We start from the raw sequence: 72,089 nt of genomic DNA on the forward strand, positions 1-72,089 counted from the left end.
AAAAATTAGAATTTTATTCTACAGTGATCCTAGATGACTCTGATATTTTATCATCTATCTTCAGAGGAATGATTAAAAGATGTCTTTATAGGAACACAGTTCCTATAAAAATAAAGCTGTATTATTTGTTAGCTACAGATACCATTTCACTGCTTTAGGAAACAAAGGCCACATTCTGTGGAGAGTTGGCACACACTGACTTAAAAACAACAACACTTTTATTGATTTTAGAGAGAAAGGAAGAGAAAGAGAGGGAGGAAAAGGGGAACAGAGAGAGAGAGAGAGAGAGAGAGAGAGAGAGAGAGAGAGAGATCAATTTGTTGTTCCACTCATATATGCATTCATTGGTTGATTCTTGTGTGTGCCCTGACCAGAGATTGAATCTGCAACCTCTGGCGTATAGTGATGATGCTCTAACCAACTGAGCTATCCAGCTAAGGCCACAAACTGATATTTTGACTAATTTAATGTGTTTGAGACTAAATATTAATTTAATCTAATAACTTTATTCTAACAGTTTCATTTCACATGGGAAGAAAACTCATCAACTCGTCAAAACACTGCATTCTCAAAGTTATGGTAAGACCAAAATACTCAAAGAGAAGTAAAAATGATGTTTCCCTAAGCATTTATTTCACTTTTTCAAGTTTGATTTTCAATGAAAATGAAATCTCTTCTTATCATATGTTCTTTAGAAATACTTAACTATGGTCTGCAGTTTTCAACAATGTCCTTTAAACATGAAATTTAATTATAAAACTATACTTAAAAAATGTTTTCCCCTTTATTGAATTTAAAGAGAGAGGAAGGGAGTGGAGGAGAGAGATTGAAACATCGATGAGAGAGAACATTGACTGGCCACCTTCTGCATGTCCCACACTGGGGATTTGGCCCATAACCTGAGCATGTGCCCTGACTGGGAATCAAACTGGCAACCTCTTGGTATATGGGTTGATGCTCAACCACTGAGCCACACCAGCCGGGCTATAAAACTATACTTTAATTCACTAATTTTCAATATGCCAGTTTAGAGAAAAATATCTGCAGTTCCAGGAATTTTTTTTGCAGTTATATATTTAAAAATTTTTAATTATAAAAACTTGATTTTATCCTAGAAAATTCAGTGCTTCTGAGTTGGAGCATCACAATATGGCACATTTTCTATAAGAAGGTCTTTCCTAGGGACCAATTCTGAAGGAAAAACAAAAAGAGAATAATTAACATTATTAAAATTAAAATTAAATGCAAATATACTCACTCCCCTTAAAATTAACAATAAAATGTGGAATTTTAAGGCAACTCTTCCAGGGATATTTTATTTCAATTAACTCCTATGGTGGAATCCTTTAGATGGAGAGAGTAGGATTCTCATTTCAGATCATTATAAAAACATATATGACCAATTCAACCCTTTATCATTTATTTATTAAATATAACTAATTAACTGAACAGAATTTAACTAAAGCACACCAGCCATGTGATTACAGATTACTGATAATTAAAACCATCAATTGGAAAAGGTTTTTATACTACTTACCATATAAAAAGCAAGACTGCTTTCTTAATTTAAAGGTTTCAAATTTTACAGGACAGTTCTCAACTGGGGGTGTTTTGGGTGGTCACACCAACTGAAGAATGCTACTAGAATTTAGTGGGTAGGAGCCAGGGATGCATGGGACAGTCTGGTACAGTGAAGACCTATCATGGTCAAAATTTCATTAGTGCCCCACTGAGAAACAAAGTTAAATAATAACAACAACATTAAATGTTGATTCCTAGGTAAGACCATGGTAGAGTCAATTGAGGTAAAGCTCGTTATATATTCTGAGGAGATAAATGATTTCTCTGTTTTTAACTCCAGAAAAGCTGAAGTCAGGTGAACTGTCAAGTTAAAAAAAATGTTCATACCACATTCTATGAAATAACTTGCCTATACTCTTCAAAACATCATGGTCATGGAAGATGAAACAACTGAAAACTGCTGCAGATTAAGGAAGACTAGGACTTCCGGTCAAGATGGCGGCGTAGGTAAACGCGGTATCGCGTCCTCCCACAACCACATCAAAGTTACAACTAAACTACAGAACAACCATCATTCAAAACCGCCTGAAATCAAGCTGAATGGAAGTCGTACAACTATGGAACTAAGAAAAAAAAACAGCTACATCCAGACCGGTAGGACAGGTGGCGGCGCGAGGTGGGGCGGCGGAGCGGTGAGACGGGCTGGTCCCACACCCAAGCGTGGTGGATAAAAATCAGGAGGCTCCCGCGGCTGGGAAGGTCCTTCCTGAGGACTGAGGGGTCCCCGTCCCACACCAGGTGCCCCGTTCAGGGTTCCAGTTCCAGGAAGAGAAGTCCCCATAACTTCTGGCTGGAAAAACCAGCGGAAACTGAGGCTCAGGGAAGCTGAAGCGGCTGGAGCCGCAGGCAGCTCCCTAAAGGGCCCGCGCACGGACTTATCGGACTCTCTCCCTCTGAGCTCGGAGGGGAGGCAGCTCGAGGGGCACCAGAGACACACAGGGAAGAACTGAGCTGTTTGGCACTGGAGCGAGCACTGGAGAGGGGGCTTCCTCGGAACAAACGTGCTGTCAGAGGCCTTTGTTCCTTTGGTGAGCCCTTCCGGGGGGGGGGGGACGCGGGCAGACAGAAGCCATATCTGGGACTCCAGCAACCTGGCTCACACTGGTAGCCCCGCCCTGCTGACTCCCTGAGGCCCCGCCCCGCCCCACACAACTTTCAAGCCCACCCAAGCTGTTGCCACTTGCTTAACCATAGGATTGTTCTGTCTTGGATCCTGCTTCAGGTTTTTCCTAAATTCTTTCAAACGAGCAGCACCGGGTCTCAGCGAGCCCCATACCTCTCATTAAGTAATACACAGAAACAAACACAGGGAGGCAGCCAAAATGAGCATACAAAGAAACAGGTCCCAAATGAAAGAACAGAACAAAACCCCAATAAAAGAACTAAGCGAAAGGAAGATAAGCAACCTAACAGATACTGAGTTCAAAATACTGCTTATAAGGATGCTCAATGAACTTAGTGAGAACCTCAGTGAACTTAGGGAGGGCCTCAAGAGCATAAAAAAGGACCAGTTAGAAATCATGGATACACAGTTAGAATTAAAGGAGGCATTAACTGAAATAAAGAATAATTTACACAGCTTCAATAATAGAGTATGTAAATCCAAGGAGCAAACCATCGATTTGGAATATAAGGAAGCAAAAAACGCCCAATCAGAACAGCAAAAAGAAAAAAGAATCCAAAAAAATGAGGATAGTGTAAGGAGCCTCTGGGACAACTTCAAGCGTGCCAACATTCGCATATTGGGGGTGCCCGAAGGAGAAGAGAGAGAACAAGAAATCGAAAACCTGTTTGAAACAATAATGGCAGAAAACTTTCCTAACTTGGTGAAGGAAACAGACATACAAATCCAGGAAGCACAGAGAGTCCCAAACAAGATGAACCCCAAGAGGCACACACCAAGACACATCATCATCAAAATGCAAAAGTTTCAAGACAAAGAGAGAATATTAAAAGCAGCAAGAGAAAGGCAGCTAGTTACCTACAAGGGAGTACCCATTAGGCTGTCAGCTGATTTCTCAAAAGAAACTTTGCAGGCCAGAAGGGAGTGGCAAGAAATATTCAGAGTGATGAAAACCAAGAACCTACAACCAAAATTACTCTATCCTGCAAAGCTGTCATTTAGAATTGATGGACATATAAAAACTTTCCCAGATAATAAAGTTAAAGGAGTTCATCACTACCAAACCGTTATTATATGAAATGATGAAGGGTCTTTTTGAAGAAAAAGATAAAATGTATGAACAAACAAAATGGCAATGAACACATATCTATCAACAATGGAATCTACAAACAAAATGAACAGGTAGAACAGAAACATTCTCATAGATACAGAGAACATTTTGTTGGTTGCCAGTTGGGAAGGGGGTTGGGGGAATGGGTGAAAAAGGTGAAGGGATTAATAAGCACAAATTCATTGCTAGACTGACAAACCTCAAAGGGAAAGGGGTTGGGGTGGGGGTGGGAAGAAATAAACCAAAGAACTTATATGCATAACCAATGGACACAGACAATAGTGTGGGAAAAGGTGGGAGGGGGGCGGGAGTGGGGAGGAGGGGGTCAATGGGGGAAAAATGTGGAACATCTGTAATACATTTTACATCCAACAATAAAGATTCGGAAAAAAAAAAAAGAAAGACTAAAAAGACAGACTAAATTCCATTTGTGTGATCCTCAGTTGGATAGAACAGAGGGAAATTCTCTTCACTGTTATAAAATACAGGTAGGACAAATGAATAACAAAACTGTACCAAAATTAATATCCTATTTTGACAATTATACTGTGGTTACATAAGAAAATGTCCTTGTAATTAGGAAATACACAGTGCAGTATTTTTAAGCAATATATCCTAAAGTATTTCTCCAGATCTAAACCCAAATGTGCTGCCATGATATTTAAAAATGCTCATTTGGGGGAAAAGAAGCATTAGCCTCAAGAAAACTTAGGGGGGGAAATGAGGAAGGATGATAAAAACAAATGTCGTAAAATGTTAATCTTTGTGGAATCTTGACAAAGGAAATCTCCATATTCTTCAACTTTTCTTGCATCTTTTCTGTAAAATTGAATCATTTCAAAAAGTTTTTTAAATTTATTTATTTATCTATTTATTTATTTATTTGTTACAGATGTTTCTCCTTTTTTACCCCATTGGCACCCCCTTCCCCACCCCACCCGCGCCCCGTCCCCGGCTTTGTTGTCCATGTCTATTGGTCATGCATACATGCATATAAGTTCTGTGGTTTATCTCTTCCCACCCCCCACCCCCTCTTCTGAGGGATGTTAGTCTGTGCCCTACTTCCATGTTTCTGGGTCTACTGTATTCCTCAGACTGTTATGTTTATTATATTCCATATATAAGTGAGATCATGTGGTATTTGTCTTTTTCTGCTTGGCTTATTTCACTTAGGATAATACTTTTCAGGTCCCTCCATGTCGTCTCAAAGGATAAGAGATCTTTCTTTCTTATAGCTGCATAGTACTCCATTGTGTATATGTACCACTGCTTTTTTATCCATTCGTCTACTGATGGACACGTGGGCTGTTTCCAGATCTTAGCTATTGTAAATAGTGCTGCTATGAACATGGGGGTACATATAATCTTCCTGATTGGTGTTTCAGGCTAAAAATTTTTGTTGTTGAAAGCATTACAGATGTCCCCGTTTTTTCCCCACTGATCCCCTCCTTCCTGCTCCCACCCCACTCCTGCTTCCCCAGCCTAGTGTCCGTTTCAATTGGTTGTGCATATATGCATTTAAGTTCTTTGGTTTATCTCTTCCCTCTCCTCTACCCCCAATCCCTCTGAGGTTTGTCAATCTGTTCCCTACTTTCATGATTCTGGATCTCTTTTGGTCAACAGCTATTTAGTTCATTCTGTTTCACAAATAAGTGAGATCATGTGGTACTTGCCTTTCTCTGACTGGCTTATGTCGCTTTTCCAGGTCCCTCCATGTTGTCTCAAAGGTAACAGATCTTTCTTGCAGCTGCATAATATTCCATTGTGTACATGTACCACAGCTTTTTTATCGACTCATCTACTGATGGGCATTTGGGATGTTTTCAGATGTTAGCTATTGTAAACAGTGCTGCTATGAACGTAGGGGTGCATATATTCTTCCTGATTGGTGTTTCAGGTTTTTAGGATATATTCCTAGAAGCGGGATCACTGGATCAAAATGGCACTTGCATTTTAAATTTTTTGAGGAAACACCACATTGTTTTCCATAGTGGCTGTATCAGTCTCCATTCCCCCCATCAGTGTGCTAGAGTACCCTTCTCTCCACAACCTCTCCAGCACTTGTTGTTTGAGGATTTGCTGATGGCAGCCATTCTGGCAGGTGTGAGGTGATATCTCATAGTTGTTTTAATCTGCATCTCTCTGATGATTAGAGACGATGAGCATTTTTTCATATGTCTCCTGGCCATTTGTATATCCCGTTTGGAGAAGTATCTATTCAGATCCTTTGCCCATTTTTTTTTTATCCTCATCCAAGGACATTTTTGTTCAGATAGAGTGGGAAGGAGAGAGAGCAACAGAGAGAGAAAGAAACATTGACGTGATAGGGACACATCGAGTGGCTGCCTCCGGTACAACCCCAACTAGGGCCAGGGATGAATCACAACCGAGGTATGTGCCCTTGACCGGAATTGAATCTGTGACTCATTGGTCCACAGGCTGATGCTCTAAATGCAGAGTCAAACTGGCCAGGGCCTTTGCCCATTTTTTGATTGGATTGTTTGTCTTCCTTTTGTTGAGCTGTATAAGAACGCTATAAATTTTGGATATTAACCCCTTACTGGATGTATCATTGGTCAATTATGTTCTCCCAGAGAGTGGGTTCCCTTTTCATAATGATGCCAGTTTCTTTTGCCATTCAGAAGCTTTTTGGTTTGATGTAGTCCCATTTATTAACTTTTTCCTTTGCTTCTCTTGCCCTAGGTGATGTATCAGTGAAAATTCCACTACATTATGTCTGGGGTTTTTCTACCTATATTTTCTGCTAGGATTTTTATGGTTTCACGGGTTACATTTAAGCCTTTTATCCACTTTGAGTTTATTCTTGTGTATGGTGTAAGTTGGTGGTCTAGTTTCATTTTTTGCACATAGCTGTCCAATTTTCCCAGCACCATTTATTGAAGAGACTGTCTTTTCTCTACAGTATGCTCTTCCCTCCTTTGTCAAATATTAATTGTGCATACTGTCTTGGGTCAATTTCTGGGTTCTCTATTCTGTTCCACTGATCTATATGCCTGTTCTTGTGCCAGTACCAGGTTGTTTTGATTATGATGGCTTTATAGTATAACTTGATATCTGGTATTGTGATCCCTTCCACTTTGTTCTTATTTTTCAAAATTGTTGTGGCCATCTGGGATCTTTTATGGTTTCATATAAAGACCATAAAAGTGTTGGAGTGTTCATTCTAGATCTGTGAAATATGCTGTTGGTACTTTAATAGGGATTGCACTGAATCTGTAGATTGCTTTGTGTAGTATGGACATTTTAATGATGTTGATTTTTCTGATCCATGAACATGGTATGTTTCCACTTTTTAGATCTTCTATTTCTTTTTTCTGAGAACAGGTCTTTTACCTCATTGGTTACAAAATTAACATCCAGAAATCAATGGCATTCTTATAAACCAACAATGAACACTCAGAAAAGGAAACAAACAAAAAACCCAATCCACCCTGGCTGGTTTGGCTCAGAGTATCAGCCCAAGGACTAATAAGACGCAGGTTTGATTCCAGTCAAGGGCACGTACCTCAGTTGTGGTTCATCCCTGGCCCTGGTCAGGGTCGTGCAGGAGGCAACCAGTGGATGTGTCCCTCTCACGTTGATGTTTCTCTCTCTCTCCCCCTCCTTCCCACACTATCTGAAGATAAATAGAAAAAAAAAAAAAAATGTCCTCAGGTGAGGATTGAAAAAAAAAAATTAAAAAATCAGGTAAAAGAAAGTTTCATAATTCTGCATTTTTCAATGGTAGCCTTATAAATGTATACACTATATACCACATTATCTGGCAAAATCAAGCTGTTTTACTAATCAGCATTAAAAGCACTGTAATTGCTCAGTATTTTAAAACACATTGCAATCAGAAAAGATTTTTCTTTCATTTACTTACTCAGTGTATTGTGGTCGGTGTGAATACCTTGTATAACAGATGTTCTAAGCAACAATTCCACATCGGAACCTATTTTTATTAACTGTTAAGAAACCAAACACAGAATAAATCGTTCAGGTGTTTTTTTCAATGGTTCATATAAATGTACTATTTTTAAATTATAGGTTTACTACAATTTCTTTTTATGTACTAATACTGCCTTTAACTTTTTGTAACCATTGCAAGTGTACAGAAAGCAAGCTCAGATTAAGCGTATACTTTTAACTTTTTTTTTTAATCCTCACCCGAGGACATTTTTCCAGTTTTTGTTCAGATAGAGTGGAAGAGAGAGAGAGAGAGAGAGAAACATCAATGTGAAAGGTACACATCAAGTGGCTGCCACCTGCACGACCAACCAGGGCCGAGGAAAAACTGCAACCAAGGTACGCGCCCTTAGCAGGAACCGAACCCGGGTCTCTCTGGACCGCAGGCCGACACTCTAACCGCTGAGCAAAACTGGCCAGGGCAAACTTTTATCCATCTGTTCCACATGTCACAGGTTTAGAGTTTTTGTTGTATACATATTTTACAATGTGTTTAAAATACACCGTTTTTTTGGGTGGTGGTGGTGGTGGTAGTGTATCTTTCTTTTATAAAGTTGGATGCTCTGAACACTAGAAAGAATGTTGGATTAAAAGTCAGAATACTTGTGATTCCAACTCTGGCTGTGTCATTAAGTATATGGCCTTGGATTAATAACCTACTCTGAGTTTCAGACCTCATCATTCACAAAATGAAGAACTGGACTAAAACAGCAATTCTCATTGCTATGGACCCCATGAGGTACCCTGAGACCCTTTCAGGGGACCAATGACATCAAATTTCTTTTCATAATACTAGAGCCTTCTGCACTGTTTGAGTTCTGAGAACTAGATCTTTCTCTATGAAATACCATTTGTACTTGAATGAACCACTGACAGGCAGACAAACTATGATTATTAACACTTGGGTATTTGGTAAACATTTTCTTGAAAATGAGTAAAGTAAGGAGGAAAGTTGATATAGTCTTAAACAAGGTCAGATGATATAGTCTTAAAGGTCATGGGATGAGGAGTCATGGTGGTTGTGAGCAGAGAAGGGACAGATTATGACTTTTCTAAAAAGGTTCATTCTGTCTTTAAAAGTATTGAGAATAGGCTGTAGGAATTTAGGGCAAAAGAAGGCAGATCCAGTAGGAGGCTGTTATAACAATTCAGTGAGAAATGATGGTGACTTGAATCATGAGATAATGATGAGGAAGATGAGAAGTGGTTGAATCTAGATATATTTTGAAGGTTAAACCAATAGGATTTGCTGCCAGATTAAATGTTAAGTGTGAAAGAAGGAATACAGTCAAGGCAGTACCTAGGATTTTGGTCTGAGCATCAAAAGGAGGGAGTAGCCATTAACTGACATGGAGAAGCCTGTGGGAGATCAAAGCCTCACACCCTGACAGACCTGAGAAGGGGCTTAGCAGGGCAGAGAAAGGGGGAAAAAAAGGGTTTCCTTACCCACTGAAGGTGCATAAACTGAGTGGAGTCTTAGGTCTAAGGCTGGGAACAATGTCAGATGAGGAACAAGGGATTAGGGGAGACCAAAAGGAATGAGCAAGAGGTGGTGTGTATAAATTCTGGAGCCAAAAAATTTTTTTGAACATATAATTTCCTTTGGTCTAATAGGAACAGAGTTCCACATTGAAACTAATTGATCATTGCCTGGCCAGTGTGGCTCAGTGGTTGAGTGTAGACCCATGCACCAAGAGGTGGCTGGTCAGGGCACATGCCCATGTTGTGGGCCAAATCCCCAGTGGGGGTCATGCAGGAGGTGACCAATCAACGTTTTCTCTCATCAATGTTTCTATCTCTCTCTCCCTCTACTTTCCTCTCTCTTTAAAATCAATAAAGAAAATATAAATAAATAAAAAATAAGTAAAAAAAGAAAACTGATCATGCCCTGGCCAGTTTTGCTCTGTGGTTAGAGCACCAGCCCACAGACCAAGGAATTTTGGGTTCGATTCTGGTCAAGGGCACGTACCTCAATTGTGGTTTGGTTCCCAGCCCTGGTTGGGGTCACATGGGAAGCGGCTGATCGATGTGTCTCTCTCACATTGATGTTTCTCTCACTCCCACTCTATCTGAAAATAAATGGAAAAATATCCTCGGGTGAGGATTTAAAAAAAAGAAAATTGATCACTCGATGATGCATATTATCAAAGAATATTCACAATTTTTTGAAAAGGGTATTTATACTCCTATACCTTTCCAACTACTTACTTGTTTTAGGCTGAATTTTCTTCATATACTTCAACCTAAAATACATATTGAATGAGGAATCACAGAGAATATAGCTGACTTCTATTAAGCTAGACATGAAAGAGATTTGCAAAAATGTAAAGCATGCCACTCTTCTCACTAAATTATTTAAGCATATAGTTATTTTTCATAAACAATGTATATGTTAACATGTAATAGATGTATTGTTTTTAAGTGACTTAATGTATTTTTTTAATTTCTCAGTTTTAAATTCTAATATAGTAAACATTGATAGGTGTAACACATAAATAGCATTATTTTTAGGATCCTCAATTTTTAAGAAGGTAAAGAAGTCTGGAGACCAAAATGAGAACTGCTGGTCTAGAGGATGCTTAAGGTTCCTTTTGATGCCAAGGCTAATGAACGCTCTCATATATGACAATATAATTATCCAAAAGCTACTAAATATTTAATAAATGAAGAGTTACAGAAGTACAAAATATAAGTGTACATAACAAATACCTACTTTCTAGATTGCTTAATGTTAAATTAGTACTCTAAAAGTAAAATAAATTTGGGAGATTGTAATTCCTTTTCTCAGTTTAGTTGATATAAACAATTTAAAATTTAAAAAATGTTAACTTATAATTTCAAAATTTAAAAATTGTCAAATTGTTATCAGTCTACTAAATAGCAAATAGTACAAACTTCCATATATCCCTTTTAACTTATATTCAAGTCATGACTTGATTACAATGTCATCTTAATTTCTACATGAATAAAAATGACACAGTCCCTGTTTGCCCTATCATATGCTCAAGGGAAATCTTTCTCCTTTTTCTCTATGTTATAGGGATAGAAATACTTAAGCTATCTCACTTTGTCTCATTAGCTTATTATAGATATTTACTATTTTAAAAATACATTTTTTTAACATAGAGAACTTCCATTAAACCCAGGAGAATTTATCTAATTTGTACTTTCCTTTTTATCAAATCAGTTTTTGGAATCACAACTACTGCTGCAAATAATTTCCCATTTTCTTCCTATGGCTCCTTTCCCTATATTTATACAAGGTTAGAAACAGGAATACTTAGGAAGCTCAAGATTGAGACAGTATATATACACAGCATGACTTTATAAAACGAATCATTATGCATTTTTTCAATGAATATATATTGGGAGTACAAGGGAGCCCATGGACTAATTTCAGTAGACTGTCTTCAACTAGAGTAAGTGACTAAAATGCAAATATAGATGGCAAACCAAGAGTAGTTCATAAACTGTGGCTGGTTAACTTCCTCTGCAAAGATAGGAATTTAAAAAAAACAATCTTTCTAGTTGAGCTAAATGAGTAGACATTCCCTCTATAGTTCTGAGTTAGCACAGCACTCCTTCTTCTCAGTTTCAGTCACTTGTCTTAAGTGAAGACAGCATTTCTGTGGGTGGTTGGGCTGATTCAGCTGCTCTTGTTTTGACCATGGCTACCATCCATGTTCTTTTCACCAGGCAACTTGCTGTCATATGAGTGTAGGCAGGTACCCAAAGGAAGTGAGCCAAACCAAACAAGTGAAGGTAATCTATTGCAGCTTTAATTATCAGGGTTATTTTACATAACCCCTTTATTTTCATCACTTCCTCTAGTTGCTAAGAAAATTCAAAAGAGTTTTATGATAAAATTGAAAAACTCAATTACTGTACCTCTTCTATTTTCTTAGGAGAAGCTTCATTTTTATTACTTTTGAATTCTTCATTTATCTTTATTCTGGCTGCTACAGAAAGAAAAATACATATAGTTATTTCCTTTCCTAACTTAGAATTCCTGTCCTAATAATTTACATGTTGTTCATTATGAATGACTACTTCTCTAGTAGAGGAAATAATTTTGCCCCATGTAAAACAAAGTATAAAGATAAAATTTATTAAAGAAGTCTCTTGGAGAGCTTTTGACAGGCTGGCAAGTTTGTAATTAAACCTAATATAAACCTTTGGCACTCTACTACTTTAGCTTCCTGTTTTTTACTTCCAATTCCATTTGTGTATCTCTAGCTGATATTCTAATAAATCTAATGTAACTATTCATTCCTATAAATTTAAGAATTTAAATTAAAATGTTAAGATGGCAAAACTCAATACATACAAGCATATTAAACCACACACTCATACACAAATTAAAATAAAGATATAGCAGCTTTAAGTACCTTGGCTGACATATAAAGTAAGTGATAAATAAAACTTTTGTTCACGTACACCATTGAGACTGGCATCACTGTCGTAGCACAATTCAGTTTAATCTGACAAACTGCCTTATTGTATTGCTGTGAGCAGTTAATGGAATGATCCATGTAAAGTGCTCAGTAAATAAACAATGTTATCTGTTCTTTTAATCATTTCACTTAAAAACATTTAAAGCAACAAAACATGTTATTTTTACGGATGTAACAGTAATAAAACCTTACTTCTATGCTTTGTAATTTCAATATGTAAGATGGTTAAGAGTTTGGGCTTTGGAGCCAGAATGCTTAGGCTAAATCCTAGCCCTACCTCTTACTAAGTATAATGTGGGTAAATCCTTTCATATTTTGTTAGTTTCTTATCTGAATAGAAATTATACAGTAAAACCTCAATATAATGGACTATTTTGGGCAAAGGAATGCCCATTAAAGTCGAAAGTCTGTTATATTATAAAGTAGGTTTTCCGAATGAGTATGTTAAAAAATTGACAAATCGTCCAGCTGGTGTGGCTCAGTGGTTGAGCATCGACCCATGCACCAAGAGGTCGCTGGTTTGATTCCTGGTCAGGGCTCATGCCCAGTTTGTGGGCCAAATCCCCAGTCAGGGGCATGCAGGAGGCGGCCAATTGGAGTTTCTATCTCTTTCTTCCTCTCTAAAATCAATAAAGAAAAAAATTAAAAAATATTTGACAAATTAACCTGTTTTTACTTATGTAGACATGTTTGTGTAATTATGTGTGAAAAGTTTAAGTTCATAGAAAATTTTTCTATATGCATCATTGTAATTTTATTTAATTTTATTTTTTTTGGTTAACCTTCACCTGAAGATATTTTTTCCACTGATTTTTCAAAATTGTGGGAGGGAGGGAGGGAGGGGGAGAGAAATACAAACATCGATGTGAGAGAGACAATTGACTGGTTGCCTCCCCGACTCTCCCTGACTGAGGTCAGGGATCGAATCCGCAACCCAGGTACGTACCCCTGACTGGGAATCGAACCCTCGACCCTTTGGTGTTCAGACTGATGCTCTAACCCAGGGGTGGGAATCTTTTTTCTGTCAAGGGTCATTTGGATACTTATAATACATGGGTCATACAAAATTATCAGCTTAAAAATTAGCCTGCTATATTTGGTCAGGCTAATTTGGTGAGGCATGTGATGTTAGCTGGAATTGATTTCATGGGCCTTATTTGGCCCGTAAGCCAGACATTCCCCATCCCTGCTCTAACCACTTAGCTATGCCAGCCAGGGGTGTATTACTATAATTTTAAATTTATATCAAATAGGTCTAGTAAATGCATACATTCACCAGTCACTGTGAGTAAACAAATGCACATGACTGGGACGTGGCTTAGAAGGGTTGAAATATCTACCGTCATGTGTTAAAATTGCAGCGGAAAGTCATACCTCGAGACAACAGAACCAATTACCACAGGCGATGTGGTATGATCATGTGCTAATCATATGCCAAACACTGTTTACCAGAAGTGACTCTTGGATTTAAATAAGTAGACTATAGCTGCAGATGTGTAATGTTTATTTATGTCAGTGAAATTACTACAATGTTTTCTCCAACATATGGCCTATTCACTAAAAATTAAAATAACAAAATTAATAACAAAAAAAAAAATCTGTTAACTGTAAGCAAACCTTGGTGTTAATTTTCACATACGACATATGGACTAAAAATTTTGTCCATTAAATTCTAACTCCGTTAAATCAAGGTCTGCAAAATCGAGGGTTTACTGTTAATAGCAACTACATCACAAGACTGTTATAAGAATTAAATGAGGGATTTGTGTAAAGTGCAATTCAATATAAGGAATACACTTTAACATTCAAGAAATTATTTTTGGTGAATTTCAAAAACTTGAATTCCTAGGGTCATTGGGGACACTTTACCTAGGTTAAAGAAGTTTAGAAATGTATGAGGATTGGAATTGCACATGACAAACACAGAACCTAAGCTTTAGAGCTCTGACTCCCAGGTAAGATAGAAATCATTTAAAACAGTGAAATACTTAATTTGGAATTGCTTGGGGTAGATTCTCTTTCATAGCTGCTGTCATTTCTAGAATGACACAAGGCATTAACATTTGGTAGTATATGTCCTATAGAATGTGAAATTTGATTATAAAATAGAGAAATGACTTTAATTTTAAGTACATACTCCTCAAAAAAGTGAAATGTAAACTAATCTTTATAACACATAACAACATTAGGGAAGAGGTAGTGAAGGTCATTCCCTAAGATGAGTCTTGACTATACAGGGTTCTCTTGGATATACTAACAGCCATCTGAAAAATGAACTTGTCCCAAAGGAAAAACAATAAACTTACCTTCTAATGCTCTGGTATCATTTTTAAAAACTTGTTGTCTGGTCCTGTGCAATGTTTTAAAGAGCTGTAAAACCTATCAAGAAAATCAGTACTCAGACCTCAAAAGAAAAAAGGTCTCATTTTACATAATTACAAGATTGAAATAATATTTCTTCTGTTCATTTCATAGACTATTTTTCAAAGTAGCTGATAAAAACCAGGGTTTGCCAAAATACCTTTACATTAATTATTTATCTTTAAGGTAAAAAAACTCCAAACTTTATTTACAAAAATAATACAAAGTTCTTTGAATAGTTAGAAAGTTAATAATTCTCCTGCCAAAACCAGTCTGCCAAGATAAACAACTTTACCAGTCTGGTATGTGTTGTTATCATTTTTCTTAAGATACTGAGGCCTTCATCTGTTCTTAAAGTGAGACACACATGTATATATACAAACTCATCAACTTATTACATCTGAAGAGAGCCCAGAAGGAAGAGGTTTTGGGTGATTTAGGCAAGTGAAATTATGATTTCTCAAAAGATAAGTAGAATGCTTAGATCTCTAAATATTCTAAGATGTGCTAAAAATTAGAGAAAAGAGCTTGGCACTTTGGTAGGAGACAGATTGGGAAGAGGCTTTAGTGATAGGCTGAGGCCACCTCACACTTCTCAAGTCCATAAAGGTATTCAATGTTATTCTAATACTGCTTTTTCTCCTGTCTTCTCAATTTCAGTTATGGAAGACATGGAGTTTCTCAAGCCAGAAGTCTTAAGGTCATCTTTAAATCTACCTTACTCTTCATGTGGAAACTTTAGGATGTCTAATCTTTTGCATATTCACCATATCCCCAAATTATTTAAGTTTACATGCTCCCAATCCATTTCTTAGACTACTTACAAAGATGTGTCTCTCTGCCATATTTCCCTCCTTTCTTCCAACCCAGTAACCAGATAATAATACTCAATATTTACTGAGTATATCCTGTGCGCTAGGCACTGTTTTAAGTTTTTTATATATTTTAGAAAACCTGTAATGTCAAAGGCAGACACCAAAACAAAAACAGGAAATGAGGAGCAGAAATGATAAATGAAATAAGACATAAACTGAACAACTACAATCAATTCCTAAATTATTGCAAATATGGAATAACAACAAAAAAAAAAGTGGTTAGAGCGCCGGCCCATGGACCAGAGTCACGATTTGATTCTGACCAAGGGCATGTACCTTGGTTGTGGTTTGTTCCTGGGCACTTTGGTAGGAGACAGGGTTGTGCAGGAGGCAACCAGTCGATGTGTCTTTTTTGTATCTATGTTTCTTTCTCTCTCTCTTTCCCTCTCGCTCCTTCTGAAAATAAATGGAAAAATATCCTTGGGTGAGGATTAAAAAAACCCACAGAAATGTTCAGGCCCTGGCCAGGTAGCTCAGTTGATTGGAGCATTGTCTTGTACACCAGCAGGTTGTGGATTCGATCCCCAGTCAGGGTGTGTGTGGAAGGCAGCTGATCAATGTTTATCTCTCACATCGATGTTTTTCTTTCTCTCTTTAAAAATTTTTTTATCCTCACCTGAGGACTTTTTTTTTGCATTTATCCTGAGATAGAGTGGGAGGGAGAAAGTGAGAGAGAGAAACATCGATGTGAGAGAGACACATCGAATGGTTACCACTCACATGAGCCCGATCGGGCCAGGGACAAACTGCAAACTCACATGTGCCCTTTAGTGGGAACCAAACCCGGGTTGTCTAGTCTGCGGGCTGACGCTCTAACCGCTGAGCCAAACCAGCCAGAGCACGCACTCTCTCTCTCTAAAAAGATCATTAAACATATCCTTGGGTGAGGATTAAAAAAAAAAAAAAAAAAAAAGTTCAGAAAACTCCTAAAAGCTTTTAAATGACAGCAAAGTGTAAATTAAGAAAAATTGCTGAGAAAGTAGAATAAAAGTTGAGGAAAGAAAAGATAAGAAAATTAAGGGAGTAATCCAGATGGCTCCAAGAAGAGAGAACAGAGAAAACAGAAATTAAACAGGAGAATAAATTAAGAAAATTTCACCAAGTAAGGTGCATGAGTTACTAGATTGAAAGGGCTCCACAAAGTGCCCAACACAAAATCCATACCACAGCATATGATGTAAATTCAGCACAATGCTAATTTTAAAAAAAAGCTGAGAGAGAAAACGGTTCACATACAAAGGGTAGATAATCAGCCCGGCCGGTGTGGCTCAGTGGCTGAGTGTCGACCCATGCACCAAGAGGTCACCAGTTTGATTCCTGGTCAGGGCACATGCCCAGGTTGTGGGCAATTGATGTTCTCTCTCTTTAATGTTTCCATCTCTCTCTCCCTCTCCTTTCCTCTCTCTCTAAAATAAAAACAAAACAAAACCAAAAACTTTAAAAAAAACCCACAAAAACAAAGGGTAGATAATCAAAATGGCACCTGATTTCTTACATCACTGTAAGAAGACAATAGTATATTATCTTCAAGTTTTGGAAAAAACAAACAAACAAACAAAAACAGCTTAGAATACCATACACAGCCAAATTATCACCTAACTTCAAGGGTAAACAGATATTTTCAGAAATGCAAAGTCTCTTATATGCTATACACCTTTTCTTAGAACTCTACATGCGTTCTACCAAATGTGCTCCACCCAAACAAGGGATGAACCACAAAAGAAAAAAGCATGGCAATTAGAAAGACAGGTGATCCAACATAAGAGAGGCAGAGATGATGATAAAGAACAAAAAGAGGTCAGCATTTGTGCAACCAGCTGAGAAAGCAACTAGTCTGGACTATTAAAAAAGGCTGAACTGTTCTCCAGAAAAGATGTTACTCATGAAAAAATAAAACTGATAGACTTTAGCTTTGCTCAGAGTTTGGGAATAGACAGGTAGGAAACTAACCAATTATAAAAACAAGGCAGTTACTAATTTCAAGAAAACCTAAGATTTAGAAATTAAAGACAATGTAATTATATATTTAGAGAACTCAGATGTGTATACGTTTTATATAGTCAAATAATACCAGAGACAAAAAACGAATTCACCAAAACTTGTAAATTGAGAAAAAGAGGGTGTAAGAGGAAGCTTAATCCTCAACCTCCATAGTTAAGTCAACAAATAATATCTCAAAAGAGAAAATAAATAACAGTTTAAGCATGTTTAGAAACATGGAGGTAAATATCAGAAGAAATAGCTAAAATGATTAAAAACTCTTATCTCTGGGAAGCAAGAATTAGGAGTATGTAGAAGAAAGTAGACACCTATTGACATTTGTGTAACACTCTTTCTTTTTAATTCATCTGTATTTGTCACAACCTTTTAAAAGCAGAATGTGCCCTGGCTGGTTTGGTTCAGTGGTTAGAGTGTTGGCCTGTGGACCAAAGAGTTGTGGGTACGATTCCAGTCAAGGGCATGTACTTTGGTTGCGGTTCAGTCCCCAGCCCTGGTAGGGGTTGTGCGGGAGGCAACCAATCAATGTGTCTCTCTCACATTGATGTTTTTCTCTCTCTCTCTCTCTCCCTCCCACTCTATATGAAAGTAAATAGAAAAATATCCTTGGGTGAGGATTAAAATAAATAAATAAATAAAAAAAAAAAAAATAAAAGCAGAATGTAACTTGAGCACTCACTACATTTCCATTCACAAAACTTGCTCTGAGTTACTTTCAAACAGCTTTACCACATGCCTAGGTCGGCTTATAATTTTGCTATTCTACACAATACTTTTCTTGATAAAAAAATAAATAAAATAAACACCACTTTTCTTGATAAAAAATAAATAAATAAAACAAACAATACTTTTCTTTGGGAAACAAGTTCTATGGATAGTTACTCCCATCAAGTTGGTTCAACTTCGCATACTAATTTCTAGAGGCCGTACATGCAGTTGATAAATACAGGGGATGGACGGTTTAAAAAGTAGATCATAGGGGATGAAAGTTGTTTTAACCATACGTATCTCAAAACATTTCAGTGACAAAAGATTTGTTCTACTAAGGAATCTGCTTGAGAGCTAAACACTTTAGATCACAAAATTAATAAACATTAGGCCACACACATCTCACAACATAACCTCATTCTGTTAAAATAAGTCAACATGAAACTAGAAAAAAAAACTAGCTCTGCTTAGAACCAACATCTTTGATTTTAGGCTTGTCATTGGTCTCCTTTTCTTCTTTTTCTTTCTCTTCAGCCTCATCATCACTGACTTCTTTATCATGTTCCTTCTCCACAAAAAGAGTAATGGGGTAGCCAATAATTGAGAGTGTTTTTTCACAATCTCCTTTATCTTTCTCTCCTCTAAGTACCTGGTTTGGTCTTTATTCAGATACAAGATGACCTCTGTTCCATGAGTTGTGTTCACCTGTGTCAGTCCTAACTGTGAACAATCCTCCTGCAGAAGACTGCTAAGCATACTGCTCATCATCATTATGTTTGTTGATTACAGTCACTTTTTCATCAATCAAATAGGCTAAGTAAAACCTGACACCAAACTGGCCAATCATAGAGGTATCTGCGCCAGCCTGCAAAACTTCCATGAATGCTTTGATCCAAGACTTGGCAATAGTACCAAGGTTATTGGTCAAATTGGCCTTGGCCATTCACTTCCAATATCCACAATAGTGAGGATTCCATCTTGTTTGTTTGGAATTAGGTTAGTAATGTGAAGCTCTTTTCCAAAGTCCAGTTTACTGGGATCTGTCAAGATTTCACATCCGATCTTGTCTAGAGCATTTGATAAATTTGAAATAAGCTCCCTCAAAAAGATCTCTTTATTCAAGTAGAAAATATTGATGATCAGTGACATCAACTGGGCAATTTCTGCCTAAAAGGCAAACATCTCAACCTCCTCCTTCTCGCCCTCCTTCTCCATTGGCTGGTTGTGAGTCTGGGTTTTGTCAGGCATCTCAGTTAAGGCACCATGCGGGCTCTGCAGTAATGCAGCACAAGGGTGCAGAATCAACTGGCCAACTACTTAATCTTTACACATTTATCACCTTTATAAAAACTAAAAATTTTATTTTAAAAGGAGAAAGGGAAAGGACAGTATCAAAAAAGAGAAAAGATATCTCACAGAATGGGAGAATATATTTGCAAATCATATATCTGATAAGGGGCTAGATATCTAGAACATATAAAGAAATTTTGCAACTCAATAAAAAAAATAAATTTAAATAGGCAAAGGATTTGAGTAGATGTTTCTCCAAAGACAGATGGCTATTAAGGACATATATATAGACATTCAACACAATTTACCATTTGGGAAATACAAATTTAAATCTGTGATACTACTTCACTCCAGTAGGAGGGCTACAGTAAAAAAGATAGACAAAAACAAATGTTAGCAAGGATGTGGAAATATTGTAACTTATACATTGTTGATAGGGATGTAAAATGGTGCAGCTGCTTTGGAAAAGTTTGGCAGTTGCTCAAAAGTTAACAAAGAGTTATCATATAACCCAGCAATTCCATCCCTAGGTGTATACCCAAGAAAAATGAAAACATGTATTCACACAAAAACTTATACATGAAGATTCATAGTAGTATTATTCATAATAGTGTCAAAAAGAAACAATCCAAATGTTCATCGACTCATAAATAAGTAAATAAAATGTGGTATATCTATATTGTTATGGTTTGAATTGTGTCTCCCCAAAATATGTTGAGGTCCTAATCCTTAGCACCTGCAAATGTAACCTTATTTGGAAATAGGGTCTTTGCAGATGTAATCAAGTTAAGATTAGGTCATCATTACTGCCTTGGAGCTATCAGAGCTAATATCACTTTGGAGTTAATAAACTTTTATTAAAAAGCAGAAAGCTAAGTCACAGATTGTCTTCTCTTCCCCATTTACTTATAGTGATTAGACAAATTGAGGCAGCGCAAATAGAAAATGTACTCTTCACAGTCAGATCAGTTTGAATCTCACATTACCACTTATTGCAAGCTTGGACAAGTTATTCAGAATTTTTGCCTCAGTTGTTCGTTTTTTTTGGATAATGAGGTAATTTTAAAGGTGTTTGGTATAATTTCTGTACTAGGTTTCACTGAAGTCATTACTTATCTATTCCTTCTAAGTCTGGGTTATATGGTTCTCCTGAGTACATCCCCAGCATTGGGCACTTACTACACTGTATGTTAATTGCTTACTTGTTGTGTGGCTTCTCAGCTACTTAGTATCCTCCACACTTAGCATAGGGTGTCTTCTATACATGATAGTCCTGGCTATGAGTGTTTTTGGAATGAATCCTTTCATTTGTATTCAAGTTTCCCAAGCAATTTCCCATTTCAAGAACTTTCCATATGCTACTTCCTCTTTATGGAATAGTCTTTTTCTCTCTCTTCTCGCTAATTTCTAATCAAACTTAAGGTTTCAACCTAACTTAAACTTCTATGAGTTTTTTTTTTTTTCATCTCTCCAAATAGGTTAAATCCCAATTATATGTACACAAAATACACTGTATTTTTAACTCAAAACACTTAATAAAATTCGAATTAAGTAATTGTTAAAAACCTCCAATCTCCTAGACCGCAGTGGCTACCTCTCCAGTGGTCGCATGGCAAAGGTGGTCTGTTTATTATTGCATCCAATATGTCTAGATAGTATAGACTAAATGTTGACTGTTAGGTATTACTAATAGCTCTTATGGACACTCAATACACTTTTTGAATGAACAACTCTTCACAATGGTTTCTATTGGAGCTGTGACGTATAGTAAACCGTACTGAGAACACCATGTTCAGCAGTACATAAGGCATTGCTTGGCGGCTCCCTATAATTGACCACAGCATTATTTTTCCTCATATTGTAGCAGGGCATTTCCTCCTTTCCATGCCTGTGCTTCAGCCAGTGATAGGGGCAGGTCTCACCCGGCCATGCTTTTATTTAAGGTTAGGGATGGCTCGTCGCTGAGAATTGTGCACCGGCCAGGAAAGTGCATCAGTTTGACGAGAAATAAACCTGAGACCAGGGACGTGACCCAGCGGGGCCATCACTTCCCAAGCTCATGCAGAGCACTGGGCTCTCTGTTCCGTGTCGCTGTTACTTTCGGTACCTGAATTTTTTTTTTTTTTTTTTTTTTATCCTCACCCGAGGATATTTTTTCTTTTTTGTACAGATAGAGTGGGAGGGAGAGAGAGGAAGGGAGAGAGAGAGAAACATCGACGTGAAGGGACACATCGAGTGGCTGCCACCCGCACGACCAACCAGGGCCGGGGACAAACTGCAACCGAAGTACGTGCCCTTAGCGGGAACCGAACCCGGGTCTCTCCGGACCGCAGGCCGACGCTCTAACCGCTGAGCCAAACTGGCCAGGGCTTTCGGTACCTGAATTTGCCGAGACTCGGTTTCTTTGGTTCCTAGACTTCTGCGTACCTTCCAGTCACATGACTACACCTTTCACCTCATCAGATGGTTGGAGCGCAGGGCTGCCTGTAGCGTCTCGGTCACTTGCCAAGGATGGGAAATGGGTCCCTCAGACAAATACTCGGTGGGGAGGTGAAACGCGGGCAGAACTCAAGTCTTGCATCACTGAACACACTCGGCACCCGGGTAGAACTAGGAACCGCTGGTGTCTCCCTCCCTCCTCCGCACCTGCACAAACCCTCCACCACCCTTCGCGGTTGGTCACCCGACTCCTCAGGGGCAACGGCCACATCCTCCGTGGAGGGCCTGAACCGCAGTTACAGGACTCCAGACCACCTTTGTCAGCCTGCGCTCTTAAACCCCCGGTCGGCATCGCACCCAGCACCTCCCCAGGCCCTGTCACCTTGGCCGCCTGACCCATGTCTGTCCTCACCGCAGCGGCTACCTCTCCAGCGGTCGAAACGCCCCGCCTCTCGGCAACCAATCACGGCCTGGCGTGCGCGGGCCAACTTCTGTAATCACGTTCCTAAAGAACCGTAACCAATCACCACGGAGCATCTCTTCGTAGCCCCGCCTCCCGCGGAGAGACGAGAAATCGGAGTCAGCTGAACCGGTGCAGCCTGGTAAAACCGCGAGAAGCCGCCGAAGCCAATTACTATAAAGGAGAACGGAAACCACTTGGACGCCATGTTAGTTAGGGGCAAAGTCACTTCCGGTTTTTCTGCTGTATCCCTCTGGTGGCGGGGAGTAGACTGATATGTAATAGATGGCTTCGGGCCCAACGTACCATACCATTCATTACCTCCTGTTTTGGGGTAGAGCTTATTAATTAGAGATCCCCCCCCTTTTTTTTAACGTTTTCCAGTTGCGACTGTCTTCTTGCAAAAGTGCATAAATAAGAGCCAAGCCATAACAACTGGAGCAGACAGACATTGATCAGATCGCTGACTTCCAAAAGTGTTATGTGTATTTTCTCTCATTTAATTTCCCCAGAAAGTGAGGCTAAGTTACTTGCCTAAGACCACAGGGCTTGCGGTGGATGTTGCTCAGTGGTCAGAGGTCAGCTCGGGCATGGAAGGGTGGCAGGTTGGATCCCCATCCCAGTCAGGGTGCCAATCCATGTGTCTCTCACTTAGATGCCTCTCTCTCTCTGTATCCCCCCCCCCCCATTCCCTTCACTCTTTCTAAAAATTAGTGGAAAAAATATCTTGGGGTGAGGGTCAACAACAACAAAAAGACCGCAGGGCTAATAGATGGAGGTCTGGGATACAAATCCCTATGCCTGACCTGAAAGCCTAGTCTTACCCTCTGTACACTCAAGCCTGCTCAACTTGCTTTACTCCTTGGTTTTGCTAGTCAAGAAATAGTTTATCAGCAGCATTACAATCCTAAACAATTATAAAGTATTTAGTTAAGTACATTTTAACTTATGACCGTGCAAGCATCAGGAAAAATCTCAACCTTGTTCCCACTGCATAATCCTTGTTTGCCTTCTGTACCCCACAACCTTTCAGGTTAGGTTAACTTGTAGGTAAAACTGACTTTTTATTAGAAATGAAGATTTTTGAACAATGAATCTCCAAGACCCCTTTCCTTCTCTGTGATTAACATCATTTGAAAGTCATCATTAAAATAGCAAGGTAATTGTCAACTTTGCTTTTTTTTTATTACATTAAAAAATTTGTCAATTACAGTTGACATTGAATATTACTTTATATTAATTTCAGGTGTACAGCATAGTGATTAGACACATAACATAATTTACCAAGTGATGTCCCCAAAAAGTCTAGTACCCACACGGCGCCATACATAATTATTACAGTATTATTGACTATATTCCTTATGCTGTACTTTACATCTCCATGACAATTTTGAGTTGATTTTGCTTTTTTATTAAAATGAATTAGATTTGCAGAAGAGTGTTTAACATAATCACACTATTTTTTTTTTTGAATCCTCACCCGAGGACATTTTTCTTTTTTTTTTTTTTTTATCCTCACCCGAGGACATTTTTCCAATTTTTGTACAGATAGAGTGGGAGGGAGAGAGAGAGAGAAACATCGACGTGAAAGGGACACATCGAGTGGCTGCCACCCGCACGACCAACCAGGGCCGGGGACAAACTGCAACCAAGGTACGTGCCCTTAGCGGGAACCGAACCCGGGTCTCTCCAGACCGCAGGCCAACGCTCTAACCGCTGAGCCAGACCGGCTAGGGCCCGAGGACATTTTTCCATTTTTGTTCAGATAGAGTGGGAGGGAGGGAGAGAGAGAGAAACATTGACGTGAAAGGGACACATCAAGTGGCTGCCACCTTCACAACCCAACCAGGGCCAGGGACAAACTGCAACTGAGGTCTGTGCCCTTAGCAGGAACCTAACCCGGGTCTCTCTGGACCGCAGGCCAATGCTCTAACTGCTGAGCCAAACTGGCCAGGGCCATAATCACACTATTAAACCAAATATACTGGGTACTTTCTTTTATCCAGGAAACAATAAATTAGATGATCATGATTGCTATTGAATGATTAAAAGATGCTTATTTTCACCCTGGCCGGTTTGGCTAAATGGTTAGAGTGTCGAATCTGTAGACCAAAGGGTCGTGGGTTTGATTTCCATCAAGGGCATGTACCTGAGTTGCAGGTTTGATCCCTGGTCGAACGATTGGGAGGCAACCAATCGATGTGTCTCTTTCATATTGATGTTTCCCTCTCTCTCTCCCTCCCTTTTACTCTATCTAAAATCAACAGGAAAAAAAACATCCTCGGTGAGGATTAACAACAACAAAAAATATGCTATTTTCATTTCTAGTTTGGATCATAGCCCAATTTCCTAAAAGTTTATAAGTTATTGTTACAATTTCTGGCTAACTGTGGTCCTTTATTCAGCTAACCAAAACCCCTCATCAGCCAATATTGGAAAATAATAGTTCCCATAGTGCCCAAATCCGTTCGGTCCTGAAGCTTCTCTTTTCTTAGATAAATCTCTATGATTTCCTCACCTTTTCCATAAATGGAATGACTATTCCAGTTGTTCTGGGAATATATCCTGGTTTGTTAGCATCTCAAAGTGTGTGACCTAGAACTGAAAAGGAAATTCTAACATGTTCATCACTCATTTAAGATCATGGAGCTATGTGATAGGCAGAATAATGGCCTATAAAATCCTAGGAGCTTTTGAATATGTTCCTTAGGTGACAAAAGGGACTTTAGAGATGTGATTAAATTAAGGATTTTGAGATGGGATGATTACCCTGAAGTGTCTGGTGGACCCAAGGTAATCACAAGGATCCTTGTAAGTGAAAGAAGGAAGCAGAGTTAGGGAAAGATTTGAAGATGCTCTGCTTCTGGCTTTGAAGATGGAGAAAGGGGCCACAAGAAAAGAACGTGGGTGGCTTCTAGAAGCTAGACAAGGCAAGGAAACCATTCTTCTCTAGAGCCTCTGAAAGGAATACAGCCCTGCCGACACCACAATTTTAGCTCAATGAAACCCAGTTTGGACTTCTGACTTCCAGAATGCCATCTGCTTGTGGCCTTTTCCAACTTCAAAGCCAATAGTACAGCACCTTCAATCTTAGACCTCTCACACCTGCTTCCATGATCATGTCTCCTTCTCTGACACTCTCCTGTGTTCCTCTTTCACTTATGAGGGCCCCTGTGACTATATTGGCCCCACCTGGAAAATCAAGGAATCTCCTCACCTCAAAATCCTTAATTACACCAGCAAATCCCCTTTACCAAGTAAAGCAACATATTCATAGGCTCCAGAGATTAGGACATGGTCATCTTTATGGCAGTAGTTTGGATTAGGGTGGTGGAGTAGAGGTAAGAAGAGATTAGATTCATGAAATGTGCTGAAAGTACAGAGAGAAGAGTTAAGGATGATTTCAAAACTTTTGGCGTGAGCAAGTCAATTATAGCAGATATGGAATGCTGCAGGAGGCCTTTTGTTTGATTGTTTATTGTGAAACAAAACAATTGAAAGTAAAAATAAATTTGAAGTTCCTAGTAGACATCACAATGAAGGTGGTGAGTGGGCAGTAATATATACCATAGACCAATCTGGAATTAAGGGAGAGGTAGGTCGGATGATAAATACCAGAGTCATTGCTCTATAGATGATAAAGCCTCAGATTTAATAAAAGGTGACCATGTTTATTACCTAAAACAGTACATATTTTTTCTTTTTAGCTTTTTGACGACTTCAGACTTACAGAAAATTTGCAATAGACAGAATTTGCATATACCTTTCACTCAGATTCCCCAAATGTTAACATTTTACAATCGCTTTATTCTTTTCTATTTATCTGTATGTGGATTTTAAAAAAATCTCTTTACTGTTTGAGAGTGAGTTGCAAACATGATACTCCTATACTCCTAAATACTTTAGTGGATTGTTTCTTATAAAAAAGTCATTCTCTTACATCAGTGGTTCTCAAAGTATGGTTTTAGACCCAGCAGCAACTGAATCACCAGGAAACATGTTAGAAACCTAAGTTATAGAGTCTCATCACAGATAACTGATTTTTATAATTTTGCTGTGGATTTATGAGGAAATTAGCATGACTTTCAAAACTATTATATAATTTACAGGCATTATTTACATTTCACCAATTGTCCTAGTATTGTCTTTGATAGCAAAAGTAACAAATGGGACACTTTTTATATCAAAGGGGACCACTATCAGTAATTTTGCAAAGACACAGTGGTAAACATAATCATTTAGAGTAGTCTGGAAGGTATAGTTAATATCTTTTAATAAGGACACTTGGAGATTGCTAGCTAGAGAAGGGGCCAAGAACAGAATCCATTGAGAGGCCTGGAACAGGAGGCTCACTGTGAAGATGAAATAGCATCCAGAGAGGTTGCAGAATGGACTACTGCTGAGAAGAGGAAATGGTCCATAGTAGCCAATGATGCCAAGAGGTCTAGTATAACTGGAATTACCTATAGGATTTTGTAAGCGGAGTTCCACAATGATTTTGATAAAAGGGAAATGGGCTCAAAAAAGATGAGAAAGTGGACACATTACATAGAAAACTCTTATAAAGGAGCAAAAATGTGGAGGAGGATGTGGGGTTAAGGTAGGTTTAGATCCTTTAAAGTGGGGTATTTGACGTTATGTTGATTACTGCTGGGAAAAATTCTTTGTAAAACAGTTGAGGGAGGTTTACATACTACTGATGCCTGGGTCTCACGCCCACAGAGTCTGATTGAATTGATCTGGGTTGCGGCCAGATTCGCAGGATTTTAAAAAAGCTCTCCAAATGATTTTAACGTGCAGTTCAGGTTGAGAATCACTGCGAGAGGGAGAAAAAAAAAAACGATGATAGGAGGGCTTATGTGCTGGAGCCATGACCTACTGCAGCTGAGACATGAAAGTGTCACGGCGTCTCACCCAGCAAACACTGCTTGGATTATCAAATCTTTTCAGTTACAATATCCAAGTTTTCCTACAAGGGTCCATAAGGCAAGGGAAGAACGGCTTACACTAGTAATTCCGTCCCTGAGAGACAAGAAAGGAATAAAGGAAAACGACCTCAGTGCTGCTCCTTGGAGGCTGGGATCAAGAACTTCGCTCACGTCGGGTCTCGCGGGGCCGCTCGCCTCCTGCGCCCACGCGCCAGCCGCTCCGGTCGCCAGTGCGCACGCGCAGAACACGCTCGGCCGCGCGAGCAGCGGTCCCAGCCCAGCCTTGGCCGCGCGCTCCCGCACTCTGCCCGCTCCCCCTGCTCCTCCCTTCTCCGAGGTTCTCCCTTGGCGGCGCTGCGGAAGCGAGGCCGCTATGGCAGATGAGATCGCCAAGGCTCAGGCCGCTCGGCCTGGTGGCGACACGATCTTCGGCAAGATCATTCGCAAGGAAATCCCAGCCAAAATAATTTTTGAGGATGACCAGGTAGGCACCGGGCGCCGCCTCGCTCGCGGACGCGCCGGTTACCTCGGTGGGAAGAGGGGTCGGGCGGCGCCACGGGGAAGGAACGGGAGCCGGCCGCCCGGCGCGGCCTCTGCCGCGGGCCCCTAGCCAGCGGCCTGCCGGCGCGTGCCGGCGCTCCGGTTACGCGTTATCAGCCCCGGCGCGGGCCAGGCTGCCGGGCGCTCGCGGGGCTCGGGTGCACGTGAAGGACGCGCCGGGCCCTCGGCGTGGGCGCCCGCCCGCTACCTGGCTGCCTCGGACCTCGCCTGTGTCAGGAATCTCACAATCTCGCCAGCTCTCTGCCTCACAGGGAGAAACCCGATCGCGCCCTGACTCGGCCCAATCTCCGCGATCTCCCGCGCACAGCCGGTCTGCCCGGAGATCCCCGGAGATCCCCGGAGCCTCTCCGCGCCGCGTGGCGCTAGGAGGCCCAGGGCACGCGCCTCCGGGCGGCGGGCGGCGGGCGGCGGGGTCGGGGGGTGGGGAAGGCGTGCGGACGCGGGGAGCCGGCTCGGCACCCCTACTCCCGCCGCGGACTTTGGACTAGGTGGGCCTGCCTCGGAGATTTGCTTTCCTTTGGCCCCTGCCGGGAAGAAGGGTTCCTTTTAAATTTGGCAGGAAGCAGTTTTCTGCCAAGGGACTAAGAATGTTGTTCCTGTTGACTTCACCATAGGTGAAATTCCGCCTTAGAAAGGCCGACTTCATGTGACTTTCGGACATCTTGTGAAAAATATTTAGTGGGTCGTTGTATTTATGGGTTTGGAGCGCAAATAAAGCTTGGCAGGAGGTTGGCAGTTTTGCATGGAAAACATTCTGTAAATTTTGCTAAGTTAACTTTAAGAAATATGGACTATAAGAGAAACATTCATTTTATGCTACTAAGAGTGTTCTTAGAGTCAAAATGTTAGCTGAGATTTAATTAGATTCCTCAAGGTGAACTTTATTTAAATACCTTTGTCACTAGTTAGGGAAGTACTTTTGTTTTGGAGAGTGCACATTTCTTTTGAAATATTTTCAGTTGCTTTTTATAAATGATCATTAAAATATTGTCTTTTAAATCACCGTAGTCCCAATAGTATAACAGCATAAGCAATCTAAATGACACAGCATTTGTGTGGAATACCCCATAGAATTACTCCGGAGACAGGTAAGCAGGATAGGTTTTAAGTAGCTTCCACTTTCAGTAGGGAACAAGAGATACAAAAACATTCTTGTGGTGTCATTTGTCTACATGCTACTTATCCTCTTCATTTCTACAAAAGAGAATAATAGGTATATGTTATAAATTATTGAGTAAAATGGGAATAAATAGATATTTATGTAATTACAGATATGTAATTACAAAACTGATAACAGCAGTAAAGGAAAAAACCCGGAAATGACACAAACTAGTGCTCTTGACCTAGAGAAGGTGGAGAGAGGAGTCAGAGAAGATATCCTTCGGAAATGATATATACTGGGAGCTGAGAAATGAATAGAAATTTAAGTTAGACAAAAGTTGGGGTTGAGGATCATTGCAGAAGAGAAACCGGCACTTGAAAAAGCCCTGAGGGTAGAGAGAGAAGAACAAAGTGACTTGAGCAGGAACAGCTGTATGAGATCAAACTGGGAAGGTAGATAAGGATTTGTCTATGTAATTTCTACTCATCCTGTGGATCTCAGTTGAAATGTTGCCACCCAATCTAAATCAGGTTTTTCTCTGATAATCATTTATTTCATTCTTTACTTTCACTTTGTAACATGTAGGACCTTTGGTTAGTTAAACTTTCATTGTTTAAAGTTAGTCTTCCCATTATTGTAAGTTCATGAAAAGGACCAGGAAACCACATGTATTGAGTATACTACTGATTTGCCCGCATTTACTACAGTCTCTCTCATGGGGTTAGTGTGAAAGAATAAGTTTAGCTTACCAGATGATATATTAAACTTTGATTTTTTTTTCCCCTCCCCTCCTAGTGTCTTGCTTTCCATGACATTTCCCCTCAAGCACCAACACATTTTCTGGTGATACCTAAGAAGCATATATCCCAGATTTCCGTAGCAGAAGATGATGATGAAAGTGTAAGTAAATTTACTAGCACAATTTTTATTTTATTTTTAAATTGGGAGACTAAATTTTGACCTTAAACTGATGTTAATTTTCGTTTTACTAAGGGCATTAGTAAGGAAAACAAAATCATTAGGGCTTCAATAGTTTGAATAGTTTTACATTTTCAATGTAAAAATAGTTTGATTTTTAAAAAGTGAGATATATACTAGTTTTAGGTATACAACATAATGATTTGATATATATATATAATGAAATGATCACCACAATAATTCTAGTTTAATATGACAAATTCTTAAGCAGAAAGGATTCTACATAGTTGATGAGACTCATTTTTCCTAACAAAGAAATAGCATATCATATAGGAGAGGGTTGATGGACTTTCCTTTTATCAATACTGTTAAAGGCAAGAAAAATAATTATCTGGTTTGCCAGGGGATATGGCCTCAAACTTTTTTGCTGCTCTTCTGGGGAGGGTGACTTCAGGCATTCACAATGGTCTAGCGTTTGACATACTGTCAGAGGTTGTCCTACAATACAGCCTCTAACAAAACTAGACTGTCACGAACCCCTGGTAATAGAATTGTTTATCTTTATACCAAGAAGGTTGGGAAAGCACCAGTCTGCATGTGGCGTGTGCCTGGGCCGACTTTGTGGAGTTCGTGCCATGAGACCTAAAGTTCTGATGAGGTTGTCTAAAATGAAAAAACATGTCAGCACGGCCTATGGTGGATCCATGTGTGCCAAATGTGTCCGTGACAGAATCAAGCGTGCTTTCCTTATTGAGGAGCAGAACAATCGTTGTGAAAGTATCGAAGGCATAAGACTAGAGTCAGAAAACTAAATAAAAAAATGAAGCCTTTTTGAGTAATAGAAGCAATTAAAAGGCTAAAAAACACCAAAAAACTTTTTCGCTAATGCTCTTTGTGGTAGATTGTATAATTGCTCATAAATATTCACTGTTCTTTAGGGGTGCATTATACTTGCTGCTTCATTGATGTCAGACCTGGTGGTATAACTTGATTTGGCCAATGAATGCGAGCAGAAATGATGCATGTCTTTTGAGTGGAAACTTTAAAAGGTAGCACCTGGTGTGCCATATTCTCTCTTCCCTCTGCCACTATGGTTATATAGTAGCTGCTTCATCAGCCTGGATTTCAAAGTGAAAAAGATGTAGAAATAGAGTGTGGTCAACTTGGGATGAACATGTAATGAACACAAGATTTTGGGGTGGTTTGTTACCACAGTATAATCAAACCTATCCTGATTGATACACTGCCCCACAACAAGAAAACAAGATGTCTTGTTTTATTAAGAACACTTAAATACCACCTGTAATTTGATTTAAAAATTTATTTATTTTTAATATGTTTTTATTGATATTTTAGAGAAGAAGGGAGAGAGATAGAAACATCTATTGGCTGCCTCCTACATGCCCCCTTCTGGGGATCCAGCCCATAACCTGGGCATGTGCCCTGACCGGGAATCGAACCAGGACCTCTCAGTCCATGGGACCAGGCTCAATCCACTGAGTCACACTAGCCAGGCTGATTTAAAAATTATTTTAATTTAGCAGTAGATTTATGTTTCTAATTTTTTGATTGAAATTAGTAATGAATAAATATCTAATCTTACTGTTGTTTTTTTAATTGTAAGTTATGTTGTATTAGGATTAAAAGAGTTTCCAAATATATGCCCAAAGAAGCATGTTTTGACCTGACAAATTTAAAATATATTTCACCTTAGTAGTTTATTATTTAATGGCAAGAAGTTGTAAATTGCCTGTGCTTAAACTTCTTTTTTTTCTTTTCCAGCTTCTTGGACATTTAATGATTGTTGGCAAGAAATGTGCTGCTGATTTGGGCCTGAAGAAGGGTTATCGAATGGTAGTGAATGAAGGCTCAGATGGGGGACAGTCTGTCTATCATGTTCATCTTCATGTTCTTGGAGGTCGGCAGATGAATTGGCCTCCTGGTTAAGCATGTTTTAGGGATAATTTTCCCTACTCTAGGCAATGATCAGTTTTGCAAGTTCTAATTTGCTAAACAGTACACTTTTTTTTTTTTTTTTTTTTGCCTGTGTATGGAGAGATGGAGGAAATAATTTCTAAAACCCATACATAATAAAAGACATTGTTGCATGTTCTGAATTCTGTATTTGATTTAGTACTTAAAAAAATGTGTGTATGGATGTATGAAGGTGGTGATCATAATTTGGGAAGTTTTTTGTTTTTTCTCCCCAAGGAGGATTCAACATATATACATTGTTCTAATGGTGTGACTGCTCTTTGAAGACAAATGACAAGATTTCATAAATTTAGCTTTAGCTTTGAAATATACTTTTAGTCCAGAAGAAAATTTTCTAATTCAATTCTCTTATTTTCTGAGAACAAAGGAATATGTGATATGATCGATCCAGAAAGTGACAGTTTTGAGTTTAGAAACTGTGTTTTTTGTCCAGCCTATATGTTTCCCTTGGACTGTATAGTTAATTTGGAAAGGATGAAAGTAGATTTATCAGCCGGCTGGTGTGGCTCAGTGGATTGAGCCTGGTCCCATGGACTGTTCAGTCCCAATTTGATTCCAACATACCCAGGTTGTGGGCCTGATCCCCAGTAGGGGGCGTGCAGGAGGCAGCTGATGGATGTTTTTCATAATGATGTTTCTATCCCTCTAAAAAATCAATAAAAAACATTAAAAAAAATTAGATTTGTCATAGAATTTTGATGACCATGTGAAGCCATACATTGGTATTTCTTTGTTATCTAAACTGGCTGAATATTTACTATAAAGACTTGAAAACCTATTCAAATTAATTCGACTGGAAAACTCATAGTTTTGAGTGTGTACATTAGCAAATATATTTAAGTTGTGCATGAATCTGGCTATGTGAAATTAAGGAGCGCATCTCAGAGTCTCGATTCTCCTTATGTAGACTGACAACTATATTTTGTTTTTAATCTTGCCATGTGTCCTAGCCTTTCTGAAGGCCACTTTAGTAGGGTTTGACACATTTAATTGAAATTCTTTTTCTTCTTAATTTTTAGTTTTGTTAGTGATTTTAAAATAATTTGGAAGGGATTAGGGAAATTGACCATTTATTATCTTACAAATAATTTTCTTCCCAATTGTCATTTTTTACTTTGTTTATGGTGTTTAAAATATTTGTACAGTTAATGTATCAATTTTTATTTCATATTTTAAAAAGCCTTTCCTGCCCTGACCAGTTTGGCTTAGCCGCTAGAGTGTCTGCTTGTGGACCAGAGTGTCACAGGTTTGATTCCCAGCCCTGGTCAGGGTCATGTGGGAAGGCAGCCAGTTGATTTGTCTCTCTTACATTGATGTTTCTTTCTCTCCCTCCCTCCCTCTCTCTCTCTCTCTCTCTCTCTCTCTCTCACCCCTTCCCTCCCTTCCACTCTATGTGAGGATTAATGGAAAAATATCCGCAGGTGAGGATTTTTAAAAAAGCCTTTTCCACTCCAGGAGGGTTTTTAAAATTGTTCTTTTTCTCTCTATTACTTTTATGGCTTTATTTTTTTAAGTGGGGGAAAGTATGAGGAATTTTGGAGGGGTTTGTGCCACTGTAAAAAATGTAATAAGAAGCATTTGTATTATGTATTAAGAGGGTCGAGTCAACTTTCTTTAAGCATATTTCCCACTAATTTCATCAAACCAGTGCTAATAAATTAGGTAGACATCTGCTAATTTGTCTTGCTGCTTATGTCTGACTTTTCTACCTAAAATGGTTCTGAGACAAAATTTTTGAAGTTTGAAGGGGGTGGGGTTTCTACACAGCACCAAGTTATCCACCAGACACCAGCTAGTGTCTTACAGTTCATTCAACTCAGAGATAGCATCAGATTCAATGGGTTAAGGGTTCAGTCCTACAGGAGTCCCTGCTCCCTTTGCCAGATATGAGTTCAGGTTGTTACCAGTACTTTTGACCAACTGGCTATAAATCAGAAGTTCCTAAGACTCCCTCCTCATGTTCTATTAATTTGCTAGAGTAGGCACGTACTCTCTGTCCTAGGGAGCATACCTGCGCCTTTCCCTTTCATCCCCCACAGGAGTGCATCTCCTAAACCCTAAGGGACCCCTTGAGACTTGTAACCAGGGGAGCACTGGGCAGTGGCAGCTCATCCTGGGCTAATCCCTACACCTGTCTCCAAGGCCCCCTTTTCTCTGACTTCCCAGTGAGCTGACAGCAGCCCCACCTAGGCTCACTTTCTTTTTTCTTTGATAAAATTATTTTTTTCCTCTATTGGTTTTAGAGAGAGAGGAAGAGAGGGGGAAAGAGATAGAAACATTGATGAGAGAGAACACTGATTGGCCTGCATGCCCCCGCTGGGGATTTGGCCCACAACCTGGGCATGTGCCCTGACTGGGAATTGAACCGGTGACCTGTTGGTGCATGGGTCAACACTCAACCACTGTGCCACACTGGCCTGGCTTGGCTCACTTTCACTGTGACTTTAAAGCAGCCCTGCTTAGACTCTGTCTTGTTCTGCTTCTGTCCTAAGCCCTTGTTTCACTCCCTGGTTTTAATAAACACACACACACACAAAATTGCTAGAGCAGCTCGCAGAACTGAGACAGTTTCTCCATCAAGAAAAAAAAAAAAGCCAAAAAAGTTACATGCCAGAATTATGTCCATTTTTGATGGAGCTTTTCCAGAGGTCCTACAACACCTATTTATATATCATTGGACACCTCGAGCTATAAGAAAGCTGGGTACCTTGCTACCCAGAAGAGAATGAAAGTGGAGTAGATATTGAGAGACAATTTGCAGTCTCTGCTCCATCATTGTTAGGTGATGGTCACAAGTGTGGAAAAGCAACCGGGCATTCTTGGACTTGACCCAGGTGCTGAAAGAACCTGCTCCAAGTAGCCATAATTTGGCTGTGTTCACTTCAACACTGACTCAAGACCATGAGGTATTTTGTTGACCACTATTATCTGAATGATAGTGGGTGCAACTTCAATTCCAAGGAAAACTTCCTTACTACACTTTTCTGGTGCTCCATCATGCTGATTACAATATACTTTTCCCCTACTCATTATGACTTATAAAATCATAAATGACTAAATTTTAAAGAGCTCTTCTTATGGCATGGGTATTAAAAAGAACAAAAAAGTGGTTAAGCTTTTTTGAATATGTACTGCAAATATGCCAAGAGTGGATATCAGTCCTCTGCATATCAATCAGCCCCTTCATCTGTAAAGCAAACAATATGAGAACATCAGCTGATCATAGTAATTGCTTCTTGAATTGCTTTCTGTGACATACAGGATCACTTAATAAAGAGATTTTTGCCTAAAATAGCTCATTAAGTTTTCTCCCTGAGTATTTTATTATAATTACAGATGGTTTTATAAGCTTCCCAGAAATAGTGTGACTTGTGCATGCATTTGTTTGTTTAGAGTAAATATGGATGTTTCTGCAGCTGGTTTCTTCTCTTTGTTTCATGCTGAAGATTGTTTAGCACTTGCCCTAGAAAAAAATGTAGTTGGTTTAACATGAATTCATTGTACTTTGTTTGAAAATGACCTGAAAGCTTGGGTGGTTATTCTTTAAATTTTTTTCTTTATTGATTTTAGGGAGGGAGAGACAGAAACATCGATGAGAGAGAACATCGATTGGCCGCCTCCTGCATGCCCCCCAATGGGGATTTGGCCCACAACCTGGGCATGTGCCCTGGCTGGGAATCAAACTGGCAACCTCTTGGTGCATGGGTTGATGCTCAACCACTGAGCTAATCGGCTGGGCGGGTGGTTATTCTTTAAACATTCAAGATTATTGATTTATAATATAGAGTAAAATCTACCTTTTAAAATTGTATAGCTCAATAGTTTTGACAAATGTACATAGTTATGTATCCAACACTACAATCAAGATATACAATATTTTACTCATTCCAAAAAGACTTGTTAGCAGGCCATTTTATAATCCATGCAAGAAATGATGGTAGCTTGGACCAGTATGAGTGATGGAGCTGATGAGACGTGATCAGATTCAGCATGTAATTGAAGGTAAAGCTGGCAGGATTTGCCAGTGGATAAAATATGGGAGTAAGAGAAAGAGGAGTTAAGGATCGATTATTTCTCGTGATTCTGTGGACTGACTCTGCTGCTTTTCCCCGAGCTTTGTCAGGCTGATGTGTTCTGGTGAAGGTTGGAGGGTCCAAGAGGATCCCACTCAGATGACTCACAGTTGGCACTGGTAATCAGCTGGGGTCCTTTGATTCTCCTCTGTATGGCCCCTTATTCTCCTTTAGGCTATACCAGTTTACATGGTGGTCACACAGTAAAAAACAATCCCAAACTTAGTTTTAAACAATTACAATGTGTTATTTCTTAAGATTTTTATGATTTTTTGTTAGTTGGGCAGTTCTACTTAACTTGGCTGGACTCGCTCATGTAGGTTGGATAAAGTGGATCCAGTTGGGACAACTGGGATGGCTTGGCCTCTTTCCATGTTGTCTTTAACCCCAGCTTCTTCATAGTTTAATGTTCTCAGGGCAACATTTCAAGAGAGTAAAACAGATATTGCAAGGCCCCTCTAGGCTTAGGCTTCAGAACTTAAATAACATCTCTTCAATCACATTCAGTTGGTCAGAGCAAGTTAAAAGGCTGGTTCAGATTCAAGGGTTTGGAGAAACAGACTTCACTTATGCATGGGAGAAGCAGAAAAGTCACATTGCAAAGGGGCATGCATACTAGAATGGGAGGAAGATACAGCTATCAAACAGTTCACCCACCACTGTTATGTTGACTCAGCTACTTTGTGTCCCTCCTCCTGCTAGTTAAGACTAATTTCTGTACCTCTGTGTGACTTTTACTTCCTAAGAGAAGATAAGGACTTCGAAGGCATAAACTTGGGGACAGATCACCTCATAAACTGCAGAATAGCTTATAAATGGCTGATTAATTTTCACTGTGATGAGGCAGTCTGGTATCCATGGTGGCCAATGTGTAAAGAACTCTCTCTCTCTCTCTCTCTCTCTCTCTCTATATATATATATATATATATATATATATATATATATATAATTTTTTTTTTTTTTTAAAGAGAAAGAGGAAGGGAGAGGGAGAGAGAGAGAGAAACATCAATTGGCTGCCTCCTGCATGCCCCCTACTGGAGATTAAGCCCACAACCTGGGCATGTACCCTGACCGGGAATTGAACCGGTGACATCTTGGTGGATGGGATGAAGCTCAACCACTTTAGCCACACTGGCCAGGGCATCATAGACTTATAGAAAGGACAGTGGGTGTGGCAGGTCCTCTGAAGTGTTATACAGGCACTTTGCTTGACTGGTACAGTGCACCTGAAAAAAGTTGTGTGTATAAATATCAGCCTATAACTAAGTATGCAAGAAATATACCTCTATTTTGAATTTTCTGTAACAACTTTTTTTCTGTTTGAGTCTCTGATTCATCAAAGTGAAGATTCTTTAAAAAATCACACAAATTTTTATTGATTTTAGAGAGGAAAGGTGAGGGAGGGAGAGAGAAACATTGATGTGAGAGGAAACATCAATTGGCTGCAGGTACACACATCCACTGGGGATCAAACCTACAACCCGGTCATGTGCCCTGACTGGGAATCAAACCGGTGACCTGACGATGCTCAACTAACTGAGCCATGCTGGCCAGGGCAAGGTGAAGATTCTTAATTTTAGTCAGTTTAGAGTTTTCCCCTTATTTCTGGGGTTGTATATCATTTCTGGAAATTCCTATATGATATCATAGCATCAGGAGGGGCCATCTAGGCCTCCTTGTCATTGGTCTCTACAGTCTACCTGGGACTTTTGTTATCTCATTTAATCCTTATTCATTAATCCCTGTAGGGTGACATTTTGTAGTGATAATGACCATGATTATGATAGTAATTATGATAGCTTTCTAACAGTATGAATAACAATTGCTATTTATTTAGTGCCTACTGTGAGATAGGCTCTGGGCTATATGTATTAAATATAGTATTACTAAAAACCAAACAGCACTGTGTACATCTATTACAACCTGCGGCATTTGACTAGAGCATTATATGTGTAATGGACACTTGTAATTATTGATGTTCGGCATTTGAACCCATTTGGTATTTGAGGGATGCTTTGCCTCTTTCAAGAGAAGTTGAAATGAACAGACACCTAATATTCTAGCTCCTCTGCCAGCGGGGATGTAGGCCCTTGTCTTAGACTCTGCCAATCAGTTGTACTCATCTGGGATTTTGAATTTGAAACTAATGACACAAAGAAACAAGGACAGTGGAGATTTCTTTCTGGTGTCGGTGGCAGCAGCCAGTTGGCAGGCACAATAGTGTCTGTGTTGCCAACTGTTGGATCCAGTATTGAATGCCAGGGATGACAACAGAGCAAGCTGCAGTTTCTGTGTTCAGTGGCAGCGGTAGCAGTGCCCCAACAGACATCTCTCTAGTTCTGTTTGAGGCTGGGTATTATTCTCATAGCTTCTCTTTATTCTTGCCGATTTTCTCAGTTAGTCTGTGAGCTACCCATTAAATATTGTTTCAAGAGATTGCTGGAGAAGTTTTTACAAGAAATGGTTGTAGGCAATCGATCCTCAGGGAAAGGTGGTTGTGTTGGTTGTTGGTAGTGGTGGTGGTGGTGGTGGTGGTGGTGGTGGTGGTGGGCAGGGTGGCTGGAAAGCTGAGATTAGTTATTTGGCCTGATTTGGGATAAAGACAAAGAGAATGCAGCTAATATTGAGGAACTGGATTTTCATAGCCTATGGTAAATAGTAGCAAAATAGCCAATTAAATTTTCCATGGATCACATATACTGATATGCCAACTGAAGTCATGCCTTTAGGCTTCCAAGTGTTACTGCTATAGGTGGTATGAAGGGTAGGCAGATCTCAAGGACTATGGAGGTGATGTCATTGCTTCTAATATTGTTGAACATCCTAAAGAAAGAACAGCAAGCTAAGAATTCTAACTTATGAGTTTAAGTTTTCAATAGAAACTTAAGGGCTCACTATGACTATGCCATGACTATTAATGAGATTTGTTTTAAGACATAAGCTCTTACAGCTGAAGAATTCCAACAGTTATAAGCCTAACATAATGTTTGATCCTCATTGTTGCCAGGTTTTATTAGTTCAATTCATAGCCTGTTTGGTCTCGTATGAGGAAGTTAGGATATTGATCAGGAACGTGTGGTATCTGAATATTTGGATTGAGCTATGTTGGACAATTTGGCTGACACAGACCACCCCAAATTCCCAGCCTACTGAGCTTACTTTGTTCACCTAAGCAGCCTGTTCTCTGGATTTTTGATTGCTTGAAGAGCCTTTCTCAATTACTCCTCAGATACTGCAGTCATTTTGTATCTCACTCTTTCAAAAGAGAAGGGAATTCTCTCATGCCCAGTTCTCTCCCTTACATGCACGTTTCCATTTCTTTGCAATGCCACATCAGAATGTGCTAGGAGATCCTAAATAGTATATTGGGACCATCCTCAGAAATGTAAAAAGAGAAGTTACCAGGCAAAGTTAGCACTTTCTATTGTTGACAGGATAGAGAAAGGCTGGAAATACCCAAGAATTAATGAGCTAAAAGTAAATAAAAAAATATTAAAAAGTAGAGGCTAAAATCAAATGCAAAGAGAACCAAATAAAAATAAGTATATATAAATATTAAAAATATAAACATAGAGACATGGATACATGGAACAGATTGACAGATCTAAGAGGGTAGTGGGGTGGGGAGGACTGAATGAAAGAAGGTGAAGAGAGTAGCCAGTGAACGTGTTTGTATAGCCCATAGACACAAAGTGTGTTGAAGGCCAGAAGAGGTTTGGTGGGAGCAGGGGAGAGGTGGGCCAAGGTGGGGGAAATGGGAGACATCTGCAATAGTGTCAACAATAAAAGAAAAAGCCCACATACTGTATACATAAAATATAATTCAAGTTACTTTTGAACACAGCACATGGACTCTATATCCTTAATAGGATAAATTCTAAGGCAAGGACAACTGCAAAGAAATCCTGAACATTATCTCATGGCTTGTTGGTGTTATAACTGTTAAATTATTTTTAAAAATATATTTTTTAGCCTGGCCAGTGTGGCTCAGTGGTTGAGCATCGACCCATGCACCAAGAGGTCACTGGTTTGATTCCTTGTCTAGGGCACATACCCAGGTTGTGGGCCTGATCCCCAGTGGGGGGTGTGCAGGAGGCGGCCAATAGATGTTCTCTTTCATCGATGTTTCTATCTTTCTCTCCTTCTCCCTTCCTCTCTCTCTAAAAATCAATAAAGAAAAAAAATATTTTTTATAGTTGACAGTATTACAGATGTTCCCCATTTCCCCTCCTTTGCCTTCCTCCACTCAACCCCTGTAGCTGTTTTTGTGTGTTATTATAGGATAGAACAAACAAATAAAGATATTGGTGTGAATGATAATCTAAGTTTTCATTCTGTGAAAAAGGAGGTAAAGACATGGAACAGGGAGCCCTGGCCGGTTTTTCTCAGTGGTTAGAGCGTCGGCCTATGGAACAAAGAGTTGAGGGTTTGATTCTGGCCAAGGGCACATACCTCATTTGTGGTTTGTCCCCGGCCCTGGTTGGGGTTGTGTGGGAGGCAACCAATCGATGTGTCCCTCTCACATTGATGTTTCTCTCTCTCTCTCTCTCTCTCTCTCTCTCTCCCTCCCTCTTTCTTCTCCCCTCCCACTCTATCTAAAGATATTTGAGAAAATATCCTCGGGTGAGGATTAAAAAAAAAAAAGACATAGAACAGGGAAAGATAATAAAGAATCCCATGAAGTTGAGAATTATCAGTATATGCTAATGATTAAAAAACATCCTAGTTGGGAAGAGATTAACCAAAGAATTTATATGCATATGTGCACAACCCATGGACATAGACAATAGTGCAGTGAAAGCCTGGGAGTGGGCAGGATTGGGGTGGAGGGGGTTAATGGGGGGAAAGGGGGAGCATATATAATACTTTCAAAAATAAAGAAATGAAAAACAACCAAAAAACATCCTAGCTTTGTCCACTGTAAAGGCCTAGTAAACACTACAGAACACACAGCTTTGGTTTTTAAATACCATTCTCAACTAAAAGGTTCCTTGAAGAAATGGCTAATTCCAGGTGTGGGCAGGGAAATAGAAGGTGAGCATGAAATATCTTGTTGTGCCCATAAACCAGGCAGTGGGATTGCTCAAAGACCGATGAGTTCATGTCAAAAGGACATAGGAATTGGATTGATGGAGCTCCATGTGGCCAAATTTGGGACAATTTGAATATAAGAATAATTAAATCCGTGACACTATATTGGTGAGGGGGAAGAGAGAGAGCGGGGGAGAGAGATAAAGAGAGGGAGATAGAGAGAAGAAAAAGAAGAGAAAGCTTTGCTTGTTTAAAACAAAAGTGTGGCCCTGGCCGGTTTGGCTCAGCAGTTAGAGAGTCGGCCTGCGGTCCAGAGAGACCCGGGTTTGGTTCCCGCTAAGGGCACATACCTCGGTTGCAGTTTGTCCCCGGCCCTGGTTGGTCGTGCGGGTGGCAGCCACTTGATGTGTCCCTTTCACGTCAATGTTTCTCTCTCTCTCCCTCTCTCTCCCTCCCACTCTATCTGAACAAAAAAATGGACAAATGTCCTCGGGTGAGGATAAAAAAAACAAAAAAAAACAAAAGTGTGAATGAGGAAGGAATAATCAAATGACAAAATCCACCATCTTGCAACTCACAATAAATAGTTAATTCAGGAGTGGTGAGTCAGTCTTGCAGTGGAGACGGCTGCGCCTGCCCCAATGCCTCCGCTCCCCCCACAGTTTGAGAGCATACAGCATCATCTGAGGATGACTCAGGAGCATGACAAGCGGGACCCTGTTGTGGTCTATTACTGTTGTTTATATGCAATGCAGACTGGAATGAAGATTGATAGTAAAACTCCAGAATGCCATAAATTTTTATCAGTTAGAAGCTCTTAAGAAACAGTTGGGTGATAATGAAGCTGTTACTCAAGAAATGGTTGTGCCCATTTGGAGAATTATGCTTTGAAAATATTTTTGTATGCAAATAATGAAGATCAGGCTGCCTGATTTCATAAAAACATGATCAAAACCTTCTATATGGCCCTGGCCGGTTTGGCTCAGCGGTTAGAGCGTTGGCCTGCGGTCTGGAGAGACCCGGGTTCGGTTCCCGCTAAGGGCATGTACCTCGGTTGCAGTTTGTCCCCGGCCCTGGTTGGGTCATGTGGGTGGCAACCACTCGATGTGTCCATTTCACATCGATGTTTCTCTCTCTCTCTCTCTTCCTCCCACTCTATCTGAACAAAATATCGAAAAATGTCCTTGGGTGAGGATAAAAATAAAACAACAAAAACCAACAGCAACAAAAACCTTCCATATGGTAAGTCTTTTAATAGATGTCATAACAGTGTTTGGAGAGCTCACTGATGAAAACGTGAAACACAGAAAGTATGCAAGGTGGAAGGCAACATATATCCATAATTGTTTAAAAAATGGAGAGACTCCTCAAGCAGGGCTGGTTGGAATTGAAGAAGATAATGATGTTGGAGAAAATGAAGATACTGGAGCGACCTCTCTGCCCACTTAGCCACCTCAGCCATCATCATCAACTTAGGCCCCAGCAATGTGCCGTGAAGCAGCTATGCAGGAATACAGATTTCTCCCAGTGCACATGCTGCAGCGAATACACCAGCAGAGGTGCCTCGCAGCACAGTGTAACAAGTAATACTATATAGCCTACTCCACAAACTATTCTGGCCATTGATCCTGCACTTTTCAGTACAGTTTCCTAGGGGAATATCTGTCTAACACCTGAGGACTTTGCTTGAGCTCAGAAATACTGCAAATATGCTGGCAGTGCTTTGCAATATGAAGATGTCAGCACTGTTGTGCAGAATCTACAGAAGGCCCCCGAGTCACTAACTACAGGCAGAGAATAAAACTTTTGTACAGCAGATCCATGCATTTTTAGCTTAAAGAACTAACAGTTCATTACTCTATATCTTCAGCTTATCAGGAGCACAATTTTTTTTTTTTAATCCTCACCTGAGGACTTTTTTTTTTTTGTTCAGATAGAGTGGGAGGGAGAGAGAGGAAGAGAAAGAGAGAGAAACATCAACGTGAAAGGGACACATAGAGTGGCTGCCACCTGCACAACCCAACCAGGGCCGGGGACAAACTGCAACCAAGGTACATGCCCTTAGCGGGAACCGAACCCAGGTCTCTCAGGACCACAGGCCGATGCTCTAACCGCTGAGCCAAACTGGCCAGGACCCGAGGACATTTTTGCATTTATCTTCAGATAGAGCGGGAGGAAGAGAGAGAGGAACATCGATGTGAGAGAGACCCATCGACTGGTTGCCACCCACATGACCCCAATTGGGGCCAGGGACAAACTGCCACTGAGGTACATGCCCCTAGCGGCAACTGAACCTGGGACTCTCTGGTCCGCGAGCTGATGCTCTAACTGCTGAGCCAAACTGGCCAGGGTCAGAAGCACAGTTTTAAGGAAGACTTCAGTTCCATTGACTATAACAATGAAATCTGTCTGTGTGTCAGATTCCTGTTGAAGCAACCATTCATCAGCAGCCTCAGCCAGTTTTCATTGCCCATTAATGGATCCTTAATCTCTGGGTATTTAGGGCTGATATTAGCAAGGTCCCAAAAATGCCCATTGAACCCTGCCTCAGAAAATGAAAATACAGTTCTATAGAAGGTATTGGGAACAAGCTTTGTATCTTAATTTACATAATTTAAGGAATATTTTAATTTATAATTTGGACAAAAAGATCATAGTACTTTGCTATAAAATTCTAAATTTAACTTTTAGTAATGATGGCCAGAATATTCCGGATTAGAGATCATGTTTTTTGTTTTACTCAGAATTTATAAAACAAATATGAACATCCTAAATTGATAGATGAACCTGAAAAAGATTATGTTTGAAATTCAGTTTATATTCATGTTATAACTACATTAAAAGTTAAAATTTTCCTAGAAAAGAAGGTAAAGAGGTAGAATCACTTTTAGACTTAAGAAGAATGTTGGTTTCCCAAATGCTTTCCCTTATCCACTGAAGCTTAAGGTGATTTAATTGGTATTTGCTTCATGTATTAGACTTGACTGCATGTATTGGAGAATGAAAAGTTTTAGTAATGCCTGAAAACTTCGTGCTTTAAGTTAAGATTCTTCTCTGCTGCTATGGAATGGATTCTCTAGAGTGTATAGCTTTGAATGATGCAGAAGCTTATAAGAAATTAGATTCTCAGTTGTTACGTTTATAAGTTTTGTGGGAAATTTTGGAATTAATGTGTCACACGGACTTGTGCTGTGTAAAAAATAAATGCAAGGATTCTTTAAAAAAAAATTAATTCAGGCAAGGATCATCAATGCACTCTAACACCACTGGGTGAAATATTTTGGGGGACACGGTCTCAAAATATTACTTTTAAATCACTTACTAATTACAAAAGTGGAACGTGTATATCTATAATGAAGAAATCTGAGAGTCAGCATATTAAATTTATGAACAAAAAATAGCATCTCCAATAAGGATGCTGCAAAACACCACGTAGGCATTATTCTTGCCAGAAATGTTTAATCTGAATCTAATAATGAGGAAACAATAAAATAATCCTCACATCCAGAATGTGGGACATTTTATAAAAAATTGGGATGAATTCTTTTATTATTATTATTATTTTTAAATAAATATATTTTAATTTTTTTAGATAGGAAGGGGGCGGGGGAGAGAGAGAAACATCAATAAGAGAGAAACATCGATTGGCTGTTTTCTGCATGCCCCATACTGGGGCTCAAGCCTGCAATTTGGGCATGTGCCCTGACTGGGAATAGAACCAGTGACCTCTTGGTGCATGAAACGATGCTTAATCCACTGAGCCACACTGGTCAGGCTGAACTCTTTATTTATTTTTGTTTTATTTATTTTTTTATCCTCACCTGAAAACATTTCTTTGCATTTATCTTCAGATACAGTGGGGGGGGGGGGGGAGAGAGACAGAGAGAAACATCAATGTGAGAGAGACACATCTACTGGTTGCCACCCACATGACCCCAAATGGGGCCGGGGACAGACTGCAATTGAGGTACATTCCTTTAGGGGGAACCAAACCCAGGACTCTCTGGTCTTAGGGCCGATGCTCTAACCGTTGAGCCAAACCAGCCAGGGCTGAACTCTTTTATTTTAATTATCAGATTTATTGGGGTGACATTGGTTAATACAATCATATAGGTTTCAGGTGTGGATTTTTATGAGATCTGTATATTGCAGTGTGTGCCCACCACCCAAAGTCAAATAATCTTCCATTACCATATATTTTGCCCCCTTCTCTTCCCACCCCCTGACCCCCTTCCCTCTGGCAACCACCACACTGCTGTGTCCATGAGTTCAGTTTTATATTCCACATATGAGTAAAATCACATGGTTCTTAGCTTTTTCTGTCTGACTTATTTCACTTAGCTTAATACTCTCAAGATTCATCCATGTTGTCACAAATGGCAGTTTTTTTTAACTTATCTTTATTGTTGAATGTATTACAGATGCCCCCCCTTTTCTCTATTGACCCCCTCCTTTCTTCTCCTGCCCCTCTCCTGCCTTCCCCACACTATTGTCTGTGTCAATTGGTTATGTGTGTATATATATAAGTTCCTTGGTTTATCTCTTCCCGCCTCCCTATCCCCCTTCCCTTTGAGGTTCCTCAGTTCAACAACCAATTTGTACTCCTTCACCTTTTTCTCCCATACCCCCAAACCCCCTCCCATCTGGAAACCATCAAAAAGTTCTCTGTTTCTATAAAGTCTGTTTCTGTTCTGCTTGCTCATTTTGTTTGTAGATTCAGTTGTTGATAGATATGTATTAATTGCCCTTTTATTGTTCATATTTTTGTTCTTCTCCTTCAAGAAGACCCTTCAACATTTCTTTTTTAAAAACTTGTCTTTATCATTGAATGCATTATAGATGTCCCCCCATTTTTTCCCTATTGACCCTCTCCTCTCTGCTCCTGTCCCCTTCCTGCCTTCCCCACACTATTGTCAGTGTCCATTGGTTATGCATATATGCATAGAAGTTTTTGGTTTATCTCATCCCACCCTCCCTCTCCCTTTCCTTTGAGGCTCATCAGTCTAACAACCAATTTGTACTTCTTAATTCCTTCATCTTTTTCACCCATCCTCCAGCCCCCTCTCATTTGGCAAAAAGTTCTCTGTATCTATGAGTCTGTTTCTGTTCTGCTTGCTCATTTTGTTTGTAGATTCAATTGTTGATAGAGATGTATTAATTGCTATTTTATTGTTCATAATTTTGTTCTTCCTTTCCTTCAAGAAGACCCTTCAACATTTTATATAATGCTGGTTTGGTGGTGATGAACTCCTTTAGCTGTTTCTTGTCTAGGAAACTCTTGATATGTTCATCGATTCTAAATGATAGCTTTACAGGATAGAGTAATCTTGGTTGTAGGTTCTTGCTTTTCATCACTCTGAATATTACTTGCCACTCCCTTCTGGCTGCAAAGTTTCTTTTGAGAAATCAGTTGGCAGTCTTATGAGAGCTCCTTTTTAGGTAATGAACTGCTTTTCTCTTGCTGCTTTAAAGACTCTTTTTCTTTAACCTTTGGCATTTCGATGATGATGTGTCTTGGAGTGGACCTCTTTGGGTTCATCTTGTTTGGGACTGTCTGTGCTTCCTGGACTTGTATGTCTGTTTCCTTCACTGAGTTAGAGAAGTTTTCTGTCATTATTTTTCCAGGTAGGTTTTCAATTTTTTGCTCTCTTTCTTCTCCTTCTGGCACCCCTATGATGCGAATGTTGGCATGCTTGATATTGCCCCAGAGGCTCCATACACTATCCTCATTATTTTGGATTCCTTTCCTTTTTGCTGTTCTGATTGGGTGTTTTTTGCTTCCTTATATTCCAAATTGATGGTTTGCTTCTTGGTTTTACCTACTCTACTACTTATTTCCTGTAAATTATTCTTTATTTCAGTTAGTGCATCCTTCATTTCTGACTGGTTCTTTTTTATGTTATTGATGTTCTCACTAAGTTCCTTGGAGTTTTCCTTCAGTTCCTTGAGCATCCTTTTTTTTTTTTTTTTACTTTTATTTTTGTTATAGGTGTTTCTCCTTTTTTACCCATTGAAACCCTCCTCCCCACCCCCACCCCCGCCCCATCCCTGGCTTTGTTGTCAATGTCCATTGGTTATGCATACATGCATATAAGTTCTGTGGTTTATCTCTTCCCACCCCCCACCCCCTCTTCTGAGGGTTGTCAGTCTATACCCTACTTCCGTGCTTCTGTGTCTACCCTATTCCTCAGACTGTTATATTCATTATATTCCACATATAAGTGAGATCATGTGGTATTTGTCTTTTTCTGCTTGGCTTGTTTCACTTAGGATAATACTTTCCAGGTCCCTCCATGTCGTCTCAAAGGATAAGAGATCTTTCTTTCTTGAAGCTGCATAGTACTCCATTGTGTATATGTACCACTGCTTTTTTATCCATTCGTCTACTGATGGACCCTTGGGCTGTTTCCAGATTTTAGCTATTGTAAATAGTGCTGCTATGACCATGGGGATACATATATTCTGTCTGATTGGTGTTTCAGGCTTCTTAGGGTATATTCCTAGAAGCAGGATCACTGGATCAAATGGAAGTTCAATTTTTAATTTTTTGAGGTAACACCATATTGTTTTCCATAGTGGCTGCACCAGTCTGCATTCCCACCAGCAGTTCACTAGAGTCCCCTTTTCTCCACACCCTTGCCAACACTTGTTTGAGGATTTGTTGAAGGCGGCCATTCTGATAGGTGTGAGGTGATATCTCATTGTTGTTTTAATTTGCATCTCTCTGATGATAGTGATGTTGAGCATTTCTTCATATGTCTCTTGGACATTTGTATGTCCTGTTTGGAGAGGTGTCTATTCAGCTTCTCTGCCCATTTTTAAATTGGGTTGTCTTCCTTTTGTTGAGTTGTATGAGTACTCTATATATTTTGGAAATTAACCCCTTATCTGATGTATCATTGGCAGTGATGTTCTCCCATAGAGTGGGTTGCCTTTCCATTTTGATGGTTGTTTCTTTTGCTGTGCAGAAGCTTTTTAGTTTGATGTAGTCCCATGTGTTCATTTTTTCCTTCTTTTCTGATGCCTTAGGTGATGTATCAGTGAAAATTCTGCTGCATATGATGTCCGAAATTTTGTTGCCTATATTTTCTTCTAGAATTTATGAGGATTCATGGGTCACATTTAAGTCTTATATCCATTTTGAGTTTATTCTTGTGTAGGGTGTAAGTTGATGGTCTAGTTTCATTTTTTTTTTTTTTTGCATGTAGCTGTCCAATTTTCCCAACACCATTTATTAAAGAAGCTGTCTTACTCCACTGCATGCTCTTGCCACCTTAGTTAAATATTAATTGAGCATACTGCCTTGGGTCCATTTCTGGGTTCTCTGTTCTGTTGCACTGGTCTATATGCCTGTTCTTGTGCCAGTACTAGGCTGTTTTGATTACAGTCGCTTTGTAGTATAACCTGATATCTGGTATTGTGATCCCACCTACTATGTCCTTCTTTTTCAAAATTGCTGTGGCTGTTCGAGGTCTTTTATGGTTCCATATGAACTTTTGAAGTATTGGTTCTAATTCTGTGAAATATGTCGTTGGTATTTTGATGGGGATTGCATTGAATCTATAGATTGCTTTGGGTAATATGGACATTTTAATGATGTTAATTCTTCCAATCCACGAACAAGGTATGTGCTTCCACTTTTTTATATCTTCCTCTATTTCTTTTTTCAATGTCCTGTAGTTTTCTGTGAATAGGTCCTTTACTTTTTTGGTTAAGTCTTTTCCTAGGTATCTTAATTTTTTTGCCGCGATGGTAAATGGGATTGTTTTCTCAGTTTCTCTTTCTGTGAGTTCATCGTTGGTGCATAAGAATGCCATTGATTTCTTGACGTTAATTTTGTATCCTGCCACTTTGGCAAATCAATTTATTACCTCTAGTAGATTTTTGATGAAGTCTTTAGGGTTTTCTATGTATAGTATCATGTCATCTGCAAATAATGACAGTTTCACTTCCTCCTTTCCAATTTGGATCCCTTTTATTTTTTCTTCATGTCTGATTGCTGTGACTAAGACTTCCAGTACAATTTTAAATAAGAGTGGTGAAAGTGGACATCCCTGTCTCTTTCCTGTTCTTAAGGGAAATGTTTTTAGTTTCTGCCCGTTGAATATGATGTTGGCTGTAGGTCTTTCATATATAGCCTTTATTATGTCGAGATATGATCCCTCTATTCCCACATTGCTGAGCGTTTTAATCAGAAATGGATGCTGGATTTTGTTGAATGCTTTTTCAGTATCTATTGATATGATCATGTGGTTTTTATTCTTCATTTTGTTTATGTGGTGTATCACATTTATTGATTTGCAAATATTGTACCAGCCTTGCATCCCTGGGATGAATCCCACTTGGTCATGGTGAATAAATTTTTTGATGTATTGTTGGATTTGATTTGCTAGTATTTTGTTTAGGATTTTGGTGTCTCTGTTCATCAGGGATATTGGCCTGTAGTTTTCTTTCTTTGTAGTGTCTTTCCTGGTTTTGGAATTAGAATTATGCTGGCCTCATAAAACAAGGTTGTAAGTCTTCCTTCTTGAATTTTTACAAATAGTTTGAGGAGAATGGGTGTTAGTTCTTTTTTGAATGTTATGTAAAACTCCCCTGTGAAGCCATCTAGGCCTGGGCTTTTGTTTGCTGGGAGAGTCTTGATTACCTCTTCAATTTCCTTAGTTGTTATTGTTCTGTTCAAGTTTTCGATCTCTTCCTGATCCAGTTTTGGGAGACTGTGTGTTTCTAGAAATTTGTCCATTTTGCTTAGATTGTCGAATCTGTTGCCATATAATTGTTCATAGTAGCTGTTAACGATCCTTTGTATTTCTGTGGTGTCAGTGGTTACTTCCCCTCTTTCATTTCTGATTTTGTGCATTTGGGTTCTCTTTGTTTCTTGGTGAGTCTAGCTAAGGGTCCATCAATCTTGTTTATCTTTTCGAAAAACCAGCTCTTTGTTTCATTGATCCTTTGAATTGTTTTTTTGGTCTCTATGTCATTTATTTCTTCTCTGATCTTTACTATTTCCCTCATTCTACTTTTTCTGCAGTTTTCTTTTTGTTTGCTTTACAATTCTTTAAGTAATGAGGTTAGATAGTCAATTAGAAAATTTTCTTGTTTCTTGAAGTAGGCCTGTAGTGCTATGAACTTCCCTCTCAGAACTGCTCTTACTGCAGCCCATAGATTTTTGTGTTGTTGTGTGTTCATTTTCATTGGTTTCCAGGACGTTTTTAATTTCTTCCTTGATCTCCTCGGTGACCCATTCATTGTTTAATAACATGTATTTAGCCTTCATGTGTTCAAATGTCTTGGCATGTTCTTGTTGCAATTGATTTCTAGTTTCATGCCATAGTAATCTGAGAAGATGCTTGATATGATTTCAATCATCTTGAACTTATAGAGATTTAATTTGTGTCCTATCATATGGTCTATCTTTGAGATTGTTTCATATGCACTTGAGAAGAATGTGAATTCTCTAGTTTTGGGGTGTAATTGTCTGTAGATATCTACTAAATTCATTTGGTCTAGTGCTTCATTTAGAGTGTCTGTTTCCTTGCTAAGTTTTTGTCAAGAGGATCTATCCAGTGGTGTCACCAGGGTGTTGAAGTCCCCTGCTATGATTGTATTGCCATGGATTTCTCCTTTGAAGTCCTCCAGAAGATTTTTAATATATTTTGGTGCTCCTATGTAGGGTGCATATATGTTTATCAAGGTTATATCTTCCTGTTGGATAGATCCTTCAATATTATGTAGTGGCCTTCTTTGTCTCTAGTTATGGCCTTCATTTTGAAATCTATTTTATCAGATATGAGTATTGCTACCCCAGCCTTTTTTTGCTTTCTGTTTTCTTGGAAAATTTTTTTCCATCCCTTCAATTTCAACCTATGTGAGTCTTTTGTTGTGAGGTGGGTCTCTTGTAAACAATATATAGATGAGTGATGCTTTCTTATCCAATTAGCTACTCTGTGTCTTTTTATCAGAGCATTCAGTCCATTTACATTTAAGGTGATTATTGATATGTGCTTATTTATTGCCATTTTTGTTTAGTTTGGTTCTATTTTTCTTTGTATTTGTTCTACCCATTACAGTAGTACTTTTAACATTTCTTGTAGTGCTGGTTTGGTGCTAATGTATTCCCTTGGCCTTTTTTGTCTGGGAAGCTATTTGACCTTCTATTTTGAATGACAGCCTAGCTGCGTAGAGTAGTCTTGGATTCTGATCTTTGTTTTTCATGACCTTGATTACTTTATGCCACTCCCTTCTGGCCTGTAGTGTTTCTTTGAGAAGTCAGCTGAGAGCCTTATGGGGTTTCCTTTTGTAGGTAACCTGTTGCTTATCTCTTGCTGCTTTTAGGATTCTCTCTTTGTCTTTAATGTTTGGCATTTTAATTACTATGTATCTTGGTGTGGGCCTGTTTGGGTTCTTCTTACTTGGGGCTCTCTGTGCTTCTTGAACTTGAATGCCTTCTTCCTTCAACATATTAGGGAAGTTTTCTGTCACTATTTCTTTGAATATATTCTCTAACCCTTGCTCATTTTCTTCTTCTTCGGGGACTCCTATGGTGTGAATATTATTACGTTTCCAGTTGTTCCACAGTTATTTTAAGCTGTTTTCCTGTTTTCTAATTGTTTTGTCCTTTTGGTTTTCTGATTGGTTGATTTTTTTCTACCCTGTGTTCTAATTCACTGATCCGGTCCTCAGCTTCCTCTACTCTGCTATTTAGACCTTCCAATGTGTTCTTTATTTCTGATATGTCAGTCTTGACCTCTTCTTGGTGGTTTTTAATTTGCAATTGGTTTATTTTCAGCATCTCTATGTCCTTACTCATGCTGTTGAGCTTCCTCAAGATCATGGTTCTGAATTCTAACTCTTTTAACTTGCCTAACTGCTCTACATTGATCTAATCTTTGGTGGAGGTCTCTTGTTCTTTCATTTGGCTTTTGTTTTTGTGTTTCACCATTTTGGCTATCACAGTGGGCTTTGGAGCCTGCCAAGTTTTCCCTGTGTGTATTGGTGTTCTGCTGTTTGTGGCTCCCTCTCCTGGGTTTAGATGAGCGAGGGAGGACCCATGTTAAACACCACTGTCAAGTCTTACTTTCCTGGTTAGAGTTGCTAGCCCAGGAATGGTACAGTTATTCTCTAGCTTTTTGCCTGGAGGCTAGCAGTCCAGGTTACTTGAAGAGTTTTGGTTTGTTAGTTGATTGAAAAACTCCCTCAGGTGCACAGCATAAGGGTATTTCCTGAGGGTGGGGCAGATGCTGGTTGTTAGTAAGCCTCAATTTGTATTTCAGTGGCCCTCAGGGTGGGGTTGAATCTCGGAGGGAGGGACTGCTCTCTCTCCCCAGAGCCCAGGGAAGGAGAAATATGGCCACTGTCCTGCATGACTGCTACTGAGCAAAAGCTCTGAGCACCCTCCAAATCCCGAGTTCCCCACACAGTTCCAGTCCAGTCTGCCCTCCCTCTGCTGGAGCCCAAAGTGAGTGGCTGTGGTATTTTAGCCTCTGTCCCGGCTCTAAGCTGTGGAGCCGCTTGGGAGTTTTATCCAAGTGTTCTGCTCACAGCTAAGGTGCTGCTGAGCTGCCCACCGTGGGCTCCCAGCCCCGATCTTGTGCCTTCTCAATGCTACCAGGATCGAGTCAGTGTTCCTGGTTATATGGTCCTCGCAAGCTGCTTTTCTGTTGCTTTTTCCTGTTGATTTGTCTGTGTTTTAGTTGTAATTCCAGTTTGGTTATGGGAGATGGTCTGTGCAGCTTCCATTCACTCCGCTGCCATTTTGGAGTCCTCTTGAGCATCCTTATAACCAGTGTTTTGAACTCTGCATCTGATTGATTGCTTATCTTCATTTTGTTAAGTTCTTTTCCTGGAGTTCTGTTCTTATCTTTCATTTGGGACATCTAGGCTTTGTAGGGTGTCCTGTTGTTGTAGGCTTCCTGTAAGATCCAGTGGCATAGCCTCTCTGGTCACCCCAGCTGGGCCCTTGAGGTGCACCTTTAGTGTGGACTGTACACACTTCTTTTGTAATTGAGTCTTGATTGCTGTTGGCATGCCAATGAGAGGGATTTACTCAGGCTGATCAGCTGCAAGGACTGGCTGTTCCCACTGACCACTGGCCTCTGATTACCTTGGAGGATCGGCTGTGTAGGGGCCCACCACACAGAGCAAGACTTTTCAGCAGGACTCTGGTACTCACTGAATCCACTCATTGAGTGTGTCACTTGTGGAGGTGGTTGGGTGGTGGTGTTTCTGTGTGATTTGAAGCTGTCCACTGAGTGAGCTGGCTCTGGGGCAAGGTCAGTTACTGCCTGTGTTCTACCAGTTGCAATCAGGCATAAGCTGCAGAGTGACCTGCCAATGGCTGATTCTTGTGCTGGGCTTGGATGTTCCTAGGAAAAGCCAAGTTGTTAACCAAGGCTGGCTGCTTCTAGCGCCAGGCCTGGGGCCACTGAATAAGAGGTATGAGGCTTGTGGAGACCAGATGCTGCTTGTTTGAGAAATTTTAGGAAGATCTGAAGCAGGATCCAAGATAGGCCAATCCTATTGTAAAGCCATTGGAAACAGCTTGGGTGGGCCCGAAGGTTGGGTGGGGCAGGGCCGTAGGGATCACCAGGGTGAGGCAAACGGTGTGAGCCAAGTTGCTGGAGTCCCAGATATGGCACCTGTCTCTTGGCCTCTGCCTCATGGGGGAAGGGCTCACCAAAGGAACAGTGTCTTCCGCCAGCAAGTCTGTTGGGAGAAAGCTGCCTCTCCAGTCCTTGTCTGGAGGCCAAACAACCCAGTTCTTCCCCATATGTCTCTGGTGCTTTTCAAAGTGCCTCCCCTCCCAGCTCAGAAAAAGCAAGTCCCAGTAAGTCCGTGAGTAGCCCCTTTAAGAGGAGCTTCCTGTGGCTCCAGCAGTTTCAGCCTCCCTCAGCCTCAGTTCCTGCTGGTTTTTATAGCCTGAAGTTATGAGGACTTCGCTTCCTGTCACTGGAACCCTGAGCTGGGTTCCTAGTGTAGGATGCGGACAGACCACAGCCCAGGTGTCCTCCTGTTTTTTTTCCCACCACACATGGGTGTGGGACCAGCCCGTCTGCGCCTCCACCCCTCCTAATAGTCTCAATGTAGCTTCTTCTTTAATTTTGTAGTTGTAGGACTTCCATTCAGCTCGATTTCAGGTGATTCTGAATGATGGTTGTTCTGTAATTTAGTTGTAATTTTGATGTGGTTGTGAGGGGAGGTGATACCGCATTTACCTATGCCGCCATCCTGACCGGAAGTCTGTTTTTTCATATGGCTAAGTAGTATTTCATTGTGTATATGTACCACATCTTCTTTATCCAGTCCTTTACTGCAGGACACTTTGGTTGTCTCTACGTCTTGGCCACCGTGAATAATGCTACAATGAACATAGGGAGTGCATGTATCTTTGTGAATATGTTTTTGAATTTTTTGGGTATATACCCAGGAGAGGGATTTTGGGGTCATATGGTAACTCTATTCTTATATTTTTAAGGAATTGCCAGACTGTTTTCCATAGTGGTTGTAGCAGTCTACATTCCACAGCAGTGAATGAGTGTTCCCTTTTCTCCATAACCTCTCCAACAAGTTAATTGCTTGTCTTGTTGATAGTGGCCATTCTAATAGGTGCGAGGTGATATCTCATTGTATTTTTTTTTTTTTAAATCCTCACCTGAGATATGTTTCCATTTATTTTCAGACAGAGTTGGTGGAGTGAGGGAAAAAGAGAAAGAGAGACATGGATGTGAGAGAGAGACATCAACTGATTGCCTCCTGCATGACCCTGACCAGGGCCGGGGACTAAACCACAACTAAAGCATGTGCCCTTGACTGGAATTGAACCCGAGATTCTTTGGTCCGTGGGCCGATGCTCTAACCGCTGAGTCAAACGGGCGATGGCCTCACTGTAGATTTTTTTTTTTAAATCCTCACCCGAGGACATTTTTGCATTTTTTGTTCAGACAGAGCGGGAGGAAGAGAGAGGAAGAGAGAGAGAGAGATACATCGATGTGAAGGGACACATCGAGTGGTTGCCACCCGCACGCCCAACCAGGGCCGGGAACAAACTGCAACCGAGGTACGTGCTCTTAGCGGGAACCGAACCCGGGTCTCTCTGTACCGCAGGCCGACGCTCTAACCACTGAGCCAAACCAGCCAGGGCTCACTGTAGATTTTAAAAAAAATCCTCATCCGAGGATATTTTTTAATTATCTTCAGATAGAGTGGGAGGGAGGGAGAGAGAGAGAGGATCATTGACGTGAGAGGGACACATGGAATGGTTGCCTTTTGCACAACCCCGACCAGGGCTAGGGACAAATTGCAACCAAGGTACGTGCCCTTGACTGGAATCATACCTGCGACTCATTGGTCTGCAGGCAGACACTCTAACCACTGAGCAAAACCATCCAGGGCACCTCATTGTAGTTTTGATTTACATTTCCCTAATTACTAGTGAAATTGAACATCTTTTCATATATCTGTTGGCTGTTTGTATGTCTTCTTGGGAGAGATGTCTGTTCAGGTCCTCTGTCCATTTTTTAATTGAGTTGTTTGTTTGGTATTGAGTTTTATAAGTTCTTTATATATTTTGGATATTAAACCTTTGTTGGAGCTATTGTTTGAAAATCTCTTCTCCCATTTTTTGTCAGTTTTTTTTGCTGTGCAAAAGCTTTTTAGTTTGCTATAGTCCCATTCATTTGTGTTTGCCTTTATTTCCCTTACCTTTGGAGTCAAGTTCATAAAATCTTCTCTGTGACCAAGATCCATAAGTTACCTATGCTTTCTTCTACGTATAATTTATTGTTTCAGATCTTATATTTAGGTCTTTGATCCATTTTGAATTAACTTTTGTACATGGGGACAAACTAGTAATCTAGTTTCATTCTTTTGCATGTGGCTTTCCACTTTTCCCAGCACTATTTATTGACGGGGCTTTTTAAAAACTCCATTGTGTGTTTCTGGCTCCTTTGTCAAAAATCATCTGCCCATACACATGTGGTTTTATATCTGAGTTCTCCATTATGTTCCTTTGATCTGCGTCTCTGTTTTTCTGCCAATACCACACTGTTTTGATTATTGTAGCTCTGTAGTATAATTTGAAGTCAGGTAGTGTGATACCTCTGGCTTTGTTCTTTTTTCTTAGGATTGCTTTGGCTATTCAGGGTCTTTTGTGGTTCCATACAATTAAATTTTTTTTGTTCTATTTCTTTAAAAAAATGACACTGGGATTTTGATGAGGATTGCATTAAATCTGTATATTGCTTTGGGTAATATGCCCATTTTAACTATGTTGATTCTTTCAGTCCATGAACATGAGATATGTTTCTGTTTTTTTGTGTCTTTTTCAATCTCTTTAATAATGCTTCGTACTTTTCAGTATATCGGTCTTTCATGTTCTTTGTTAAGTTTAATTTTTTTCTTTATTAATTTTAGAGAGAGAGACAGGGAGAAGGAGAGAGAGAGAGACATCAATGAGAGAGAACATTAATTAACCACCTCCTGCATGCCCCCCACTGGGGATTTGGCCCACAACCTGGGCATGTGCCCTGACTAGGAATCAAACCGGCGACCTCTTGGTGCATGGGTCAACGCTCAACCACTTAGCCACACTGGTCAAGCCTTTGTTAAGTTTATTTCTAGGTATTTTATTCTTTTGGTTGCAATTGCAAAAGGAAATTTTCACCCCCACCCCCACCGCCTAAAGATTCGTTGTCAGTATTCAGAAAGGCAGTGAATTTTTGTATCCTGTAACTGTAGTGTATTTGTTTACTGTTTTTAATAGTTTGTGTGTGTGTGTGTGTGGAGTCTTTAGGGTTTTCTATGTACAAAATCATGTCTGCAAAAAAGTGACACTTTTACTCTTCTTTCCCCATTTGGATGCCTTTTATTTATTTCTCTTGCCTTATTGCTCTGTCTAAGGACTTCCAGAACTATGTTGAATAAGAATGGTGACAGTGGGCATCCTTGTCTTGTTCCTGATTTTAACGGAAAAGTTTTCAGTTTGTTGCCATTGACTATAATATTGGCTGAGGATTTATGATATATGGCTTCGATTATGTTGAGATACTTTTCTTTTATTCCTATTTTATTAAGTGTTTTAATCATAAATGGATGTTGTATCTTATCAAGTGCTTTTTCAGTATCTATTGATAAGATCACATGACTTTTATCCTTTCTTTTGTTGATGTGGTGTATTACATTGATTAATTTGTATATGTTGAATCATCCTTGTACCCCTGGAATGAACCACACTTGATCGTGATGTATTATTTTTTTTGATGTACTGTTGTATTTGATTTGCTACTATTTTGCTTAGAATTTTTGCATCTGTATTCATCAGAGATATTGGTCTATAGTTTTGTTTGTTGTGTATTATTCTTGCTAGGTTTTGGTATCAGGGTTATGTTGGCCTTGTAAAATGTGTTAGGATGTATTGCTGCTTCTTCAATACTTTGGAAGAGTTTGAGAAGGGTAGGTTTCAAATTTTCTTTGACTGTTTGGTAGAATTCACTAGTAAAGTCATCTGGTCCTGGTCCTGGACTTTTATAATTTAGGAGGTTTTTGGTGGTTGTTTCAATTGCCTCATTGCTGATCAGTCTATTTAGATTTTCCAATTCTTCATTATTTAATCTAGGAAGGTTACATATTACTAGGAACTTACTATTTCTTCTAGGTTATTGAATTTGGTGGCATATAGTCCTTCATAGTATACTAGTACGATCCTTTGTATAACCGTGATGTCTGTGGTGACGTCTCTTTCATTATTGATTTTGTTTATATGGGTCTTTTCTCTTTTTTCCTTAGTGAGTCTAGGCAGGGGTTTATCGATTTTATTAATCTTTTCAAAGAACAAGCTCTTTGTTGTATTGATTTTTTGGATTGTTTTTTTTTTTTTTTTCTCTCTATTTCATTCAATTCTGCTAATTTTTTTTTTTGCCTCACCTGAGGACATTTTTGCACTTATCTTTAGACAGAGCGGGAGGGAGGGTGGGAAAGAGAGAGAGAAACATTGATGTGAGAGAGATGCATTGAGTGGTTGCCACCCCATGACCCCAACTGGGGTGGGGACAAACTGCAATTGAGGTATGTGCCCTTAGCAGGAACCAAACCCAGGACTCTCTGGTCCATGGGCGGACACTCTAACCACTGAGCCAAACCAGCCAGGGCGAATTCTGCTCTAATTTTTATTATTTCCTATCTGCTGCTGACTTTGGGTTGCTTTTTTCTTCTTTTTATAGTATTTTAAGATGCAATGTTAGGTTGTTTGCTTGGGATTTCTCTTGTTTCTTGAGATAATCCTGTAATGATATTAACTTTCCTCTTATTACTGCTTTCACTGCATCCCAGATGTTTGATATGTTGCATTGTCATTCTCATTTTTCTCTATGTACCTTTTGATCTCACCTTTTATTTCTTCTTTGACCCAGTTTTTAGTAGTATGTTGCTTAATCTCCACATATTTGTGGGTTTCTTTACTTCCTTTTTGCAGTTGATTTCCCATTTCAAGGCATCGTGGTCAGAGAATATAATCTGTTTGGGATAATTTTAATAGTCTTGAGTTTGTTGAGGCTTGTTTTGTGACCCAACATATGGTCTATGCTTGATAATGTTCCAGGTGCACTGGAGAAAAATGTATGTTCTGATGTTCTGGGATGACAAACTCTGTAAATATCAATGATGTCCATTTGGTCTAGTGTGTCATTTTAAGGCCAATATTTCTTTATTGATTTTCCATTTGAATGATCTATCTAGAGCTTTCAATGGAATATCAAGGTCCCCAACTATGATTGTGTTTTAATCTGTTTCTCCCTTTAGTTCAGTGAGTAGTTGCTTTACATGTTTCAGTTCTCTCTGGTTATGTGCATACCTATTAAGAAGTGTTCTGTTTTCTTGATGTAGTGTCCCTTTATCATTATCCCTTTATCATTATATAATGTCTATCTTTTTCTCTTGGTATCTTTGTTATCTTTAAATCTACTTTGTAAGATATAAGTATGGTTACACCTGCTTTTCTGTGGATGTTATTTGCTTGGAGAATCATTTTCGACCCTTTGAGTCGACCTTTATCTTTATAGCTTAGATGTATCTCTTGAAGGCAGCATATGGTTGGCTTTATTGTTTGATCCAATATGCTACTCTGTGCATCTTTTTGGTGAATATAGTCCATTTACATTTAGGGTAATAATTGATGTATGAGGATTTCCTATAGACATTTTATCTTTGTTTTCTGGTAGCTCTCTGCCTCCATTGGTTCTTTTCCTTTGTGTGTCTGTCTGTTGTTTTTGTTTGGTGGTATTCCATACTTCTTTCCTCTCTCTCTTTTTTAAAACTTATGTATCTTAATTTTTTTTTATGTGTGGTTATCATTAGGTTTATAAAAAATAAAGTTGCATGTATTCAGTAGTTTTTTTTTTTTTTCTTTTGAGAGCATTTGATCTACATCCTCCTTTGCCAGTTCAGACCTTTACCACCTCCCCTCTTATGTTTTTGTTGTCACAAATTATCCCCATTTAGGCTGTAAGTTTTTGGTCATCTTACCTGTAGTGTTGTGACCTTATGCTCATTGTTTCAGGTATAATGACTCCCTTGAGTGTTTCTTGCAATTGACTCCCTTAGCTTCAGTATGTCTGGGAAAGTATTTATTTCTCCTTCTTATTTAAAGGATAATTTTGCTGGACATATTATTCTTGGTTGGTAATTTCTATTTTTCAGTCATTTGAATATTTGGTTCCAATCTCTTCAGGTTTGTAAGTTTCTGCTGAGAAGTTGGTAATATTTTGATGGGTTTTTCTTTGTAGGCCATTTCTTTCTTTTTCCTTGCTGCTTTCAGAATTTTTTCTTTGTCATTAATTTTTGACAGTTTTAATACAATGTGCCTTGGAGACGGCCTCTTTGGATTGAGGTAACTAAGTGTTCTATTTGCTTCTTGGATTTGAGGGTCTAGTTCTTTCCATAGGTATGGAAAGTTCTTGTCCACTATTTGTTTGAATAGGCTCTCCAGTCTTTTCTCCCTCTTTTCTTCTTCTAGTATGCCTATTATTCTTATATTGCTTTTTCTGATGGAGTCAGATAGTCCTCATAGAGCTCTTTCTTTTTATTTTTATGCTCAGGTCTCTCTCTTCTTTCTGCATCATTTCTAGATTCCTATTTTCAATGTCACTATTTTTTTCCTCTATCTGATTGGCTGTCTTCTATACTCAGTAGTTCACTCCTAATTTTCTTAATTGCATGCTTCATTTCCAGGATTTCTGATTGGTTCTTTTTAAAAGTTTTAATGTTTTTGTTAAAGTTCTTGTTTTTTTCATTAATTTGTTTTTTGAGTGCATTGAATTACCTATCTGTATTTTCTCTCATCTCGTTGAGTATTTTCAGAACTGCAATCTTGAATTCTCTGTCATTTATATCACATATTTCCATGTGTTCCAGCTTGCTTTCTGGATATTTTTTTGTTTTCTTTTTGAGCTTCCTCACTACTGTGGTTATACATGGTATTTCCTGGTCTCCTCTGACTAGGCATCTATGTATTGTTGACTTTTCTCTACCAACTTTCTCTGAAGAGGTCTTTCTACTATTTTCCATTAGGTGGCACTGAATTACAAGCTTTTTACCTCTGTGACCTCCCAGAGCTGACCTTCATGGCTTCTGTCAGACAGTATAGCCCAGCTGCTTGGGGGTGTGGTTTGTTTTGCCCTCACTGTAATAGTGACCCTGGACCTCTTCAGGGTCCCACCCATGTGCCCCACTTGGGGATCAATCACAGAGGGAAACAGTGATCCTACTGCAATAGCTCTCAATTTGCAGATAATGTGCTCCTCGACTTGACACCAAGGGCAACTGGAGGTAAATTTGGGGAGTCCAAGGGGCAGCAGGGCTCTGTGGCTCCATTTCTTTGTCTGAAACATTACTGCCCAACAGCAGAGAACCACTAGAACCCCTATGTTGTGTCCTTGTCCAGGCATCTCTGCTTGCTCAGCTGCTATTCGCACTGTTCTCTCTGCTGGAGAGCCCACTGAAATACCTGTTCCTCCTGGCTGATGGAAGTGCCTGCTACCACCGGCTTCCTCCCCTCTTTGGGCCAAGCTGGCCACTGGCTGCAGAGCTGCATCTGTGACTGTCTGAACTCCCCTTCCTTCTTGCTTCCCTGTTTATTCCCATTTGCCCACATTTAGATGCTTCCATGCACAGGTCTGTCTCTCAGGCATGATTCTATATTGAGCAGAAATCCTTTGTTGAGTTATAGTTGATTAACTTGTTAAAGTTTCAGGGTGAGAGGCCAAGAAAATCTCATGCTGCCATTCCTCTGACATCACTCTTAAAAAAGTCACTGTCATGAAAAATATCAATGCTACCACTATACCAATATCATAAACAACCACCACAAAAAGGTATGAGAACTCTTCTAGACTAAGAGATGCTAAAGAAGGTGAAAGGATTAGCCAAACAACATATATACATAACCCATAGACACTGACAACAGTGTGGGGATGGGCAGAGGGAAATGGAGGTGGGGACTGGGTGGAGGTGGGCAAAATGGGGGAAATGGGGACATCTATAATAGTATCAACAATAAAAATAAAGTTAAAAAATGATCTAGAGAGACAATACAATGTATTTATAATGATTAGATTTAAGAACAACTATGAAAGACATTTCTGGGACATATTAGATAACATTTATGAATTGTTAATTTTCCTAGGCGGGTAATGTGTTATGGCTTTACAGCAGAATATTCTTATTCTTAGGAGATGTATAGTGGAGTTATTTATGGATGAAGTGAAGTGTAAGGATGTCTGCAATTTACTCATTTACAATCATTTCCTATTTGCCCCAAACCTACTGATCCTCCAGCCTTGGCAACTACTAATCTACTTTCCCTTTTTATGGATTTACCTATTATGGACATTTTAAATAAATGGAATTATATAGTATACTCTTTTGTGACTCTCTTCTTTAATTTAGCATGAGTTGTAGCTATATCAGTACTTCATTCCTTTTTATTAATATATAATATTCCATTGTTTGGATATACCATATTTTGTTTACCTATTCATCAGTTGGTCGACATTTGGGTTGTTTCCATATTTGGCTATTGTGAATAATGTTGCTATAAACATTTGTGGACAAGTTTTTGTGTAGATATATGTTTTAATTTCTCTTAGGTATATACCTAGAAGTGGGATTGCTTATATGGTTACTCAGTTGGTCATACCTGGTTAGTTTAAGTGTAACCTTTTCAGAAACTGCACACCTGTTTTCCAAAGTGGCCAAATGATTTTCCAATGAGCAGTATGTTAGGGTTCCAATTTCTCTATATCCTTGCCAGCACTTCCTTTTAGATATAGTCATCCTAGTGGGTATGAAGTGGTGTCTTATGGTTTTCACTTGTACTTCCCTGAAGTTGAGCATCTTTTCATATGCTTATTGACCACTTATATATCTTCTTTGAAGAAATGTCTAGTCAGATCATTTTCTCATATAAAATTTGAATTGTCTTTTTGTAAATGTAAGCCCAGAAACAATTAGGTACAAAGGAATTAAAATTCAAAAACGAAAATTTCTTGCTTGTGAGCAAAAGTCCAAAGTTTAAAATTCTTCAAGTCCAAGACCCATCTTCCCAAGTTTCTTTTCCTACTTGGTTTTAGCCAGGACTAGATGCTTGAGTGGGACTAGGGCTCCTTCTGAATGCTGGGTTTCAGCCAGCATTCCTGGAAAAAGTATGTTCTTCAGAACTTCATAAGTCACACCTATTCTGAGCCAAGTTTCTCCTGGGTCTTCCATTTAAAAAAGTTCTAAGAGCCCATAGGCACAAATTTAGAAAAGCGATGTCTCCAGAGGTGCTCGCCGTGACGTGGCCGACGGCGCCGCCTGGCGGCCGGCCGCCGCGCACCCACTAAACCCACTGCAAAGGTGAAGCTCAGGCGCAGCGCAGGGCACTTCCCGCAGCGCCCGGCACTTCCCTCACCACCCGCAGGGAGCCCGGCCCTCGAGCCGTGCTACAAGACCTGCACAGCAGCCGCGAGTGGGAGGAGCACCGGAGCGGAGAGCAGAGGCCCAGTGGTTCCTCTGTGAGATATGAGAGTGAGCGTGGGGGAGTCCAGGCTGCAAGAAATCACACCCTGGTGTGGAGCCCGAGGCAGAGCCCCCCCTGCAGACTGGCATCTCCCTCTGCCGAAAGAAGAGAAAGACAGTGACAAGCGCCCCAGCATGGTTTCCACTGGTCTGTTTCAGGGGGGCTATTGGGCAACCCTAACGACTGGCCCAAACATTTTAGTAGGTACCTGGGAGCTTCTGCCTGGCTTGGAACACGGAGGCCGATGTCTCCAGCGTACTCTGCTCTGTGCTCTGGAAGGCAACTCTGCCCACCTCACAGCTTCCAGGAAGCCAAGCACCATTGCAGATGACTGCAAAAGCCAAGGACCATAGCACAGGAGATGGCCATCCTGAGGTCTAGAATTCACAGATAAACTCTTGAGTAGTAGCCCTGACCCCTGCAGGTAGAGGGGTCAGAATGAGGTAACTAAATGGTTGTGCTGCCATGAACACCTTACCTGTCCCAAGTTTGGTGATGACCATGCATTGCCGGCCACCGGTGTTCACACTTGGCTGTGGTCCATTCTCTCAGTTCCTCTGCAGACACAGGTGGGGCTATCTCTGGACCAGCAAGTTGTACCTTCTAGACTCGCAGATGGTGAGATTCTGGTTTTTAAGAAATACACATAGCTACAGAATGCATCACCTTCCATAAAAAGGGTTTATGGACCCTAGGCTGAAGAAACCCAAACCCAGGACACATGGAATTTTGATCAGCTTTTCTTAAAATTTCCTGTGATCAATTTTAGAAAATGTGTAATACATCAAAAGTCATTTATACATTCGATTCCAAATAGAAGTTGAAAATTAAATAAACAATTTAGTTGTTGAGATTGTTAAATTTCATATCCTACGTTGCACTCGGACAGTGTTAACATGAGGTCATCAGGGTAGGCCATAATCCAATATGACTGGAGAGGGACAACCGTGTGAGAACTCAGCAAATAGGGGGCCATCTACTGGCCAAGGAGAGAGGCTTTCAGTGAAACCTCAGTCTTGGGAGTTCTCGCTTCCAGAGTTGAGAAAAGTCTGTTTCAGCCATGCAGTCTGTGGCATTTTGTTCTGGCAGCCCCAGCACACTAATACAATTACCACCCCAGATTACAGCCCTTGAACAAGAGTCCTCAGCCCCAGGTGTCCTATCCTCCTGTGGGACACAGCAACTTTATTAGTTTGTCCCTGGCTTGCTCCACTCTCGTTAGCCTCCCTCCACAGTTTAAAATGCTACACTGGTCCTGCTGATGATGTGAGGACACTCATGTGTCCTGTCTGCCCCACCCAGGAAGGTCCTGTGTCTCCTCTGTCCACCTGTGCAGATAATACAGGCGCACAGCCTGCACATCCTCCACCTTTGTTTCTTGGAGTCACTGTGTGCCTCCTGCTGAGGGCATCTGCCCCAAACAGCTGGAATCTTCCTTTTTACTGGGGGGGCATGGTCAACACTTGGAAATCCTCTCCCCAGTACCTGGCAAGCAAGAGCAGCAAGGGGAGGGGTGCAATGGGAACATCTGTAATAGTGTAAACAATAAAAATAAAGCAAAAAAAAAAAAAAAAAAAAAGGGAGGGCAGCCCTGGCTGGTGTGGCTTAGTGGTGAGAACACTGGCCTGCGCACTGAAGGATCGTGGGTTCGATTCCCAGTCAAGGGCATGTACCTGGCATGCAGGAGGCAACCAATAGATATGTAGGAACTAGTGCCCTTTGCTTTACATGGAGATAAGAGACAGTGATCCTCTGAGGAGACTGTGGTAGCACTTTCTCTTTCCCAGGCAGAGACTACCTTTGGTGAGAGGTGACTCTGGAGAAAAGTGAAATAGTATAATGAAAATGGACACCGAAATCCAGGGGTTCAAGAGTCTTGATCAGCCCTGGAGTACCAAAAGAAACCTGCTGTGGTCCACTTGTGTGGCTACTTTATAAATAGTACACATTTTTGTAAGACAGCAATCCTGCCTCCCACACGACCCTGACTGGGGCTGGGGATTGAACCTGCAACCCAGGTATGTGTCTTTGACAGGAAATGGAACCCAAGACCCTTCAGTGTACAGGCTGACACTCTTACTGCTGAGCCAAACTGGTCTGGGATCAAAATAAATGCTACTAGCCCTGGCCAGTTTGGCTCAGCAGTTAGAGTGTCGGCCCCCGGAACAGAGAGACCCGGGTTCGGTTCCCGCTAAGGGCACGTACCTTGGTTGCAGTTTGTCCCCGGTCCTGGTTGTCCTGGCAGCCACTCGATGTGTCTCTCTCACATCGATGTTTCTCTCTTTCTCTTCCCCCTTCTTCCCCTCCCGCTCTGTCTGAAGATAAATGCAAAAATGTCCTTGTATGAGGATAAAAATAAATAAATAAATGCTACTAGTAGTAACTTTAAAATGGAAAAACCCATCACAATTTCTATACAATTAATTTCCAAATAAACTTTTGTAACCCACTTATAACTTTGGAACCCTGTTCTGTCAAATCCAGGTTAATTTGATCCTAGTCCTTGCATTTGTTAATTCCTGGTTGTGACTATAAACCGTCATATGAGCAGAGTCAGTCTGAAGTTGGGAATTTAATTTTTGAAAGTACAAAATGTATAAAATATCTTGATCTTGGGGAGCTTGCTGAGATAATCAAGCTAAATTTAGAATGCAGATTTCAAATACAATTCACCACAAGATTGAAGGCTACAAATGTAAATGATGATCATTGCTAACCCCAAAGCAACTAAAAACCAAATCAAACCAAAACAACAAAACAAAAACAAAAACAAACAAAAACCAGGCAGAAAATGGATAGCTTGTGAAGACCAAGTCATGTTAGCTCCTTGGGAAGTCTCATATGGATGTGTAGATTTTAGGAACAGGGTTTAATCGAGTAGGTCAGATCAATGAGGGAAAACTTTGGGAAAGTTCAAGTTTATTTTGGGTCTTCAGATAGGACTTAATGCTAATAATTAATTTGCCTTAAACCAAGCCTGCTTAATAAATAATGCAATAAATAATTATGCTTTATTGCTTTTGTAATTTAGTCAGCATCCTTTTTCTTCCAATGTCAAAAATAGGGAAAAAACATGTAATTGCCAGATGTAGTCATGATACTTTCTGCTTATTCAGTTTTGATAGGCATTTCTTAAAATAAGTCTGGTAAATGGTTTTTCTTTAGGAATGTAAACCAACGTCTTTGTGTAAGTAAAATAAATGCTTCCTTGGGAATTAGGATACTTGGACTCAGATTGTGACTCTTACTTGAGGAGTGCTCTGGGTCCTACCTATACACTTCAAGGTCTTCAAAGTGTCTTTTGTGCCATGAGGTTCCCTGTCTCCCTTACAGCAATGTATAAGGAGCAACAGAATATTTTTATATGAAGCACTTTGAAAAGCATAAAAAAGTAGCGCTCATCTCATGATTTTGTTGTAAAGATTAAATGAATTAATATTTATTTGCCTGGTGCCTAACATATGGTAATTGCTCAATTAATGTCAATTATTATTGTTATCCTTGCTTTTCCCATTTAAACCCATACCATGTTATCTACACCAGCCAACAACATTACACCTTGGAAAAATTAGAAGATAAGTATATAGAAACATTAAATTCAACTTTACAAGTGGATGAATTAAAAACCATCTGACACTTGCAAATCACTTGCCCCTCTAAGTCATTGTTAGCCTCTCCTTTTGCATCCAGTGACTCTATACTCAGAAAACAGGAATATTTAATGTAGACTTCCTATGAAAAGAGAAGACTCTTTTTTATTTCTGCTTTGCTTGTTTCTTTGAGTAAAGGCATCTACAGCAGCTGATTCTGAGTCCTGAGCACTATCTTCCCATGCACTTCTCAGTGTTCCCACAGCAGGGCAGAGAAACACCATAAAATGAACATGAGTCAGGGCGAGCTGCCTTCACCTGACTAATATGAAACCCTGTGAATGCTTTGTTTGAAGTTGCGCATATGAAATTTATAGGTCATTCCTGAAGAACTTTCATGCCCTCTGAGCATTTGTGTGTGTGTGTGTGTTCAATGTAACCCAGAGGACAACGACATAATGTTTATTCTGTAAAACTGGTTTCATTTTGTTGGATGCATTCCTCTGTAGGAGGTAGGAGAAACCTGGCCTTATGCTTGAGACAACCCTGGTTTTGCTGTTGTGACTGCGTATCCCTTTGAGAAACTATCCACCTGATGCTCCTGCTGGTTTTTTCACTCCTTACGTCTAGGAGCAAAATTAGAAAAGGATGCATCCAAGGCTTACACATTGTTTTCACAGCCCCGTTTAACAGTCACACAGGGATCTAGACATTTTGCTGAGGCTTTCCCTACATCCTAACTTCCAGAGTAATCTGTCGATAAGTCTTTGTGTAGACACTGGTAAATTAAAATATAAAAATAGCCCTGGCCGGTTTGGCTCAGCGGTTAGAGCGTCGGCCTGCGGTCCAGAGAGACCAAGGTTCGGTTCCTGCTAAGGGCTGTGCCTTGGTTGCAGTTTTTCCCCGGCCCTGGTTGGTTGTGCAGGAGGCAGCCACTCAATGTGTCCCTTTCACGTCGTTACGTCGATGTTTCTCTCTCTCTCTTCCTCTCTCTCCCTCCCACTCTATCTGAACAAAAAATAAAAAAAAAATGTCCTCGGGTGAGGATAAAAAAAAAAATTAAAATATAAATAGTAAATGAGCATATATGGGCAAAATATGCCAGTGACTGTTTAGTGTAAACCTAATCACTTCCTATAAACTTTCTTTTCAATCTTGGTAATGCTTTCAGACAAGTTCCCATAACAGATAGCATTTACTTTGCTACCTTTCTCTCCATAAAGCATAAGACCTTCACTGACACCAGTATTTTTCTGATTTAATTAATGCCCCCTCCCCCCAAAAAAAGAGAGAAAGACTTTCTAACCCCTATTTTGAGCAAGTTATAGTGTATGGTGTGTGTGTGTGTGTGTGTGTGTGTGTGTGTGTGTGTGATTAGGACTTATTTGGCAGACTCGCATGTAAGTTAACAAGTATTTGCTGAACACTTTGCTGCCATGGGGGATTTTATTTTTTTATTTTTTATTTTTTTATCCTCACCCGAGGATATTTTTCCATTTTTTGTACAGATAGAGTGGGAGGGAGAGAGAGGAAGGGAGAGAGAGAGAGAAACATCGATGTGAAGGGACACATCGAGTGGCTGCCACCCGCACGACCAACCAGGGCCGGGGACAAACTGCAGCCGAAGCACGTGCCCTTAGCAGGAACCGAACCCGGGTCTCTCAGGACCGCAGGCCGACGCTCTAACCGCTGAGCCAAACTGGCCAGGGCACCATGGGGGATTTTAAACAAGAAAAGGATGTCGACTTTATAAATGTACATTTTGGAATTGAGTGGTAAGACATAGGAGATAGGACCTATAGATGTGAAAGAGCTTTTAGCATTCTAAATTTTTACCATTGAAAATGGATAAGCACTAAGGTTTTTCCAGTTCTAAAATCGGATTCTATAATTTAGAGGACAAACACAAGGAATATATAACCAAATGCTAAATTTTCTGGCATAGCTTTAAGGACTGCCTTGGAAGACTTACAATGACAATAATGATTCAAGAGTGATATATATATTTTTTATTCCAAAAACTGTTACTAATGACTAATTAAGGTACAAAAGGAAGAATTCTTATCTTTTTTATTTCTTTTGTTAAAAAGAATAAAAACATAACCAGGGTTTTAACAACTTCTGTGGGCTTTTTACTATCTTCTCAACAAAAGGTGCTTAGGATAAAAATTGAGCATTATAAACCCTCCCCTTTAAAGGTATATAAATTATCTTAAAAGCTAGCTTTCATTTAAACGTAATTATCAAGCATTTTGAGGGCCACCCATTGTGTGCAAGCCACAGGGAGTGCAAAAATAAATAAGAATCAGCCTTATTGTTCTACATTATACATATTAAGTTTATTACATTTATTGTGATTTCTAAGTAAATTTACTAATTCTGAAATGCATTCTGCCTACTGTTCTCTCTCTTGGGATAACAAAAACATAGGGAATGCTTTTCTTGTGTGTCCACATAAAAGATCCACAATATCTGTGGCTTTTCAGAAGTCAGTGACTATTCTCAGACCACAATTTCAATGTTGGCAGAATCTTCTACACAAATGACTTCCAAATCTGCATCCCTAGCTTTGAACACTTCTGATTCCAGTCATAAAGTCCAACCACTTTGTGTAAATGCACTTGAATATCCTGCTCACCTCAGCTGAACTTAACTGTGTCATCATTATCTATGCTCCCGTCTCCTCATGGAATTATCTAATGGTGAATACCACCACCGTGTGTTCACCTATGGTTGAAATTTTGAACTATCTTAGACTCCTTCTTCTTTCTTATATCTCATGACTAGTCACTAAAGCCTGTCAATCCTTACTTTGTAATATTTCTCCTATAAGACTCCTTTTGACTTCTGAAGTCAACGCTCTAAATGACCACCTCTCACCTCCTCAGCTTGAGGCTCTCTGTCTTCTCATGTAGTCAGCCATCATCTTCATATTGATTTTTCAAAAGCATGACTTAGACCTCTGAAGGCATTTCCAGTTCAAAGATTTAAAAATTCCATTACTCAAGAACATTTAGAACTTCCCTGTTTCTTAGAAGATTAAGTCCAAATTGGCATTCAAATATTTCCAGTCCAGTTCCAACACACATTTCCAATGATGTCCTCCATTACAACTCTATCAGCACTGCTTGCAACAAATTTGACCATGCAGTCATGCCTTAGTGCTCTTCCACATCTTGTGTGTCTACTATTTTTCTCTGTATTCACATGTTATTTGCCTGTCCAAGCTGAGCCCTGTTATCATCTTATTTTTCAGTTGAATCTTCCTTGACTGCTCTATACACACTGGTATCTCCCTTGGCTGAATCAATAGAAATGTCTGTGCTCATATATGGCCTTGTTGTGTGTATGAGGTTTATAATTCTCCCACTTAAATGGAGGTTCTATACTATTCTTTTTTTAAAAAAATATGTTTTTTATTGATTTTTTTGGAGAGAGAGGAAGGGAGAGAGAGATAGAAACATCAATTTGAGAGAGAAACATCGATTGGCTGCCTCCTGCATAACCCCTAATGGGGATGGAGCCCACAATCCAGGCATGTAGCCTGACTGGCAATCAAACTAGAACCTCTCAGTCCATGGGATGTTGTTCAATCCACTGAGCCACACCAGCCACTCTACTATTCTTTAAAAAAAATTTTTTTTAATCCTCACCCAAGGATATTTTTCTATTTATCTTCAGATGGAGTGAGAGGGAGGGAAAGAGAGGAAGAGAGAGAGAAACATCAACATGAAAGGGACACGTCGACTGATTGCCTCCTGCATGACCCCAGCCAGGGCCAAGGTTGAACCTTAACCAAGGTACATGCCCTTGACTAGAATTGAACCTGTGACTCATTGGTCTGTGGGCCAATGCTCTAACCACTGAGCTACCAGCCAGGGCAGGGCCACTATTCTTTATATCTCCTATTGCAGACATGTATCTGTTGATTAGCCACTGAATGAATGATTTAGTAAATGGAGAATGAATGAAAAAATAGGCCAAGTTAACTGGACTCAAAGTGTTACATATAATTTCGACCACTTAAAATGTCAAGAATGGCATTGTGCTCTTCCTAAATTCTTTGACTAGACTGTAATCAAGTCAGGAGGAAGATATCATCTGTCCTTCTGGAGGAAATCATAGACTTGGAAAGTAAGTCAGAACATTTCTTATGAGTGCTCAAAGGTCACTAGTAGTTCTGTATCCCTCTGAACCCCAAGTCTCTGAATATTTCATGATGACTATAGAACATTCACAGAGATATGAGTTTAAGACTTTGTGCCAAGCACCATCCTAGTAACTGGGGCTACAAAGGTGAAAAAGTAAGAAAATTCCTCATTTTCATGGATCTTATGTTCTAGTAGGCAAGACAGATGATAGGCAAGTAGACAGGTGAATAAATAACATAATTGCACATTGTATTATGTGTTAAGGAAATAGCCAAGCATTGCAATTGGGTGGTCAGGAAAGACTTTTATGAGGAGGTGACACTTATGTTGAGATTTGATAACTGTAAAGAAGCTATACATATGAAAAGTCAAGGAAAAGATTCCCTGAAACACGGAACAGTAAGGGAAAAAGTGCAACTAGATGAGTGGAGAGACGGGTAAAATTCAAATGATCTTTTTTTGTTTTATTTTTTATCCTCACCAAAGGAGATTTTTCCTTTTTTTTTTTTGTTCAAATAGTGTGGGAGAAAGAGAGAAGAAGAGAGAGAGAGAGAAACATTGATGTGAAAGGGACACATCGAGTGGCTGCCACCTGCATGACCCAACCAGGACCGGGGACAAACTGCAACCGAAGTACGTGCCCTTAGTGGGAATCGAATCTGGGTCTCTCTGGACCACAGGCCAATGATCTCACCGCTGAGCCAAGCTGGCCAGGGCAAAATCCAAATTATCTTGAGAGAATCTTAAAGGACAAGATATGGAGAGTGTTTATTATGGAACCCTAAATAGAATGGAAAGACTCGAAGGATTTTTTTTTTTTTTTACTGATACTTTTTAATCTTTATTGTTGAATGTAGAATGTATTACAGATGTTCCACATTTTTTCCCCCATTGACTCCCTCCTCCCCACTCCCGCCTCCCTCCTGCCTTTTCCCACACTATTGTCTGTGTCCATTGGTTATGCATATAAGTTCTTTGGTTTATTTCTTCCCACCCCCCCAGCCCCTTTCCCTTTGAGGTTTGTCAGTCTAGCAATGAATTTGTGCTTCTTAATCCCTTCACCTTTTTCACCCATTCCCCCAATCCCCTCCCAGCTGGCAACCAACAAAATGTTCTCTGTATCTATGAGAATGTTTCTGTTCTATCTGTTCATTTTGTTTGTAGATTCCATTGTTGATAGATATATATTCATTGCCATTTTGTTTGTTCATATATTTTATCTTTTTCTTCAAAAAGACCCTTCAACATTTCATATAATAACGGTTTGGTGGTGATGAACTCCTTTAACTTTTTCTTATCTGGGAAACTCTTTATTTGGCCATC

At 39.8% G+C, this 72,089-nt stretch overlaps 2 protein-coding genes and 2 pseudogenes across 2 annotated transcripts; 3 read left to right on the top strand and 1 right to left on the bottom strand.

Annotated features, from left to right (window-relative positions):
* Nucleotides 1-989: 989 nt before the first annotated feature.
* Nucleotides 990-22,327, bottom strand: LYRM7 (LYR motif containing 7). The gene is made up of 5 exons (XM_036240768.1): nt 22,292-22,327; nt 14,545-14,617; nt 11,673-11,743; nt 7,702-7,783; nt 990-1,191 (listed from the first exon to the last, which is right to left on the bottom strand). The coding sequence occupies exons 1-5, from the start codon at nt 22,307-22,309 to the stop codon at nt 1,121-1,123; spliced, it is 315 nt and encodes a 104-aa protein (XP_036096661.1). The 5' UTR covers nt 22,310-22,327; the 3' UTR covers nt 990-1,120.
* Nucleotides 22,328-27,567: 5,240 nt separating this feature from the next.
* On the top strand, nt 27,568-31,991 carry HINT1 (histidine triad nucleotide binding protein 1). Its single transcript, XM_036240251.1, has 3 exons — nt 27,568-27,781; nt 29,756-29,860; nt 31,661-31,991. Exons 1-3 carry the CDS (start codon nt 27,671-27,673, stop codon nt 31,823-31,825), a joined length of 381 nt encoding a protein of 126 aa, XP_036096144.1. The 5' UTR covers nt 27,568-27,670; the 3' UTR covers nt 31,826-31,991.
* On the top strand, nt 30,342-30,670 carry LOC118615357 (annotated as a pseudogene).
* Nucleotides 31,992-35,832: 3,841 nt separating the features above from the next.
* LOC118643752 lies at nt 35,833-42,778 on the top strand (annotated as a pseudogene).
* The last annotated feature ends 29,311 nt before the right edge of the window (nt 42,779-72,089 follow it).

This window comes from Molossus molossus, unplaced genomic scaffold (assembly GCF_014108415.1).
Source record: "Molossus molossus isolate mMolMol1 unplaced genomic scaffold, mMolMol1.p scaffold_m16_p_4, whole genome shotgun sequence".
Classification (NCBI taxonomy): domain Eukaryota; kingdom Metazoa; phylum Chordata; class Mammalia; order Chiroptera; family Molossidae; genus Molossus; species Molossus molossus.

Bases quoted from the DNA above. Each gene is read 5' to 3' on its own strand.
- HINT1 (XM_036240251.1), top strand. From the start codon at position 27,671: ATGGCAGATGAGATCGCCAAGGCTCAGGCCGCTCGGCCTGGTGGCGAC. The intron at 27,782-29,755 runs GTAGGCACCGGG...CTCCCCTCCTAG, and splicing joins TAATTTTTGAGGATGACCAG to TGTCTTGCTTTCCATGACAT. The intron at 29,861-31,660 runs GTAAGTAAATTT...TTTCTTTTCCAG, and splicing joins CAGAAGATGATGATGAAAGT to CTTCTTGGACATTTAATGAT.
- LYRM7 (XM_036240768.1), bottom strand. The intron at 11,744-14,544 runs GTAAGTTTATTG...TTCTTTCTGTAG, and splicing joins TGATACCAGAGCATTAGAAG to CAGCCAGAATAAAGATAAAT. The intron at 7,784-11,672 runs GTACAGTAATTG...GTTTCTTAACAG, and splicing joins CTCCTAAGAAAATAGAAGAG to TTAATAAAAATAGGTTCCGA.